Source organism: Podarcis gaigeae (assembly GCF_964106915.1).
Source record: "Podarcis gaigeae genome assembly, chromosome: 9".
Taxonomy (NCBI): Eukaryota; Metazoa; Chordata; class Lepidosauria; order Squamata; family Lacertidae; genus Podarcis; species Podarcis gaigeae.
This window is the reverse complement of record NC_139685.1, coordinates 60670355-60742443: the sequence shown is the minus strand read 5'-3', so window position 1 is coordinate 60742443 and position 72089 is coordinate 60670355.

The window sequence follows — 72089 nt, the reverse complement described above, 5'->3', positions numbered from 1 at the left end:
TTTAAGTCTAGCCATATGTTTTGGGAAAGAAGTATTAGATTGCTTTCATTGCAAGTTGTTTGGCATGACTATTATTATTATTACTACTACTACTACTACTACTACTATTTAGTCACCCTCTGTATTGCATAGGAAAGTTTTCCTTTGTAGAAGCCCATGTATTGTCTATAAATTAAAGCTGAATCTTTTGGGTAGGTGCCTTGATTATATAAATTTTGTATGTGCATTCCATGGTATCTGTTCATTATCTGCTGTTCACATTTTATTAATGAAGCAACCCATCACCCCCCTACCAGCAGGCACTTAATTCCTTCCCAGAATGCATCTGCTTTCCACGGTGCTTTTAAAATCAGCTTTTCTTGCAGAATCAGCTTTTTAACAAAGCATCAGTTTCATGGGTCAATTAAATACCAAATACAGTTATTTCACAGTGGTGGATCCTTTTAAAGTGATTTCTCTTTTAAAACTGTGACAACATCTGCGATAACTTTGGAGGAGAGGATTAGGAACTCCAGATCTACTTTAAGACACTTTTATTCTGTACCAGTTCCAAGTACTGTATGTGATGAGAGGTGGGGGTTCTTCAAAACCGGGGTGTGTGGGTGTGGGTGTGGGTGTGGGTGTTTCAACTCAGGCTTACTGTTTTATTTAGCGATGCTTCTGCTATGCATCTTTCCTTCAAGAATTGGCAGAAGAGAAACTCAGATCACTTTAACTTGTGGAGTGTTTCAAATTTTAAAGGGTACAGTATCAGGGGTACAAAAGACACGTGCAAAAATATAAGGAACTATATGAGAATATCTTCGCTTTGTTAGTGGAAAGCATGCATGGACATTCCAAAGAAATCGAAGGGACCCCAGTCATGTAGCTTTTGCTCACCCGATTGGCACATTCCTTTGTGGTGGAATGTGAAACAGGAAATAACTTTGATTATTCCACGCTCACCATGTGAAATATCTTTGGGTGCACTTCAAGGTCTGATCTCTTCCAACTCCACTTCCATGAACAGCTAAACTTCCCTTCCATGGCTCCCCAACTTAGTTTATGGATGGAGAAGTTGTGGCCTTCCAAAGCTTAAACAATGGATTCTCTCACCCCTGACCATTGAAACTGCTAGTTGGAGCTGATGGAAGTTGGATTCCAGCAATATTGGGAGGGTCACAACTTTCCCATCCCCGACTTAAAGCCTTGATGTTGTTAGACTGTGATTCCCATCATTCCTGACTATTGGTAAGCTGTCTGGGGATGATGGAAGTTGTAGTTCAACAACATCTGGTAGCCCAAGGTTGAAGAACAGAATATTAGGTCTGTTCATACATGATCAGATATCAGTTAGTAAATAGCATGTGGTTTCACAGTTTCACAGAGAGAAAAAGGCTAGCAGCTATCATTTCACCCCTATAACTTTAACAGTATTTTTTAAAAAGAAAGTGGGGAAAGGTTAGTGTTTCCCAGTATGTGTTTTTGACTGCACACAGTACAACCAGGCTATTCTGTATATGTTATCTGTTCTCTCTTAAAGACATACTGTGTGTACTCTTTTTGATTGTGAACGCTACGCATTTCCTAAGCAACTAAGCTTTAAAAACACAGTAGTTCATATTGATTTTCTTTGTCATCAGGCAGACTAGCCATGTTACCTTCAGCCATAAGAACAGAGAGTTTGGGGGAATATGAATGCATGCTGTATAAAATCCATACCTTTTAATAGATACCAGCTGCTGTTAATCATTGGTGGTGAGAGTGCCTGCTGCATGCAGGCTTCCCATAGTCATCTGCTTGGTCACTTTGAGAGATGGATCTTTGGATAGATCCATCAGGGCTCTTCTTATGATAATGTTACATCATTAAGAACCAGGGGTGCCAACTTGAATGAAATTTGGGGTGCCCAGGTAAGCCCCTCTCTGCATAATTGATTGCATGACACAGCGCGCGCGCATGCACTATTTGAATGGCAATGCCCATCAACGGGGGGGGGGGGCTCCCTCAAATATTTTATTGGGGTGGGGGTGAAGGGACCTCAGCCCCTAGGAGTTGGCTCCTATGTTAAGAAGATATTTCAAATTCTTATAGTGCTTTGGTTGTTTGGTGTGTTTCAGTTGTTTTTTCCAAAGAATCCGGGGAAAGTTTTATTTTATTTTTTGAAAAGAGAAAAAAAAAGTGTGTGTGTGTGTGTGTGTGTGTATATATATATATATATATATATATATATATATATATATATATATGTAATATCTTACCTTCTGTGGTCTCCTCTGTTGTGTGGCCTTCCTCTAGGCCCCAGCCTGCTCTCTTGGAGCACTAGCCGCCGTGGAGTAGGCTCAGGTCGGGCCTGGGCTTGGCCACGTGTTCTTGCCCTCCCGGTGCTCTCCTACCTCTTCTCCTCAGCAGCAGTGGTGTGACAAGGTCAGGGCTCCCCTCATTTTTCTCCTTCCTCTTTCTCTCTCTCCCTTCTCCTCTCCTCCTTCTTCCTGCATTTGCTCTGGGGTTTTCCTGGCCCTGGAGGACTGGGCAGTCGGCTGGGTGGCCAGGTCGATTTGGGTCTCATGGGGGGGTCAGTGGTTCCCCCAGTTGACACGCTGGACGTCCCTGGTTCCCCTTGGCAGTGGCAGTGGAAGCAGCAGTCTCAGCAGCCTGGAGCCAGCCTGGTAGCACAGTTGGCTCTGGCTGGCTTCAGGAGCTGCTCGCTGCCGTGGTGCCCGCCATTTTGCCTCACCAGAAGTCCTCATATGATGTGTCTTGTGCCATTGAACCAATCACACAACATTCATTCCCTACTAATAAACCTACAACACTTAAAATATAAATCCAGGGACATTAAATGAAATCCAGGGACATTCCGGGGACGAATTTTGTCCAGGGACAGATATGTAAATCCGGGGACTGTCCCCGGGAAATGGGGATGTCTGGTAACCATATTTTATATTGGTTTATGGTTTGCAACAATCCTGAAAGTAGGACCTGAAAGTATTATCCCTGTAAGTATTATCCCTGTTTTGCAAATTTGGTTTGTGTGTGTGTGTTAACAGGAGAGATATAGCAGCTTGCCTATGGCTACCTAATGAGCTTATGGGAACAGTAGGATGTTTGACTGGTTATTTTCCAGCTTTTTCCTCAGATCTATAACTCTTTGCATATTATAAGGATCCTCGGCATGCTAAGTAGATGGGTTAACTGGCTGCTAATAGGCTCGTGCCCTGACTGGGGCTATAACATCAGTGATCAAGAACTGTGTGTGCTGACTGAGGTGCCTCTGACCATAAATTGCAGTGGCAGCTAGTAATACCACCTATTTAGGGTCAGGCTGATGAAGCTTCTCCATATGGCTATGCTTCCCTGTGCTGCTTGTTAAAATGTTAAAATTCATTCTATTAAAACAATCACATTGTTTTTCATAATTGCTGGCAATTATTTTCCCCGTCAAGACATTTAATCACATGCTTTCCATTATACTTTATGAAGCGGTTTAATCCTTCACATCAGTAGATGTATGCAAACATTTTGACACTGGAAATTGAATGAGGGCTGCTAGCCATGCTAGAATGTGATTTAACAAACATACTAGGCCTCTGAAAGCCAGTACCCAGCAGCTTCAGAGAAACAACAACAATAAAAAACCCCTACAAAAGCAACTTCTCAAGAAACACTGGTTCATTATCTTTTCAATCTGTAACTAATTTGTGCTGCATAAAGTCATTTAACTTAAATATGAGAGTTGACAGTCACAATGATTATTAATATGTGAGCCAAATTCAATTTCCCTGAGAAGTCTCGATTTGAATAGACTGAGAAACTCTAGAAGTCATGGGGCTGAGTTGCACTTTGCTTATCATACTCAAGTATGAATTTTGGGTAATAAATTGATGTGTGCTGTACCAGGTCTGTGAAGTCTGCATGTGCATATTTGTGATGTGCAAGTTATACTCATAAATTTGCACGTACTTTACAAGGGCCCTGCACTGAAAATGTACCATATGGGATGGGATGTGGTCATGGTGCACATGTGTTATGTGACACATGTTGGGCATGCATACAAGAGCACAGTACTCTCATTTGTAAGATTAATGTGAATGCATGTACACATACAGTTACCCATTCAAAGCCTGACGTTTACATTAGAACGGTGGTTTTGGTTTTGTTTCAGCGCGTATATGAAGAGGCACTTCCTTTTTTCCTCTTCTCAATTTTCCAACAATTAGCATCATTAGAAGACCCCAGGCCATCTCACAATATTATAATAAAGGGAGAAAAAAGTCTCTCTGTCAGCTTCCTCCACCCCATACTTAATACAAAAACGTATATAATTTATTTTGTATTTTCTTTTGTTTAAAAAGAGACTCATTGCTTGGCTGCTTTTGCCCCATTGACCATTTTGGTTGCTCTTTTATGGGTTGCCCTGGGAACAATCAGTTGAAAGGCAGTAATTGAATGCTTATAATAAACAAATACAAACATAAAACACTTTTCTGTAAAGAAGGCCAGATGAACCAAGGGGTGGAATCAATAAGTGTGACGCCCACGCCTACTCCCCCCCCAAAGCATTTTATTATCTATTGATTCAGCACATTGATGGCCCATGCTTCCTCATTGCCAGTCTCCAGGTGGGGTCCAGGCTAGGGGCCTGAGAATACCCAGTCCTGCCCTACACAAATCACATGAAGTGCACTGAAGTCCTTGCACTTACACCAATGTAAGGGGGGCGAAGTAGACTTTATAGACTCATAACAAATAATAATATGCTTCCAGTGATGTAAGTGGGAGGAAAAAGTATAGACAAACAAAGCAAGTAATAAGATATTTCAGTATCTGATTCCTAATTTTAAAAATCCCTTTGAAGAGGAAGGACAATAATGAAGGTCAATGCTCTTTCATCAAAAACTTATGCTGCTGAAATGGCCCAAGAGCACAAGAGAGAGATTTTTATTGGCTCTGTATCTGCTTGGCTTAAGAAAAGCTCTTTGCGAGGATACAGTCAGTGGAAATAAAAAAGTAAATGCTCTGGCCATACATAACACCTTAGGGCTGATAAAGATATCTGGGAAATACATTATTGTTTCTTGGGGTTGGGGAAATGTTAAGAAACATCAATGGCTGCGGTGGGTCTAGGGCTGTCAACTTTTATAGCTGGAAAAGGGCAAGAGAAAAATTGAATCTCTCTCCTTCTTTCTCTCTATTCCCCTTGAATTGGCCTTGCTTGAAGTAATATCCTTTTCGTATACATTTCATGCCTGATTCAAGAAGGCTGTGATATTGTGTTATACTGCTTGTATCCTGTGATTTTGATGCATAGTCCAGTGTATAGCCCAGGGGCTTGGAAACATTTTCGTATCAAAGACTGCCTTTCCAGACCCTCCAAGTGTCCCTATTTTCCAGGACAGTCCCAGATTTACAGAAGCCGTCCTGGTTTCTGATGTGATCCTGGAATGTGCTACTTTTCCTTAAAGGTAAAGGGACCCCTGACCGTTAGGTCCAGTCGTGACCGACTCTGGGGTTGCGGCACTCATCTCATTTTATTGGCCGAGGGAGCCGGTGTACAGCTTCCGTGTCATGTGGCCAGCATGCCTAAGCCGCTTCTGGTGAACCAGAGCAGCACACGGAAATGCCGTTTACCTTCCCACTGGAGTGGTACCTATTTATCTACTTGCACTTTGACATGCTTTCTAACTGCTAGGTTGGCAGGAGCAGGGACCAAGCAAAGGGAACTCACCCAGTTGCGGGGATTCGAACCACCGACTTTCTGATCGGCAAGGCCTAAGCTCTGTGGTTTAACCCACAGCACCACCCACGTCCCTATTTTCCAGGGACAGTCCCAGATTTACAGAAGCCGTCCTGGTTTCTGATGTGATCCTGGAATGTCCTACTTTTCCTTAGGACATCCCTATTTCCATATGCAATCCTTACTGGATAACTTTCAAAGGACCCACATACCACCCATGGCTGGGGCCACAGGCAAAAGTGGGCAGAGCAATGAGTTTTGCCATAGACCGCTAGTTTCTACACATGCTCAAACACCCCTCTCTATCCTCCCTCAGGCAAGATGCATTATCAGCGTTCAAGGGCTCATTCCAGCCATGAAAAAAGCTCTGAAGGAGAATGTGAAGCAGAGCTGGCATGGTCTGGGGAGAGCAGGTGGAGGTGTGCCATGGGAACAGTCCTGAAGGTCACAGAGAGGGGTTGGGAGGCGGCATTTGGGCTCTGGGTCTGAGGTTTCCCACCCCTGATTAAAATGCTGAGCATATCTCATTGCTTTTCCTTCTTGGTTATCTTCAGAATAATCACTGTTATGACCTTGTTGCTAATAGGAGCTTAGTTGGAGTGTCTTCACTGAAGGCCACCTGGTGATGAACCCAAATCCTACAAAACTATTGCTGCTATTCTCTGGAGGAAATGAGGATAACAGCCTCACTTTTTACATGGTAATATTTAGTACTATTGTGCTGAAATTCTCAAAACAACAACAACAACAACACTTTTCTGAACATTCATTCCATGGCCCTGAGATCTACGGATGAAAGGTGAGATACAGATTTAATAAATAATATTAATAATACTAATTGGCTAGTGAATATCATGGGATGGGGAGAAAATAAATTGCCAGATGAAGTGATCTCCCTTTTCGTTCCCTGTGGTCTATTCTGGGGATTCTTCTGACCCCTGCAGGACCAATATCAGGAGGTATGCAATGGGAGGAGAGGGGAAGCCCTGTTCATAGAATCATAGAATCATAGAGTTGGAAGAGACCACAAGGGCCATCGAGTCCAACCCCCTGCCAAGCAGGAAACACCATCAGAGCACTCCTGACATATGGTTGTCAAGCCTCTGCTTAAAGACCTCCAAAGAAGGAGACTCCACCACACTCCTTGGCAGCAAATTCCACTGTCAAACAGCTCTTATTGTCAGGAGGTTTTTCCTAATGTTTAGGTGGAATCTTCTTGTAGTTTGGATCCATTGCTCCGTGTCCGCTTCTCTGGAGCAGCAGAAAACAACCTTTCTCCCTCCTCTGTTGTGAAAGCAGAAGTCCTTGCACAGGGCTTCCACTGATGAGAGGTGTTTAGTGAATCCCAACTTCCAAATTAACGTACATCTGATTGTTCAGGATGTTGTCTTATGCTGCCTTGAATACTGTACTTCATATAATGGCAGGTTGTATGTGCCAAAAAATACTTACATTTAATATTATATTATATTATATTATATTATATTATATTATATTATATTATATTATATTATATTATATTATATTATTATATTACAAAAGACAGATATTGAAATAAGTCACTGAGCCCTGTCCTTGGGGACTGACAAGGACTAATTATTTTGCTAATGCTGTGTGACTTCTTTGCTCAAAGGCTAGTTTTACTATGAAGTTTTCTGCACAATGAAAATACTGCATTCTTTTTCAGCAATTAGGGAGGTGAACTGAAGCATTGTTTCAAGGTTGTGAGACAGCAAAGGGAAATATCTTAAGGGAAGATTCTTCTTTAAAGTGCATGGTCTAAGAACTTGTCATCACTTTGGTGTGTTTGGTGGCAACATGCTCAGAACAGCAATGGAGGGTGCTGGCAATGGGATGATGTCCTCCGGTGCAGGCTAGTTGAGGGAATTTAAAGTATGGCACCATGGTTCTGATCTGCAAGAGAGGGAAATTGCCAGGAGGCTCAGGAGGCTGTCATCAATTTCCCCCAGCATCTGCTGCCTGAGGTAATTATCTTGCTCTGCTTAATGGTAGAGCCGGCCCTGGTTTTTCCTTCCACAGCTAATAGCAGATTGAGGTGGGGGATTTGTATTGGAAATAGGCAGAGGGAGAAATAGCTAACCTTCCCAGTGAGCCCCAAGACTGTTTTAAGGACAATAAAAAGCTGCTGGGAGATCTGATTATGGATGTTTCACATTGCATGTAATTTGGTTCTTAGTTGGTTATCTTTGCTTACTTATAGAGTAAGTGATCTCCTTTTTATTCCTGGAACCCTTCCATGCTTCTTAAAAACCAAATACTGTTCTGCGTCTAGCCAGGGTGCTTATACTTTCCTCCATAGCATATAGCCCAGAAAACAAGTATTGCTGTTTTTAAGAGAAGGAATCTGATGCTCAAAAAGTGACGACCAGAAGAGAAAAGATCAGGGAGACCCAAGTGAGGATATGTGCAGTTTGTGCAATAAAGTTATGTTAGTGTTTCAAGTGAGTAAAGGTGGCTGAGCAGTTTTTCATGAGCAACAGTATACTGATGGACACTGGAAGGCAATATATAAAAGAGAGGTCATTCCGATGGCATAGCCTATGTTGACCATTTCCCCCCAATGGCCTAGATAAGACACAATAGCAATTTGTTGGTGTACAGCTGTGTCAGATGATAACAGAGTTCTGGAAATTGTTGCAGCCTTAAAATTGCGTCCATTTTTCACCTGCACACTATTCAAGGCAGGCAGTATGTGAAGCCTATGCACAAAGTTGCATCCTGCACATGGCACATTCATTAGGAATATGTGCATATCAGTACAAAGGCTTGTCCTTTGCTAATATCTTTGCCAGTAACTATTACCCCATTAACATTCATGGCAATAGAGGAAGAGTCTTTCTTCAAGGGATAAATCATGGGAAGGGGAGACAGCCACCCTTATTTCTAACTTAGACCCAGTTTTTACTCACTAAAACAGGACAAGTTATCCCCTACTAGCTTAATACTCCTCCCTCACAACTAGTCTAAATAAAGTGGATGAAGAAGTCATATACGATCTAATGAGATACACAGATCGTATTGTTAATATACCATTCACTGATTTTAAAATCTGCAATCAGACTTAATGGCTTGTATGCTGTTATATTCTAAGCAGACTCACTGAATTGACCTAAGGATTGTTCTGTCCTGGGCTTGGTGTTGTTCAACATCTTTATAAATGACTTGGGTGAAGGAGTTGTATACATGCTCATCAAGCTTGCAGATTAAACCAAAGTGGGACAGGTAGCTAATACTGCAGAGGAAAGAATCAGGAGTCAAGAATGGAGAACTGGGTAAAAACTAACAAAATGAATTTCAGCAGGGACAAATGCAAGGTTCTACACTTAGGCAGGAAATAACCAGATGCACAAATAAAATAGGGAGGACATCTGGCTTACTGGTAGTACATATGAAATGGATCAAGGGATCTTGGTAGGCGACAAGTTTAACATAAGTCAACAGTGTGATAAAGTACTAAAGAAAGCTAATACTATTCTAGACTGCATCAGCAGAAGTGTAGTGTCCAGATCAAGGGAAGAAATAGTACCACTCTGTTCTGCTTTGGTCAGACCCCAGCTGGAGTACTATGCCCACATAGGGGCACCACAATTTAAGAAGGAACATGTACAGCTGGACATGAACATGACAAGCTGGAACATGTGCAGAGGAGGGCAACCAAGGTGATAAAGAGTCTGGAAATCAAGCCTTATGGGGAACAGTTGAGAGAGTTGGGTATGTTTAGCCTGGAAAAGAGGAGACTGAGAGGTGCCATGATAGCCTTCTTCAGATATCTAAAGGACTGTCCCATGGAAGTTGGAGAAAGCTTGTTCTCTCCTGTTCTGGAAAGTAGGACCTGAACCAATGGTTTCAAGTTACAGTACAAGAAAGGAGATTCTGTCTAAACATCAGGAGGAACTTTCTGACAACCAGAGCTGTTCAACAGTGGAATGAACTCCCTCAGAAGGTGGTGGAGTCTCTTTCATTGGAGGTTTTTAAGCACAGGTTGGATGGCCATTTGTTGAGATTCCTGCATTGCAGGAGATTGGTTTAGATGACCCTTGGATCCAAACTCTATAATGCTATGATGCACCCACAGATCTGTAATCACATGGCCACATGACTTCTCTGGTGACCTTCTCGAGCTCGTAACCACAGGCAATTCCATAATGGCATCCTGCCCATGTCTGTCTAGGTTCAGAATCCCCTGACATCTGAAACAGGTTGGGAGGCTTAATAATGGCAAGCCCTTGTTGAAATCTGATGCATGAGCAAGGTTAAGAGATCTGCTCCAAAACTATTTTGTACCCTCACCCCTGATTAAGCTGTGACACAAATGCTGTTATAGCTGTGTGTGGCATACTGGTGCTGCTAGAATGGGAGAGAAAAATTAGCTTTCTGCACTAAGGGAACAGGGTGCAGAGATATATGTTTATACCAAAGGTACCTCAAAAGTTCACAGATTTTCCTCCTCCAGTGACATAGTATAATGATGTCAAGGTCTAGAGAAAAAGACCATGACATTAACAAGATGGAAGGCTAACTTAATGGAAATTCCATTGATAAAATGCCATCCTCACATAGCAAGTAATTGTTCTTTGGCTATTATACTCTTACCAAAGAAGCAATATATCAGGGGCTTGCTCATCTAAGCATAACTCTAAAAGATTCTGAGAAGCTGCAAGTTGTATATCACCAAACCATGGAACATTAAAAGCAACTAACTTATTCATTAATTATTGTATTTTACCAGCTACAGTAGAGAGTGATGACAGGCATATTAATCTAAAAATATTTTGAGTATAAGTCAACTGAATGCATTATTTTCTTGTAATACCGTTGCTTATTCTGGAGTGGGGGGGGATAGTATAGATACTCACACAAGATTTGATTAATCTAGCACACAGCAGTGTAATTGCTCATGCGATGTTGGCATTAATTTGAATAAGACTTTGGGAACTGTATAAGTGTAACTGCTGCAGAATTGGGACTAGATGGAGGCTGCAGGTGACTGGCTGTCTTCTGTGTGAAGCAGATGGTGAACATGGAGTATCCTGCATAGTGCTTCAACCTAGTTTAGGGTGTTCTGCAAACCTCACCCCCCCCCCAAAAAAAGGAGAGTGATTCATCACTGTGATCCCATGACAGCTTTGTTTAAAAATGTGGATATTAGAACTACTATGGAACCTGCTAATAGCAGCATGGATGTCAGTAGCGCAAAAATAGAGAAACAGTGTTTCACCTGCAATAAAAAGAGTGTTCTGCAAAGATATGGAGGACTGCAGGATGAGTAAACTCAGTGGAATTTATATGTTTAAAGGGTGACATGCAATTTTTAAAATTTGAATATGGATACTGATCAGCATAGAAGCTTTTCCACACAGTGACTAATGTACATAATCAATTTTTAAGTGTCTCTGCTCTTTAATTATAACTGAAGAAGCTAAAGTTATTAAGTGACTACTCAGTATTTAAGTTTTTTAAGTACACTTTATTTACTATATTGTAAGTGTACTTAAATATCTGAAGAGCAACGATATACTGTTATATTTATAGGCTGTTTAGAAGATTAATAGGATTGTAATGTTATTTATATTAACATCTTTGTATGTATTGTATGAAGCACGTATTCTTAATATGCTAGTATATAATGAATTATCCCTGTTGTAGTTGTTGTTGATCTTCTTCTTCTTCTTCATCATCATCATCATCCTGTTCATCCTCCCAAAGGAGCCCTTCAAAAAACAAACAACAACACCAGTTTTACAGGAACAGGCCTCTTCTCTGAATTTAAGTTGTATAATAATAATTGCATTATTGTGAGAAATAAAACAGAAACGTCTATATGTGGGTGGGTGAGTGAGTGGAGAGTTTATCCAGCAAAGTCATTTCACTTGCATAAGGATTTCCTCTTTCACAATGGAATGTCCCCTGCCTCTCCTTCCCCATGTACCTCAAATCTCTTCTGGGTTTCTCAACTCTCCAGAGCAGATTTTGGGGGAGGGGGGGGGTCTATGGGGCAGAAGCAATGGAGGGCAAATGATGTTGTGCAAGCATAATTCATTATGTGAAGAGAACACCTTCACTGGATTCAACTCTGGGTTTAGGTGTTTTATGTGTGTGCATTAGAAGACAAAAACAAAACCCTGGCTAGATCTACACAGCTATAAAAAAAAATGTTCAAAAATTGCTCTGCAAAAGACTGTTGTACAGCTCGCAATTGAAAACATCAGAGTTGCAATTTCAGCTCTACAGTGCCTCTTGGTGTCACAGTGTTATAACACATTTATAACACTGTACTTTGATTAGCTGAGTCCCCTGTTCTTTCCATTTGGAAATACAGTCATACTTCGGAAGCTGAACAGAATTAATAATAATAATAATAATAATAATAATAATAATAATATGTATACCCCACCCATCTGGCTGGGTTTCCCCAGTCATTCTGGGCAGCTTCCAGCAGAATATTAAAATACAATGATTCATCAAATATTAAAAGCTTCCCTAAACAGGGCTGCCTTCAGATGTCCATTCAACTTCCAAAATGTTCAGAAACCAAGGCGTGGCTTCCGATTGGCTGCAGGAACTTTCGGGTTTGCGGCATTTGGGAACCCAAACGTTCGACTTGTAAGGTGTTCAGGATCCGAGGTAGGACTGCATCCGGGTCTTTATTTCTGAGCCCAAACCATCTTTGAATTTCACTTCAGCTTCAAGTAGCACAGCACCTCTCCTTTTCTTCAGCTTGGAAAGAGGAAATAATAATTATCATCAAAGTTGCTGCATCGCCGTACCTGCCAGTGTAGAAAGACAATGTTCTGGTAACGTTGTTTATAATACCTCCTTGTTCATTGGTTAGGAGGAGTTTTTAAAAACCCCATTGCTTTCCAGAGTTCCTATTGACAAAGGAGGGGTTGCGCATGGTCAGAAGTTTTGGTTGATGGAAAGAGACCCGGGCACATGCAGTGGCGGAGCTTCATGCGCCGGCACCTGGGGGCGGAGAGGAGGCGGGAGCAGGGCTGGCATGCATCCCCCCGCACTCCTCTTCCTCTGCCACTGGGCACATGTTGCTGTATCCAGTGTTAGCAATTCTCTGAGTAGCCCCATTAGAATTAATCTACATGACTAACTTAGATCCATTAGTTTCAGTGAGTCTGCTCTGACTCATTAGTTGGACACAACTTTCTGGGAGAGGAAAGTTTGTCAAAGTGTGAGAAAGGTGCAGTAGAGGGTGGAAAGCATCACATAAGATGGCTAGTGATGGTGGAAGAGTTCGTCATATGATGTTGTCTCAAAAGACAACTGTGGCATCTTCTATAGAGGGAGATTATGAGCTTGTGAATAGGTCGCTAGTCTTTTCTCCAAAGACTCCATTGATTCTGTTCCTCCTATAGGGCAGGGATGTCCAACAGGTCAAACAGAAGTTGATCACGGTCAATTGTGGACTGTTATTTGTCTGTGGGGGGGATGAGGAGCATTGGGCCACAGTTCAGTAACAGAGCATCTGTTTTGCATGACAAAGGTCCCAGGTTCATTCCCTGGTGTCTCCAGGTGGGTCTGGGAGAGACTGCTGCCTGAAACATTGGAGAGCTACTAACAGTCAGTGTAGAAAATACTGAGTAAAATGGAACACAAGCACCTTCCAACATTCCTGCGCATAGGCAATGTATTCTGTTATTTCATCATACTCAACAAAAATCCATACTGCTCAAAACTCATCCTACCATCACTCTTTGGCTTTTTAATTAGGTATTTACCTTTGCCTCCACATGCACATTTTCTTGCAATTTACCAGCAAATTCGTATGGCTGTGGATGAAATTTCCCATATTTTTTTTAATGGGATGCATGGTATCCATATGGCCAAAAAGCTGTTAAATGTTTGAAAGATTATCTAGAGCAGCCATGCAGTTTAAGCTTTATGCTCACTCAAGTGTCATTATTTTTTCCCCAGGATTGTAAAATCAAGAAGTAATAAGTGGGGTAAGATTAAAATATGTTATTAAAATGGTCCCTTAATTAGTTAGTTGGATATCTATTTTTGACCTTTGCATTTGAGCCAATAAACCATTTATAAAGATATTTTATTGTGAGAGTATATCATGGGAAATCAGTAGCTTTAAAAAGGTTGAACAAGCCCACTCTTCTTTTTTTGGAAATGCAAATGTACTGTAACCCTTAGCCAACTGGCTAAGTACCCATCTGCTGGGTAGATGATCACTCTGATTATGTGCAAAGACAGCAGTTCATGATGGCAAGGATCTCTTTTAATTTTAAAGGCTATGAATTCACTTCCTACTCTATTTAGATTCAACACGAGCTAAAACAAGAGATAATCTGACACAGTGTTATGAGACCTAAGGTCTGGGGGACCAAATGTGTCCAGCCAGGCCAGGCCTCTTTATATGGCTCTTTGGAACATTCTCTCTCCCCCAGAACCATACCCCTCAACAGCCCTGCTTCACACTCTGAACCCTAACTTCTGGTTGTCTGGATGGAGGATAGTCAAAGATGTGTGCAAGCATGTGTAGAATCTAGCCTACTGTACCAAAGTGAAATTTACATTAATTGCTCCACCCATGTTTTCCTCTGGCCCCATCCACCACCGGCACGTGGCCCTCAGAAGGCTAACCAGTGGTCCTTCAAATGTTGTGGACTCCAGTGGTCATCAGCCACAGTCAACATGGCCAACAGTCAGTGATGATGGAAACTATGGTCCCACAACCCCTGGAGGACACCACATTTTTGCCACTCCTGTCTTACAGCATGGAAGGTCAATGTTTTTGTCCCCATAAGAGGATGAAGTTGACAGACAGTGGTTTCTTAAGGCCACCTTCATGGCTGAGGTGATATTTGAAATACTTATCCACTAACAACCATTTGTCATTAAGGAACCAATTGACTGCTTGAGTTATTTTTGGCCCGAGTTAGGGGCCACGGTTTGACATAAGCGCTGTTTTCTTTCCACCCCAAGCATGGGCTAAATCAATATGGCACATCACTGCACAGCATCTTTTAGTTAGATTTCAAATTATTATCCTTGTTCTTTTTTGCCACGAAGTTTTGTTTTTTAAAGAATCACTTAACAGGTTAGGGAGGCAGTGTTGAGTAATGATTACAGCGTTGGACTAGGATGTGGGGAAGCAGCGTTTGAATCCCTACTCAGTCATGAAGCTTACTGAAGCTCAGCTAGAGTCAGATTCTTAGCTTAACCTACCACACAGGTTTGTTGTGATGATAAGGTGAGGTGTTGGGACCATGTACAGTACCCTGAGCTCACTGGAGGAAAAGTGTTATATAATGTAAAAATTTAAGTGAGTAATGTGAACCCTGTCTGAGATCCTGGAGAGCCAAACAGTGGTGGTCCTATCCATTGAATCTCAATCCATTTACCTAAAAATATTATTCATAATTAAATGCTGAGTTCATACGGAGCAAAGATCAGAATCCTTCCAAGTTCTTGTCTTCTTCCAGAAAGCCCATCTTTTCATTTTCTTATTTTTTCTCCAGTGGCCTTGCTTAATTATTCATGTCTGAAATCAGAGGACATGTCCAATTTATATAAACTCTCTGTGAACAAAACTCCAATTTCTATGGAGCAGCACCTCTGTCGTTCTCCACTATCTTTGTTTCACATGAAAGTCTTTAGTTGCCTAAACCAGTACATCTCCACTTGTCTGATTAAATACCACTCCTATCAGAAATGAGGCAATTGGATGTCACAGTTGATATCCAACTAGCTTTTAATGTCAAAGGGAAAAAATGAGGGCATTAACAGGATAAGCTGTGAGGACTGTTTCAGGCATGAGAAAGGGAGGCTCCTGCTTTTGAGAGACAATAGCATTCCATATTTCATTCAATATGGGCATTCTAGTACCTTCTCAGAAATGGAAGTGGTTGAGTAGAACAATGTTCCTCAGTAATCTCTTAATCCTTGTGCAACTTTCCTACAGCAGTCCCTCCCCAGACTCCATTGGTTCTTTGTATCCTCTCCCCAAAGACTAAGAGTGGAATCTAACTATGATTATTCAAAAGTAAGCCCTATTACATTTAATGGGCCTTACTCCCAGGAAAGTAGGGTTAGGATTGCAGCCTGCAATTTAGTAATTACAAAGTTGGGATTGTGTTGTAAAATAGTGCTTAACTATTAGTTGGACATAGTAGGGGAATAGTAACAAAATTAAGGCCCATTTTAACACAGCTAGTTCTAGCTTTAAGGGGGGGTCTCATGTCAAGATGACTTCTGGTGGGGCCTCTCCTATGTTGGTGGGCTCTCTTGGTGGGTTTATCTGGTGGCAGGAGTGGTGGGTAGTCAAATTGTGCTGTGATGAGCAACAGGTGGCCTCTACTGAAAAGATGTGAGAGCCACCACTTAATATCCTACAATGCTCCCAACATAGCATTCATCTAGGGCAGCGGTTCTCAACCTGTGGGTCCCCAGATGTTGTTGGACTACAACTGCCATCATCCCTGAGCTCTGATCTTGCTAGCTAGGGATGATGGGAGTTGTAGTCCAACAACATCTGGGGAACCACTGGTTGCGAACAGCTGATCTAGGGCATCTAGCTCTGGAGGATGTTATTTTAATTTTTCAGAACTGATGATATATTGTTGGAAATGGCAGCTCCCAAACCCAGCCACTTGGTGTTTATTGCTCAGTTTTTCTCTGGCCCCACCCATGACTAGTATATCACACACACACCCCTCAAAGGGAGTGCAGCTACAAAAAAGATTTCCCATCCCTGAACTTTCCAATCATCAAGAAATCCCAGTGATCTACACTGCCAAAAGCCTTGATTGTGGTGTGGTGATTGCAACATGCCTTTAGATTCCGCCCCCTCCCCCACCTTAATGATTCAATCCCACAATGCCCTTGTAAACATTTCAGGTGATCACCTGAAGGTAGTGAATTTCCAGCTTCAGGGCAATAAAATAAAATAAACAACGTTACTAATCATGGAGAAATTCAATCAGCCCAAAGCTTCATAAAAAGAAATAATCAATAGCGGAGTCTCTCAAGGCCAATGTTGTTGGTTGCTCTTTAAGCACCACCTAGCCTTGCAGCTTTGCATTCTTGAATCTTCCCGTAAACCAAACTCACAAAGCCTTTGTAACTTCTACACAGCTGCCAACAAATAGCTGGCCCAGGTATTTTAAATGGTGGATCCAATTAGAGAAGAAGCCGACCTCACCTTGATCCCCTGGGTATCATTAGCCGAGTTTTGATTTAATGGCATCAATAGCATTAATATCTCCTTTTCATCTCCCTTCCAAAGCAGAGAAACATAAAAACATGTAGTCAGCAATTGCCTTGACCAAGCTTTTTGTTTAGACATAATATTTTATGTTATGTATGTGTGTGGTTTTTTAAAAACGACTTCCCTATTTAATAAAAGCTGCTAACACAAGCAGATAAAGGGGGTGGTTCAAAAGATATATTGCTAAAAACATATGATGACTTCAGATCTCTTTTTTTATAAGTGCTTTACTTCTTGTTGAAGCTCCAGTCTGCACACATCTCCATGCAAGGACGTGGTTCAAGATCTACTGTGTGGATGGTGACATGTGCTTTACTTCTATGGAGGTCACTGCAATTTAATGTGTGGTATAAATGGCTTCTGTTAAATAAGTGAGGGACTGTAGCTCAGTATTATGCGCAGTACCTCCTAAGGATATAGAAGATAGATAATCTGAGATTAAGAGTCTCATGTTCTACTGACTGAGCTATCCCATGTAGCGGTGCAGAGATAAACCATATCCTAAGACCTTTGGGAGCTGCTGCCAGTCAAAGCAGACAAGTGTTTTGTTAAGCAGACCAAAGTAAAAGGCAGCTCCTTGTTTCTTGAACCAGAAACAATACATTTTACTCCATTATTATTTAGGTATTTATTTATATATAGGCATTTATTCACCAACACAACACTACTCCCCTTCTGATTAGATCAATTTTGAATCTTGACCCAATGAAGCTAAATTCATCTCTTTAGTGGTTTCAATAATACAGCAGCTGGTGACAACTGGGAACTTGTGAATGTTGTTTCTCATGCAAGCTACTCTCTGATGTGGTTCCTCAATGGGTGGCATAGTTGAGTCTAATTTAACTATGCCTACTGAGCACTCTGAAGCAAAGGGCATGGTCCTTTGCCATGTGGGCGCAGCAACCAAGCACAGCAAGATCTCAACAGGGCATAACAGACCCACAACCTTGGCATATATGCATGGGTACTCCATGTATGAAATATATGGAAGTGATGTATGGAAGTGAGAGCTGGACCATAAAGGCTGGTCGCCAAAGAATTGATGCCTTTGAATTATGGTGCTGGAGGAGACTCTTGAGAGTCCCATGGACTGCAAGAAGATCAAACCTCTCCATTCTGAAGGAAATCAGCCCTGAGTGCTCACTGGAAGGACAGATCCTGAAGCTGAGGCTCCAATACTTTGGTCACCTCATGAGAAGAGAAGACTCCCTGGCAAAGCCCATGATGCTGGGAAAGATTGAGGGCACAAGGAGAAGGGGACGACAGAGGACGAGATGGTTGGACAGTGTTCTCGAAGCTACCAGCATGAGTTTGATCAAATTGCAGGAGGCAGTGGAAGACAGGAGTGCCTGGCATGCTCTGGTCCATGGAGTCACGGAGAGTCAGACACGACTAAATGACTAAACAACAAACAACAACTCCATGTACAGATTGTTAGAGGAAATGGCAGGTATGTATACAAACCTCCCATATTTCCCTGTTCATTGTCCCTATTCTCCCTGCCATTTCTGGCTCTCTATGAGTTGAAGAATGAAGTTCATAGAATCATAGAGTTGGAAGAGACCACAAGGACCAAGCAGGAAACACCATCAGAGCACTCCTGACATATGGTTGTCAAGCCTCTGCTTAAAGACCTCCAAAGAAGGAGACTCCACCACACTCCTTGGCAGCAAATTCCACTGTCGAACAGCTCTTGCTGTCAGGAAGTTCTTCCTAATGTTTAGGTGGAATCTTCTTTCTTGTAGTTTGGATCCATTGCTCCGTGTCCACTTCTCTGGAGCAGCCGAAAACAGCCTTTCTCCCTCCTCTATGTGACATCCTTTTATATATTTGAACATGGCTATCATATCACCCCTTAACCTCCTCTTCTCCAGGCTAAACATGCCCAGCTCCTTTCTGGGCTTCCTCTACTCATGAAGTACTGCATAAACAGGGTTCTACAGCAGGGTTTGAAATCATGTGGGTAGGAGTCCCGCTCATTCAGAACGACCTTCCAACTAATAGAGAGATGAAAAGAAAGGGGGAAGTGATGCACCAGAGGAAGCCTGACTCACACCCACTCTTATCACATAATAAAACAGCCTGAAGACAACTTAGTAGTTAACTGTTCTTCTCCATCTGACACCCACCCTGTGATTCTCATATCTACTGAGCATGCATATTAGCCAGAAAATGAAAAAAATCCAGCCAAGATCTGCACATTCCCCAAAGCTTGTTGAAAATTATGCATAATGGACACAGAATGTACAAGGCTCAGATGATATATGAACATTCAACAAGACCTGTTGAAGATCATGTACATTGACTGGAAGATGTGCACAATTTCCAATTAATGGAAGGATTCACCAAGCACATTGGTGAATGTGTACAATGGCCAGTTGTCGAACACATTAACTATTCAACTAACATTCCAAATGTATACACACAATGTACACACATGCACACACATTTACAGATCAGGTCAAATAACCTTGTGAGATAAATTTCTGGGCTCTACATAAATAGAAAATGCATGAACACCTTAATGTAGGAACACCATATATACCGGTATGTGTCTGCATATCATAGACATGCACACCCTCACTACAATGCTTTCATTTCCAAAATATTTAGATCAGAAAAAATCATAAATATTAATATTTTTTCTTTGAATTTGATTAATTTCTGGTTGCATTTTTAGGAGAGGGAAGCACAACATTTTACATAAAATGCAAATCACAATGACATGTCCTCACCTTTTCTGCTAGGTGATATTAGCAACATCAGAGAGAGAGAGAGAAATTGCAACACTGAATCCAATTTCTGCTTTATTTTATTGCAAATGTCTTTTCCTATGGTTCTCAGCAATATCCTGTCTTAGTCATGGCTATCACAGACTCCACAATACTGTTAAGTTATTAATGGATACTGCGACTTATGTTGCATTCATATTTGTAGCAGCTCAAGCATTTCACATGCATTCATGATTTAATTTTCTCTCAAATATCCCTTTAAGGTAATGAAGCCTCTCATTCTGAACAAAGTGGAAAATGAAGGCATGAATGTTTCAGTGACTTCTCCTGTATCACTTACACCTTCATTGGCAGCAGGAGAAAAAAGACCTAGGACCTTGCTTTCTTCTTCCTCAATTAAAACACCAAAAACTTTTAGAAGTCTTCATTTTAATTGGATCAGTCATGGATTCCTAGTTCCCAGCACATGTATCTGTTACAAATGTCACAGTAATAATGCTGTTTCAAGAAGATCCTTCTCTCTTTATTAACATCAGATTTCAAATAAACATGATCACCATAGTCTATTGAATAGACTCTGTTCAATACCTAAGAGTAAGAAGCAAAGGCCCAGCTAACTGCTGAGCAACAATTTGCATCTGGATAGCACCCTGATGCAGGCTCTAATCAGATGTTGGTTGGACAACAATTCCTATCATCCCTAGCCATTGATTATGCTGGCTATGACTGATAGGAGTTGGAGTCCAACGGGAAGGCCACCCTGCTCAAATCTCATGGATTACCCATGTCCACTTGGTTAAGTCACCCTGCTCAGATCTCATGGATTACCCATGTCCACTTGGTTACTTCTTACACCAGTGCCAGGACTCTTATAGAGTCCTAAGAAAGGAATCAATGAGCTAGATTGTTAGGATATTTCCATTCCACCTTAAAAGGGAGTAGGATGTTTGTGTCACAGCCTGCATATTTCCTGTTCACAGGATGTTTCTGTTGTGTCTATGCTTCGTTTTCTTTCTGTGCCTGAACACGCAAGCAGGCAGTCATGTTTTTTTCCTTTGTTCTGACCAACGCTGAATAAACTTCTAAATAATGCTCTCCTGCGTGCATCTTTCACTGTGCGAATTCTGCTGATAGAGCGTGCATCAGCTCTGGAATGTGGCAAGCTATTTTCTGGAGCTCGTGTCGCTAATTGCTGATACTACGGGAGATCGATGATCGTCCAGAGGCGACGTGGACATGATGGGCTCTATCTCCCTGGCAGTATCCCAACATAGATAACTAGTGATTGATGCTTCCACATGTCACTAGTGCAGTGTGCAGCCCAGGCAAGATGGGCCATTTTTATGGCAGTTCAGTTACATTAGTAATGTATCAGTTAGGCCCAGGAGCTAATTTACACCGTAACTGGGGACTCACCTATGCTTGTTATATTGTTATATTGTTATATTGTTATAACTGTTATATTGTTATAACTGTGTTATAAACATGTGGCACCAGATGGTGCTGTAGAGCTGCAATCCATCGCCAATGGGATTTTCTATTAAGATTTTGTATAACATGTTTTTCTGTAACTTTTTTTATGTGTATAGATCCAGCTGAGCCACCCTATTCCTGCTTTCTCATGGTTGGCTTCCACACCAAACTGAAAATCTTCTGCATCTTCTTGTGGACTCAGTTATTTCTTGTTGAACCACAATGTCCCACTGCCTTATTGCACCAACCAAGTGCAAACAGTTGTTGTTGAATTACAACTCCCATCTTCCCAAGAGTATTGGCTGTGCTGGCTGGGGATCATGGGAGCTAATATCCAAAACTCCTAGAGGACACCAGACTGAAGAAGGTTGATCTTTTCATATTCTTTTCTCCATGTTCAGCCAAGATATTTCAACATTAGCATTCCTCTCACCATTTTCTTTTCATTTCCTGAGTTCACTTTCATGTGGGGTCTTTGCCAGTTTTCTCTGCTCAAGAAGCATCCCTAAGAGTCTTGGTTCTTTTCATCTGGCTTCAGCAATGGAATCAGCCTGCTGTTTTGTCATGAGAAACAGGCTAAGGATAGGGCTGGACTAAGTTTGGGAAGCCACTTCCATCTAGAAACACCAATATTTTTATTTCTTCTCCTCCTCCTCAGTGAATTCCTAAAATCAAAGGTTTCAAACAAATTAAATAAACACAAAAGCTTTATCTCAGATACTTGCATCAGCTTCCAAAATAAAATAGATAAAGGAATCTCTAATGATAACACTTGGCAGCACCTTAGAATTTTATATTGTTTGTCAAAGGACTAAATAAACATGTTCACTGCGCATTCTTTCGAGGCATAAAAGCAAAACTCATTTTCTAGGAAGCAAACAGGTAAAAAATAATTGGGCACCACCTGGAAAATGACTATGATTTAGATCAGGATATGGTATACAATAGGTGCCATAAAAATAAAAGATAATGATAGGGGCAGGATTCAAGAACTGTCAGTGTTGTCTTTTCTGCAACCAAATCACAGTCGTGCTAGTGCTGTACCAAAAACTTCTCCCCAATTTCTTTTAAGTTTTTCTTCCTTTGCAAAGTAGGCTTCTGTTTATTGCCTCATTTGCAGAATGTTTAAGAATTTCTTTAGAATCCAGTGGATGCAAGGAAAAGCTTACCTTTTCATTGTGAGGTAGCTTTGGGTTGTGTACATGCTTCTGTGAAGCATTTCTCCAATGCTCTGCAGGTTCTCTGGCATATAAACCTGACTTCTAAGTACTACTAATTCTCTCTAGTGATTGGGGTAGATCTGTAAGATAGATAAATAGATGATAGATGATAGATGGATAGACATGATAGATGATAGATAGATAGATGATAGATAGATAGATAGATAGATAGATGATAGATAGATGATAGATAGATAGATATAGATGATAGATAGATAGATGATAGATGATAGATAATAGATGATAGATAGATAGATAGATAGATAGATGATAGAGATAGATAGATATAGATAGATAGATAGATAGATAGATAGATGATAGAGATGATAGATAGATGATAGATAGATAGATAGATAGATAGATAGATAGATGATAGATAGATAGATAGATGATATAGATAGATGATAGAGATAGATAGATAGATAGATAGATAGATAGATAGATAGATGATAGATAGATAGATGATAGATAGATAGATAGATAGATAGATAGATAGATAGATGATAGATAGATGATAGATAGATGATAGATGGATAGATAGATGATGATAGATGATAGATAGATAGATAGATAGATAGATAGATAGATAGATAGATGATAGATAGATAGATGATAGATAGATAGATAGATGATAGATAGATGATAGATAGATGATAGATAGATCGATAGATAGATAGATAGAGATAGATATATATATATATAGAGAGAGAGAGAGAGAGAGAGATGATTGCAATGAAAGCATCAAACAACACATCCAACAAGTTTTCTGGCAGGATGCAGTTAATCACTAAAACCATATATTTATTACAGTGATCAACAAAGCAGGAATCACTTCGTTGTCTTCTTTTTCTTCGCAAAAGAATTGGAGCAACCTGATGCTATGCACTTTAATTCTGAGAGTCACAGTCTATCACACTTATCAATAATTGCTACTGAAATGCCAGCAGGTCCAACAATGCCAGCAAAAAGGGAGAACATCTGGATGTACATGTTGGACACATTACCACTGCATGGCCTCAACCTAGAGGATGCTACCAGTATCACTTAGCTTCAGTTAATGAAATCTTGTGAGCATTCCATCCACACAGCTCTACAACTGCCCCCTGGGGAACATCATAACGTCCTTTTTAGGTGTGGGGGCAAAGAGACAGAAGCTAAGAGCTGGCTTTTGTGTATTAGAGAGACGGGTTTAAAAAGTACCAGAAGCATTATGGAAAATTACAGACAACAACAACAACAAGTTCAGCCCCTGCACTGTTCAGAATGTCTATCTCAGTCTTAAATTTGTATAGCTTTCTCTACCATTTACAGAAACTGTATGCCAGTGGCGGCAAACTTGTTTTTTTACGCTGAGGCCCACGTTCCTCCTTAGACAACTGTCTGGGACCACATGCCAGTGGTGGGTGTGGCCACCCCACTGTCTCTTACACACTCCTGCATGTGTGTGTGTGTGTGTGTGTGTGTGTGTGCGCACGCTCGCGCACACACACACACACACACAACATGCACAGGCAGACACACAAACAAGCAGATGGCTTCCCTTCCTCAGCTGAGCCGTGTAGCTTATTGTACCCTTTCCATTTGTAAGATGATTGATCAAATGACTGGAGGGGAGACAATTCGCATCCCTCTCAGTGCTGTGCTCCCTCCACCCAGGCACGATGTCTACATTATGTTTTATTTCCATTTTGACACTGCTGCCAAAATGGGCATGCCAGAAGAATTTGCTTGGGGCATGGGGTGGACCTGCCACTGAGCTAAAGTCAGGCACCCCTGCTCTATGCAAAACATGCAGCTCTAGAAATGCAGAGCTTGCCAGATACTGTCCTGACTTCCATATCTTCCCCTGGCTGCTACACAACTATTGGTACAGTTGACCTGAACATTCTCCCTGCTTCCTCTAAAGTGTGAGCACCTATGAGCAAAATGAACACAAACACTGAAAATATCATATTTATGCAAAATGCCCTCGGTTTTCCCCTTTAATTTTCCTTCCTGTGATTGCCTCTGCCTCACCTGAAAGGTACTGAGGTGCTTGGAAAGCCCATCTCTCTATCGATCTTCTTGTCAAACAGGGCTTTAGTTGCTTCACTGCATTTCATGACTGTGTTTTAGAACAAGGTTTTAAATTGCAGCACTTTGCTGTTTTGTTTTGCTTTCTTTTCTTTTTCTTTTTTAAAAAAATGCTACATGAAATCCAAAAAGTGGAAAAACCAGTTATTCATTAGCCTCATCTCCACTGAAAGGAAAATAAACAAGAATTCGCTTCAGTATACCGATAAACCTAAGAAATGTGTAAGCTGCTTTACATAACATCTCTCATAATGCTGTTGCTCAGGTTGTAGGTAAATGCTGCTTCATTCTTTTTCCTCTTTTTAAAACGTGGATTACTTTGGTCTGTCTGGTAATCTGCCAGATTAGAGGGGAATCCCACTGCTGTGAAGAAGGGATACTACAGCAATCCAGCAGTTTCAATTTCCAACACAGATATTGTAGTTTCTTGTGTAAAAGAAATATATCCTGAACCAACTACCAGTCCAGTTCTACCTGATCTACTGTATTCTGGACTTTGGAGGAAGTTGGCATCAGATCAAAGTGTGGACACCAAGTGGAGAAATGTACATTCCTGTTATCATCCAACTGAAGGCAAAGGGCAGTGCCCACATTTGCACACACATCCCAAATCACATCTTTTTTATACTTACAGTTTCTAAAAGCAAAGACATCTGAAACACTCAGGGATATCTGAGCCTGGGAGAGGAACAACCATTCCATCGGGCTGCAGCAAGAGAGATAATGGAAGTGGGACCATTCCATCAACTCAGCTAAGATCACAATCCTTAGATGTACATTTGCTATATCTGACACCTGCCAGGAGTCATCCTGGCCCTCGCTAACCCCTCTTTGTGATCACATCTCAACTGACACCACTTATCTATAGTGGAGCCCACATTTTATTTTTGCAATTTCTGAGCTCTTTCTGCCATGTTTGGATGTGGCAGCCATTATGTATACCAGATATGAGGAAACTGGCCATCCAAATATTATTGGACTGCAGCTCTGATCAACCTCAGCCAGCATGGCCCAGGGGACAGGGATGATGTGAATTAGAGTTCAACATCCCATGGAGGGCCACAAATTGCCCCATCCTTGAGCTATGCCTTTAGGAGCAACTGGTAAGAACCTCTACTTTGGCCTGGATAAGATAATATGCTTCTCATTTTGGGGGGTGGGGAGTGATATTGAGTTAAGGATATATATAATTGGAAAGTTGCAGGTGCAAATAATATGTGAAAAGTTTGCACATGCATAAAACCCATAAGCAGCATTATGAATACTTTGCTTACAATCTAGATAGTGATTCTGTCATTTGGACATAGATACTTGGAATTTTGGTGTGACACGGGTGGTACTGTGGGTTAAACCACAGAGCCTAGGGCTTGCCAATCAGAAGGTCAGTGGTTCGAATCCCTGTGACGAGGCGAGCTCCCGTTGCTCGGTCCCAGCTCCTGCCAACCTAGCAGTTCGAAAGCATATCAAAGTGCAAGTAGATAAATAGGTATCACTCCAGCGGGAAGGTAAACAGTGTTTCCATGCACTGCTCTGGTTCGCCAGAAGTGGCTTAGTCATGCTGGCCACATGACCCGGAAGCTGTACGCTGGCTCCCTCAGCTAGTAAAGCGAGATGAGCGCCACACCTCAGAGTCATCCGCGACTGGACCTAATGGTCAGGGGTCCCTTTACCTTTACCTTGGAATTTTATAGGCATACATCCTGCTCAGCTATAGTGTCCCAGGATCACTCAGTGGCTCACTCAGCCAACCTTGCCCATGGACCTCAGCTAACACTAACAGAACACATCCCAAAATCACCTCCAGGCTGTGAATTGGCATCTTTAGAAAGAGTACAATCTCCCATTGTATGCAAACTCTTCTCCACTAGATCATGTGGATTTTCCATGACTTTTAACTGCATTTGTTTTATTTAATCTACTTCAATACTGTTTGGGGGCAGATTTTTTTTGGGTAGAGATTCTGATATTAGTCTTGAGTTCACTGACACTTTAGCTCTACAATCTGAGAAAAGAAAAGAAAATATTTTCCATTACTTTCCTAACAAATCCTGAAAGAATTGCTCTCCATGCTTTTGCCAAACTTTGTTGCTGCTTTCATTATACTCAGTTAAAAATGCTCCTCACTGAACAGTTACCAAGGCAGGTTTCTCTTTCCTACTCTGCAAAAACTCAGCTCTGTGCTAATCTAGATGACATTTGAGAATCTCCCCTAAAACCACCTTCGGGCATACTAACCCATATACCTTCTCTATAACTGTTAACTAGTATTCCAGGCTTCTGCCTCAAGGGGAGTGGGGAGAAAGGTGCTCTATTTCCTCCTACAAAATATATTTGAACAAGACATGCCAAACGTTACTAGGTGAATATATACAAAACCTCACAAGAATGAAATTCTACCTTGTATGAAACTTTACAAAACCGAGAGGGAAATAAGACAAAACAAAGCTGGAAAGGGATGAAACCACAAAACTAAAAAGCCAGCCCCCACCCCTCTGTGTGTGTGTCTTGAAAAATGAAGTAATGGGTAGGAGAGTGAATTATCAAATAAATGAATAGATTTAAAAAAATATGCCCGGCATATTAAGATTAAGATGAAATTACAACATGGGACAGCCATTTGTAGAGGGAAGAGGTGAGAAGAAGTAAGAACATCTGAATCAGGCCAGTAGCCCATCTAGTCCAGCATCATGTTCTTACAGTGGCCAACCAGATCCCTATGGGAAGCAGGATCTTGGTGCAAAAAGCTCTCCTCTCCTGCAGTTTCCAGGAGCTGTTATTCAGAAACATATTGGAAGTATATCATAGCCATCAGAGTTAGCAGACATTATCCACTATTATTTCCCACCATTGATTTTGCTAAACCTCTTCTAAAGCCATCACTGTTGATGGCTATCGCTGCTTCGTGTGGGAGTGAATTCCATTGTTCCTGTGCCAAGTGAAAAAGGAATTTCTTTTGTCCAACCTGAATCTTTCAATATTCATCTTCAATAGATGTCTGAAAGTGCTAGTGTTAAGAGAAAGGAAGAAAACCTTACTCTACCCACTTTTACAAACATAAACACAGCTCTGTGACATAGGAGCTGACTCGTAGGGGCTGTGGGGGCTTTGGCACCAACAATAATATATGTGAGGGGGCCTGGCCCCCACAAAGTTGGTGGGCATTCCCATACAAATGGTGCGTGTGAACTGTGACACGTGATCTGTTATGTAGGGCAGGGCTTCCCTGGGCCCACACAATATTTTATTTAAGTTGGCACCCCTGTTCTGTGATAACCACACATATGTGATTTGGGAATATTGTTGGTGTTCTTTATGGGTTATCTATAGAGTGGTACCTTGGTTTAAGAACAGCTTAGTTTATGAAAAAGTTGGATTAAGAATGCTGCAAATCCGGAAGCAGGTGTTTTGGTTTGTGAACTTTGCCTTGGAATAAGAACATGTTTTGCTTTCTGTTGAGTGTGTTCCATTTGTAAATTGAGTCCCCCGCTGCTATGGAAAAGCACGCCTTGGTTTAAGAATGCTTTGGTTTAAGAACGGACTTCCGGAATGGATTAAGTTCGTAAACCAAGGTACCACTGTAGATTGTCATGGAACAATTAGTGTTTACACATATATACTATGACAAATGAAATTACTTTGGCTGTCTATAGCCTATTTCTTATCGATATATATATATTTGTGTGTATCTTTGAGAAAGTTTTAAATTATTATTTTTCACTGCTTAAAGTTGGTGTTCCTGCAATTTTGTTAGAAGCACTGTAAAATTCAAGTTACAGTTCTTCATAACCTAATATCAAGATAAAAGAACGCCTTTTCATCCACTCTCTCAGCAGCGCCAACATAGTGGCTGTTTTTAGCTCTGCCAAGAAAAGCACTTGGGATAAATATAGCAGGGCTTCTTTATTTTTATTTTTGCAAATTACATAAACTATACTTTTTTGTGGCATCTGGCAGAGTAATCCTTAATTTGCTCGGGGCTTGAGTTAATCTTTGAAGGTTTCTAGGCGTAGGGTAAGGGACGCGGGTGGCGCTGTGGGTTAAACCTCAGCACCTAGGATTTGCCGATCGCATGGTCGGCGGTTCGAATCCCTGCGGCGGGGTGCGCTCTTGTCGTTCAGTTCCAGCGCCTGCCAACCTAGCAGTTCGAAAGCACCTCTGGGTGCAAGTAGATAAATAGGGACCGCTTACCAGCAGGAAGGTAAACGGCGTTCCGTGTGCTGCGCTGGCTCGCCAGATGCAGCTTGTCACGCTGGCCACGTGACCCAGAAGTGTCTGCGGACAGCGCTGGCTCCCGGCCTATAGAGTGAGATGAGCGCAAGACAGCGCTGGCAAGACTGGCCCGTACGGGCAGGGGTACCTTTACCTAGGCATAGGGTACCTTTTCCCAACTTGGAGTACAAATTCCATCAAGGCTGGCCAGCAAAGCCAGTAGTAAAACACGATAATCTACCCCTGATCCATACCAAATATATCTATATATTTAAATCATTCTGTTCTCCTGCAAATCAAAACCACAAACATGTCCACCAACAGGTATGTGAAACCAAAACCATTTCTTGAAATCAAATATTCTTTCATGTAATATGCCACTCCAGACTTTCGTGAATACTTTTTTTAAAGAAAAAATTGGGCTAAGAATATTTTTGTACATATTCATAAGAGCCAAAAAGATACAATTTTAATGGAGTGATCAGTAACAAGGCAGGGATGTGAAACCTGGGCTCCTCTAGATCTTGTTGGACTGCTTCATACCACCACCCCTGCCCATTGGCCATGGTGACTGTGGATCATGGTAACTGGAGTCCTCATCCTTGATGTAAGGAATACTTGGCTTAAAGAAGCACCACCAAGTCCCTTAAAAATGCCCTTATAATGTGAAAGGAAGCTTGGCAGTTTCCTATCAAAACTCTGTGTTTTCATGTAGTCCTGCTTACAAATTCATGTTGTATGAAGTTGTTACTGTGGAATAACTATACATAAGACCCTACCTGCCCATGGACGGTCTCACCAGAGTGGTGCATGCTCTGGTTATCTCCTGCTTGGACTACTGCAACACACTCTACGTGGGGCTACCTTTGAAGGTGACCTGGAAACTACAACTAATCCAGAATGTAGCAGCTAGACTGGTGACTGGGAGTGGCCGCCGGGACCACATAGCACTAGTCCTAAAGGATCTTCACTGGCTCCCAGTACGTTTCCGAGCACAATTCAAAGTGTTGGACCTTTAAAGCCCTAAATGGCTTTGGCCCAGTATACCTGAAGGAGCGTCTCCACCCCCCCCCCCCCCATCATTCAGCTTGGAAACTGAGGTCCTCCTCCGAGGGCCTTCTGCTGGTTCCCTCACTGTGAGAAGCAAAACAACTATATGACTTTTAGAAGACATCTGAAGGCAGCCCTGTTTAGGGAAGTTTTTAATGTTTGATGTTTTATCACTTTATTATTATCATAATAATAATAATATCATGTTGGGAGCTTCCCAGAGTGGCTGGGGAATAAATAAGTTGTTGTTGTTGTTGTTGTTGTTGTTGTTACTACTACTACTACTACTCTGGGTTCAAAGTGGTTACACTGGCTTTCTGTTAGGGTCATTTGGCCACCCTATGACTGTATGCACAAACTACAAACATATCCTCAGTTTGAAGAACTTTGCCCATGCCTTTTCTTCAGGAATCACTTTCCCAGTGCAAGATTTGTGAGTACAGTGGTACCTTGGTTTTGGATTACAACCCTTTTGGATTAAAACCACCTCAGACCCCGAAGTGTGTGTCCCCCTTTTTTTTTATTACAACCCATTTTATTTTTTTTAGATTACAACCCTTTTTTTTGGGGGGGAGGCCCCATTGGCGAAAGCGCACATTGGGTTACAACCTGTTTTGGTTTAAAACCGGACCTCCGGAACAGATTATGGTTGTAAGCCAAGGTACCACTGTATTATAGTCCCATGGATATTTGTAGGCAACACAGGTCCTTCAGGGAGAACTTTCCAGTCCACAAATATTTTCACTGATTATACAAAGCTAATGCTATTTGAACAAGTTTGAAACAGAGACAAACACTTACTGGGATTTTACATCTGGCAATTTTCCATTTGATGTTTCTCACACTTCTCTGAGTTTCAGGTTATGGAAATCTGCTTGGAATGTGCCTGATCTATTTTTTAAGTAAGAGATCAGCCATGCTTGGTTTATTTAAACATGGTTGCATTGGACATGTTTCAGGGTATTTGTTTATTTATTTATTTAGTTGCATTTGAAGGAGATCCCCTCCTGCCGGGAACCTTCAAACATCAGCTGATAACTGTGCTGATTATGCAAGTTCATAGGCTAATAGCAATGTCTACTGGGGATAAATGCACTGACTTCTATCAACAGGCCCAGAGAGTTCAAGCAGATGTGGTTTGACTGCTTTGTCTGAAAATATAATTCACTTTCTGTTTGCCTTGCTTTTATTCTCCAAAGGTCACATCTCACTGGATTGCTTGTATTTGGGGATGGATACCCAGGCATATGTTGCCCATCATAAGTGAAAGGCTTATACATGCATTTTTCAGTTTGTTCCCTTTTAAAGTACAGTTGAAGATGGTCCCAGAACAGCGCCTGCTCACATATATTTTGAATGTGAAGAGAAAGAAAAATCCATGCCTTTGATTTTTTAAAACTTGATGGGAGTGCATGTCTTTTGTTCCAGGGCATCCATACAAATTCAGGTAACTCAGGCCATATTCACACTGTAAATTTAAAGCACTATGGAGCCATAACCTCCCCCAAAGAATTCTGGGAGTTGTAGTTTGTTAAGGTTGCTGAGTGTTGTTAGAAGATCCCTATTCCCTTCCCAGAGCTACAATTCCTAGACTTCCCTGGAAAAAGAGGTAGATTGTCAAACCAATATGGAAACTGTTGTTCTGGGAAGGGAATAGGGCTTTCCTAACAACTCTCAACTGCAAGAAGATCAAACCTATCCATTCTTAAGGAAATCAGCCCTGAGGGCTCACTGGAAAGACAGATCATGAATCTGAGGCTCCAGTACTTTGGCCACCTCATGAGAAGAGAAGACTCCCTGGAAAAGACCCTGATGTTGGGAAAGACTGAGGGCACAAGGAGAAGGAGACGACACAGGATGAGATGGTTGGACAGTGTTCTCGAAGCTATGAACATGAGTTTGACCAAGCTGTGGGAGACAGTGGTAGACAGGAGTGCGTGGTGTGCTCTGGTCCATGGGGTCACAAAGAGTCGGACATGACTAAATGACTAAACAACAAACAACAGCTCCATGTACAGACCGTTAGAGGAAATGGCAGGTCTGTATACAAACCTCCCATATTTCCCTGTTCATTGTCCCTATTCCCCCTGCCTTTTCTGACTCTCTATGAGTTGAAGAATGACGTTCTGGGCTTCCTCTACTGATGAAGTACTGTATAATCAGGGTTCTACAGCATAATCAGGGTTTGAAATCATGTGGGTCACGAAGAGTCAGACACAACTAGACAGCTAAACAACAACAACAACAACTCTCAACGCCCTTAACAAACTACAATTTTCAGGATTATTTGAGGACACCATGTCTGTTTGGTATCATACTGTTTTAAATGTGAATGTAGCCTTGGAGATATTATTATTATTATTATTATTATTATTATTATTATTACTGAAATCAGTCTTATTATGAATTTGAAGTTTTTTAGAGGAAAAAGAGAGCAGAATGAAAAATAATCAGTGGGATAGAAAACATAACCTATTATTTTAAAATATAATCTCTTAAATTCAGTAAAGGGAAACCATAGTGGGTGGGTGTATGTGTATGTGTGTGTTTTAAAAAAGTATTGGAAGTGCTTAATCATGTGCATATATTTTCAGGTTTCAATAAAAGTTAGCATCAGATGCATTTCAGATGGTTCAATGAGATCTACCAAAGTCCAGTCATGGCAAAATGGAGATGGAGATTGTCCTTGGATATAAACCTGAAGGGCAGTACTTGTTGTATGAAATGCTGTTTTTTGATTAGTCAATCAAATGAGAGATGCATTTTATTGCATATTTTGTTAGTAATCTTCAAGAGGAAATAAAAATATATGGATGTAACTTCTGATTATTTGGATGATGGTGTTATCAATACAGATCAGGAACTATCGAGAGAAAAAGAGGTTTCCATAGTTGAAGTAACAGAAATGTTCAGTGTAACAAATCTCTGTGAATGTACGAGTGTATGAGTGTACAACTCCATTATTTTTTTCATAGGTACACAGATTGTACACTCATTGGATGAAGTATGTGAACATATTTGTCGTTAACTCTTCCATTGGAATCCATGTCATTTTTAAAAAGCTTGGTTTTGCTGTACCTTCTTCTTCTTCTTCTTCTTCTTCTTCTTCTTCTTCTTCGGTAATCACTTGTAGCCGAGTAAGATTGTCTTCTATAAACACAGTTTTAACAATGAGTCTGTAAGTGACTGTGGAGGCCATTTCTGGATCCACATGTCCTTCCACAGTGGGGACATAGGTTTCTGGGCAGGAGTTGATCATAGTGAGGGTTTGCCAAGCATGCCTTCCTCTTAGCATGTTTCTCCCTTTTGTCCTGAGTTTCAGCATCTTCAAAGCCCACGACACCTTTGGTAACTGCTGTCCTCCAATTGGAGTGCTCTCAGGACAGTATTTCCCAGTTGTCTGTGTTTATACTACATTTTTAAAGATTTTCTTTGAGAAAGTCTTTAAACCTCTTTTGTTGACCACCAGCATTATGCTTTCCATTTTTAAGTTTGGAATAGCGAAGTTGCTTTGGAAGACGATAATCAGGCATCTGCACAACATGACCAATCAAACGCAGTTGATGTTGAAAAATCACTGGTGATCTTTGTTTCTTCCAGTACACTGGCATTAGTTCACCTGTCTTCCCAAGTGATGTGTAAATTTTTTTGGAGACACTGGTGATGAAATTTGGAGTTTGAGATGGCATTTATAAGTGGTCCATGCTTCACAAGCATACAGTAAGTTTGGTAGGAGAATAGCTTTGTAAACAAGCATTTTGATTTCCCTGTGAATGTCCCAGTCCTCAAACACTCTGCCCTTCAATTGGGAGAAAGCTGCACTCGCAGAGCTTAGGTGATGCTGGATTTTGGCATCAATGTCAGCCCTTGTGGAAAGATAACTGCCCAGGTAGGAGAAGATTTCAACATTACACCATTGGATTTTGCTTTTGGCTGGCTTATCTATTGCAAGAATCATGAGAATATTTTTTACAAAACAAAACAAAAAACTCCCATAATTTTAGGGATACTTCTTTTAATACTTGTTAGTTTTGGCATCATTTTGAGCATTTACCCTGACTAGCCTCCTCTGTATTTACCAAATCCCTCAGGTTCTATCATCTGCACAAGATTGTATCGTCTTAACTCACATCTCAAATTCACTTTAAGGGCAAAATGTAAGGCTAACATTACAGAATGTGAGAGCAATAATATTGTCTTAACTCAGTGACTCATTCTTGTGTCAAGAGGACTGTTGTTTCTTGGATGTTTGAGAGCTTTTCCCTCCCTGCCCTCCCCTCCCAACACACACACACACATACAAACACACCCTTGTAACAGATCAGCTCAAAGAAACAATTTACATTTGAATCATTGAAGTCATAATTCTATAATCTCCTGATATCCAATTTAAGATAACATCCTGCAGTAGGTGCAGAATGGCTACCAGGGGTCAGCTGTGGCAGGGACTGTGATTGAAACCAATAAAAAGAGGATGAAAGATTTATTCACAGATAAGTCACTTGCCTTCAAAATAAAATTATCCAACCCCTTTATCTGTTGAAGGAGGAATGGATTTCATAGATGAGAGATTAAGAAGTGATTTGTCATACTGTTAACAGTTTCAGCCCAAGCTTTCTTGGTTTCTGTTGCATAAGATCACTTCTGAGAACTAAATCTTTCTGAGGAATTTACAGTTGTGCAAGAGAATGTAATTAAAAAGGTGGAGAGCATAATTCACCATCACTTGTCCTTTGCTTCTTTCCCCCTTATTATCCATCACGTAAACTGTGTTCCCAAGTTTAGTGCACCTTGGGGCATTAAACCAATGATTTCTTTAAAAAAACACGACCTCATACATGTATATTTAAACCAAAGGAACTATACATCCCATTTTTTTCCAAACTCGGTTAAACTCATAGTTTACTCAGTCCACCAAGTAATTGGGATATGCCTCCCTCTTTTAACAGTCCCAGGTAGGTAGCAAAAAAAAGAGAATCGTTGAGCTGTTAGGCAACATCTATAGACGGGGAAAGGGCTTCCTCCCTGGTGGAGCAGGGGATGCTGTTTGTAGTTCTTCTCAGATTCCAAAATGTCTTGGGCTAGCCCTTGTGTTAAGTGAACCCACGAGGAAGGGTATGGGAATGGGCATACTAACTCCACCCACCAATGTCTTTTTCACTTGCCCTCGTCAAATTGGAGGCTAATCTTCTGAAGTGAGGAGCCTCCTGAACTCATGGGGGTCCCCATGTGTTCAGCACCTGGTCCACCTGATTCTCCACCTGCTTCACTTGTTGGCAGTGCTGAGGACACAGAAAGTGGAGGGCAAGTAAGGGAGCAAAATTAGGTGGTTGGCTCACCTCTTTCTCAGATTGCAAACCGCAGCCTCAGAGTGACACGAGTTGACAAATAACAAAGTTTTGGGACTGGAGTGAAAAGGAGGGAGGAAGTTGAGAAAGAGCCACCAAGCTCGGAGCTTTGGGTATTAAGATGCATAGCTTCAGCCTTCATGGACTAACTAAAGGCAACCCATAATAGCAGGGACAGCTAACCTGTGGCCCTTTGGATGTTGTTGAATTCCAACTTTCATCAGTTGAAGCCAGCCTCGCCAATGGACAAGGGTGATGGGAGCAACAACATCTGGAGGGCCACAAGTTCCCCATCCCTGCACAATATTTTTTCTACCTCAGCAGCAAAAGCAACTGTGGATCATTCTGTTAGAATACATTGGGGCGGCGGGTGTGTGTGTTATGTAATGAAATACATTCTAGATAAATTCTTTCTTGATTGATATCACTGGCTGCTTTTCCTTATCAGAAGATGCAGCTTTAGATGGCCTCTTCAAAGAAATTTAATAAATTACAGATTACAGATTACAAATTACAAAAAAATCTGTAACTTTAAAATTACATGAAATGAGGTGTTCATTTTTGCCTTAGCATTTATGCGCATAATATTTGTTTGTTTGTGTGTGTGTTTAATGGCCTGGACTCAGTAACGCTACAGCTGTTTTCTTGCTCGTAAATAGGTTGGTTTTTTAATCTCCATCTCAAACTATCTCAGAATGCAATATTTTAAGCATGTTATACACACACACACACACACACACACACACAGGGACTCAGGTGGCGCTGTGGGTTAAACCACAGAGCCTAGGACTTGCTGATCAGAAGATCAGTAGTTTGAATCCCTGTGATGGGATGAGCTCCTGTTGCTCGGTCCCTGCTCCTGCCAACCTAGCAGTTCAAAAGCACAACAAAGTGCAAGTAGATAAATAGGTACCGCTCTGGTGGGAAGGTAAATGGCATTTCCATGTGCTGCTCTGGTTTGCCAGAAGTGGCTTAGTCATGCTGGCCACATGACCCGGAAGCTGTACACCGGCTCCCTCGGCCAATAAAGCGAGATGAGCGCCGCAACTCCAGAGTCGGCCACGACTGGACCTAATGGTCAGGGGTCGCTTTACCTTTTATATATATACACACTTAGACAATAGAGCAAGGTTTTCTGAAATAGGAAGCATCCGTATGCATTTCAAAAGCAGTTGAAGTTTATTTGTGAAGCATGTGTAAGCTGAAGAAATGGTCATGAGAATCATATAGAGGCAGTGACCAAACACACAATGCAACCTGTTCTATTGGCTACTATTAGTCAGACAAACCAAATTAATATACATTATAAAACTGGTAACCCTGCCAGTAAGTGAGAAAGAGGAATCCCAAAGCTTCAATCAGGGGCACCGCAAAAAAAATATTCCAGCCTCTGGAAAAGACAACTAGCCAAGCCCACACTGCATAGGGAGTGAAGGTGGGGACCATGAATAGTGGAGTGGACGGGGTACAGCATGCCTAAATACCAGCCTGATATCCCCCCACAACTGGTACTCCTGCCCACATAGTCTGCAGAACCTCTTCTCCTGGGAGAGATCAACTCTAGTTCTCTCCCAAGGAGGTGGTGTTGGGGCAAATTTGCCCCTGCAAAAGAGCCAGCGTGGTATTATTATAATGTTGTAACTTTTAGAACTGGTGGCCAGGTGTACTTGTTTTTCTGTATTTCTTGAGCTCTTCTTGCTTTTGGGTCATGTCTTTTATCTGCTAAGCCTGTGGGCAAGGACTGTACTTATTGATCCTCATATAAGCCGCTCTGGAGGTCTTTTCAGCTGAAGCGTGGAGTAAAAATGTGTCAAACAAACAAAGCAAAACTAGAGCACACAACATAACCAGCCACCCCAAGAGAAGGCCTGTTGGTGTTCCCATTCAATAGCTCGCCCATTCAGCTCCTATTGGCATCTCGTAATTGGAGCAATGATGGGATCATCTTATGTAATGGCTGGAATCACTGCCAGATGAAGGCTAGGCAAAGAAGGGATTGATATGGCTCATCCTATTCAGACATGTGTACACATGTACAAAGAGTCTGCACACATGTACAGGTGTGTACATGTACATGTCAACTCCGCAATAATGTGAAATACAAATTGGGTATGCTCCTGTGTGATTGTATTCATATATGTGCTATATAAATAAGGTATCTGAAATATACTCAGAGTCGAGTGTGAATTTCATGCTCTTTATTCAGCTCATAGTAGCAATGTGTGCTGGTCCCGAGGGTTAACCGTGCGGTGAGGTCTGAGTCCAGTCCGAGGTTGAGGGTGCGGTATGGAGGCTGTCCGTCAAAGCTGAAGCAGGGTCCAAGGCAGGGAGTCGGGTGAGGCAGGAACAGGCTGCCAACAATGTTGCTCCCGAACCTGGGACTGGGGCTGGCTGGCTTTTATCTGCCCGAGGCATAGGGCGGCCCTGGTCCACAGATGACTCACCTCTCCTGGCCTGGAGGCGAGCACTCCTCCTGCGGTAACTTAGTTCCCTCCTGAAATATACTCAGAGTCGCAAAGTGATTTCATGCTCTTTATTCAGCTCATAGTGGTGAGGAGGAATGAATGACTGTCCCCTCAAAGTATCTGCTTTATATACATTATTTACACAATGGGCTGCACATGATTGGCTAATTCTGGAATTCTACTGTAAGCCAATCAGGTTGTGGATTCACTTATATCTGGAGCCTGATTGGGTGGTTCCTGCCAACCAATCATATTGCTGCATTGTTCTAGGACCAATCAGACTGCTGCATTCTGAATCCTATTGTTCTAGGACCAATCAAACTGCTGCAATTTGGATCCCATTGTTCTAGGACCAATCAGACTGCTGCAGTTTGGATCCTATTCAACTCAGTACATAACACCCCTCCCCTCTAAGTTCCAGTCCTGCCCGGGAGGTCGCATTCATAGTCCTCGAGGTACGCCGGCGGCCTACGTGTGCGTTGCGGCCTGGGGTGTTCCCTGGTCCGGGGTTCAGGTTCTGGCTCGTGTTCCAAGGATGCTGGCTGTGATGGGCCTGTTTGGTCTGGCGCAACCGGCTCGCTCAGTCGTGGTTCTGGCTCCGGTGTCCTTTCGGCCTCGCAGGTCCTCTCTGTATTTACTGATTCTGCCTCTCCTGCTGCCCCCTCCTGCTCTATGGGCCTCACTGCCCCGCTGTTCCCTTGGGACTCCTCTGACCTTTCCTCCTCCTGGTTTTCTCCCGGGAATCGTCGCCGTATCTGGTCGCAGTGGCGGCGCCAGCATTGCCCCCCATCCGTTAGCACCTCGTACGACACGGGGCCAGTGACCCTGGTGACTGTGGCGGGTACCCATGCAGTGCCTGCCCCAAAATTCTTTGCGTACACTGGGTCCTGGGCCTTGAAGGTCCGGGGGTTCCTGCCTTCCCCCACCACTACCTCATCCTGCGCTCGGTCCAATTGCAAGGCGCCAACCCATTAGTAGTTCAGCGGGGCTCCGGCCAGTTGTTGAGCTGGGCGTGCTGTGCTGTGCTAGGAGGAATGTGGCAAGGCGGTACTCCCAATCCCCTTGCGTCATGCGGCGAAGGGTGTCCTTGGTGGTCCGCACCATGCGTTCTGCTTGGCCATTGGTGGCAGGGTGGCATGGCGCCGAGCGGATGTGGCGGATGGCGTTCTGCGCTGTGAAGGTTTGGAATTCTCCTGATGTAAATGCAGTCCCATTGTCTGAGACGAGAGTGTCAGGGAGCCCGTGGGTTGCAAAGAGCCTGCGTAGTACCTGGATGGCTGCGGATGTAGAAGTGGACGGTACCAGTGCAACTTCCAGCCATTTGGTGTAGGAGTCCACCACTATGAAGAATGTTTTCCCCTGAAAGGGGCCAGCGAAGTCCACATGCAGGCGTGACCATGGTGCTCGGGCGGACTCCCAGGACTGGACTGGGGCCCTTGGGGGATCTGGGCAGGATTCTTGGCAGGCCTGGCAGTGTTTGACCCAGGCCTCTATCTCTCCGTCGATCCCTGGCCACCACACATAACTCCTGGCCAGGGCCTTCATTCTTACTACCCGTGGGTGTGTCTCGTGTAGGGCTGTGAGGACCCTTTTGCGGAGGGGCTGGGGAACAACAACCCTGCTTCCCCATAACAGGCACCCCTTGTGGGCCGACAGTTCATGTTTGCGGGTTGTGTAGCCAGCGAATTCTGGCCCAGGACTGCTGCTGGGCCATCCCCTCCACACCCAGTCCAGGACCCGGGAGATGACCCTATCTTTCTTGGAATGGTGTGCAACTTCTTGTGCCTGAATGGGGCGGTCAGGAAGCAGCTCCAGGCTCATAACCTCTTGTGCAGGTGCTGGGTCGGGGCCTGTTTCCGGTAGTGGTAGCCTGCTGAGGGCGTCCGCATGGCCCATCGCCTTCCCCGGGCGGTGAATCAGTGCATACTGGTAGCTGGCAAGGAAAATTGACCACCTGAGGACACGAGGAGACAGCACTTGGGGGGTCTGCTTTTCGGGAGCAAACAAGCCAAGCAACGGCTTGTGGTCAGTCACAAGAAATCATGGAATTTTTTTTACTCCCTTCACGATTGCGAGCCCCTCCTTGTCTATTTGCGAGTAGTTCCGCTCGGTTGCGTTGAGTGTCTGGGAAAAGTATGCTACCGGTACCTCTCTCCCATCCGGGAGTTGGTGTCCCAGGACAGCGCCAATGCCATAGGGCGAGGCGTCGCATGCTAGCACCACCGGCAGCCTCTCGTCGAAGTGTGCCAAGACCGAGTTTGAGACAAGCAGGTCCTTGACTGCCTGGAATGCAGCCTCCTGGCGCTGGCCCCACACCCAAGGGGCCCGCTTGTCCAGGAGTCTGTGTAGGGGCTCCGCTACCACCGCTTTGTGGGGAAGGAATGGTAAAAGTTCAATAGTCCCAAGGAGGCCTGAAGTTCAGTCTTGCTCTTGGGTGCTGGGGCATCACAAATGGCCCGTACCTTGTCCCCAGTTGGGTGGACCCCTTCTGCGTCCACCATAAATCCCAGAAAGTCCACCTGAGGCACTCCTAGTAGACATTTTTCCCGCTTCACCTTGAGACCCGCCATCTGGAAACGGTGCAGAACAGTGCAGAGGCGGTCCTCAAACTCCTCTGGTGTGGGCCCGGCAATCAACACATCATCGAAGAAGGGGGTGACGCCAGGAATCCCTTTAAGGAGCGAGTCCATTAGATTCTGGAATATGCCTGGTGCCACACTGACACCGAATTGCAGCCTCTTTACCCTGAACGCTCCTCTGTGCGTCACAATTGTCTGTGCCTCTGCTGTGGCCTCATCTACTGGAAGCTGTTGATATGCTTGGGCCAAGTCCAGCTTGCCAAAAATTTTTGACCCAGCCAGGGTGGCAAGGACATGGCTGACCACTGGCACTGGGTATGCATGGGCCGTGAGGGCCTTGTTTATGGTACATTTGTAGTCTGCGCAGATGCGGACTGAACCATTAGGCTTGACGGGTGTGACGATTGGGGTTTCCCAGGGGGCATTAGGCACCGGCTCCAGCACTCCTTGCTCCACAAGCCGGTCCAATTCCTCGTCTATACGGGGTTTCAGGGCGAACGGGACCCGGCGGGCCTTTAGCCTGACCGGTCGTACTGTGGGGTCAAGCTGTAGAGCAATGGGGGGGCCTGTATACTGTCCCAATTTCCCATCGAAAACCTCTGGAAATTCCTTGCATATGGCATCCACGTCCACTTGTAAGGTAGTATGGTTCACCCCAGTGATGGCTAGCCCCAGTGGTCCAAACCATGCCAATCCCAGTAAGCTAATGTAGGGGCCCTTGACCACAAGCAAGTCCAGTTGCCGCGTCCGCCCTCGGTATTGCACCCTGAAGGTCCCCACCCCCATTGTGGGGACCTTACGTTTCTGGAAGTCCCGGAGGGTGAATGGGGCCGGCCTGAGTTTGGGACCCCCAGTAGGACACAGTTTCCTTAAGGTCCTTGCCGAGATTATGGATAGATTTGAACCCGTGTCAAGCTCCATGCGGCATGGGGCCCCCTCTATCCGTACCTCTACATAAATTTTCTCTATGTTGGGGTAGGGCAACTGGTATACCTGGAAGTCCGTGAGCTCCGTCGAGTTGCCTTGGTGCGTTGGGCCCCGGGACCTGGGGCTCTTGGATTGGTCATCTGATGCCTGGGTGATGTGTCCCAATTTTCTGCACTGCCTGCACTCTACGTTGCGGAAACGGCAGGTCCTCCTCTCGTGACTTTCCCCGCAGCTTGCGCAGTTCCCTCCTCGTCGAGGCAGCTGTGGTATGTGGGCTGCTTGAGTGTGCTGCTGTACTCGGTGCACTTCCTCCCTGTCAGATCCTGAGTCGTCGGTGAGGTCTTCGTGGTGAACCCTCGGTTGGGATGGCAGGCTTGGCCGCGCCTCTTGTGTCGACCTCTTGGCAGCTTCCGTTGCCAGGGCCTCCTCCAGAGCGACCTGGAACGTTAGGTCCTTCTTAGCGTAGAGGCGTCGTTGCAGCTTCTCATCCTTCAGGCCACCGACGAGGCGGTCCCGAAGCATGTTCTCCAGCTCTGAGAAGTTGCAGAACCGGGCGGCTTGGCGGAGAGAGGTCACAAACCCAGTTATGGTTTCCCCAGGGGCTTGCCGCTTTGCGTAGAAGGCATTTCGACAAGCCACCACTGAGGGCTGTGGCGAAAAGTGCCCCTTCAGCTGTTCCATTATTGTTTTGTATGGAACAGTAGCGACGTCTTCAGGCGCAAGGAGAGCCCAGGCGATTTCAAACGTCTCCTCTCTGCAGACGCTGAAGAATATCGCCCTCTTCTTGGCGTCTTCTTCATCGGTGACCCCTTTGGCTTCTAGGAGGAAGGTAAAACGGGAGGCGTACGCTTCCCAGTCTCCCGTTGCTGGGTTGAACGGCGAGAAGCTGCTGTCGGTTGCCATTCTGAGTTCCTTGTGTCCCGGAGCTGAAGCCTGGATACACGGTGCGAGGCAGCGGTGCGGCAGGTGGCGGTGCTGCGGTGCTGTGTGTGGCAGTCAGCTCAGCGGGATCCCACCTTCGTCGCCAGTGAAATATACTCAGAGTCGCAAAGTGATTTCATGCTCTTTATTCAGCTCATAGTGGTGAGGAGGAAGGAATGACTGTCCCCTCAAAGTATCTGCTTTATATACATTATTTACACAATGGGCTGCACATGATTGGCTAATTCTGGAATTCTACTGTAAGCCAATCAGGTTGTGGATTCACTTATATCTGGAGCCTGATTGGGTGGTTCCTGCCAACCAATCATATTGCTGCATTGTTCTAGGACCAATCAGACTGCTGCATTCTGAATCCTATTGTTCTAGGACCAATCAAACTGCTGCAATTTGGATCCTATTGTTCTAGGACCAATCAGACTGCTGCAGTTTGGATCCTATTCAACTCAGTACATAACACCTCCACTTCTCTGCCCTGAGCCTCTACAGCTCAGGAGAGGCTGGAGGGTTACCGGACCCAGAGGCAACCTGCACCTGAGGATTCAGCACAGGTGAGGACCTTTCAGGCTCAAGCCCCAGCCCCGGCTCAGCTGGTTCTGGAGGCGGGGACTCCTGTGCAGGCTGGGATTCCTCAGGTTTAGCCTCCGAGTCCGAATCGCAGGCCATCACACAATGATTGAAACTTGCCCCAAAACATCTGGCTATATATACATTATTTACACAATGGGCCCCGCATGATTGGCTAATTCCAGGCTACTCCTATAGGCCAATCAGGCTGCAGATTCACCTCCTCCAGAAGCCTGATTGGCTGCTCCTGCAGGCCAGTTAGGTTGCTGATTCACTTCATCCAGGAGCCTGATTGGCTGCTCCTGCAGGCCAATCAGGTCACTGATTCACTTCCACCTGGAGCTGGATTGGGTGGCTCCTGTGGACCAATCAGACTGCTGCATTCTAGATTCTATTATTCTAGGATTCAGCTCAGTACATAACAATATCCATCTCTCTCCCGCCCCCCCATCCAGTTTTCAGGATAGCTTTTTAGCAGAACTACGGTACATATATAAACTCGAAATCTTTTTGCACCTGTATTAAAAAAGTCTTTGGTTTGGCAGTGGCTTAGAAAGGGTTTTGTGACCTGAAGCTGTTTCTTTCTCAAATAAAGTATAAGATCTTCCTATGTCTCTCCACATGCTCTCTGGCTCTCTATTCCCCACACATGCACAATAAATGTGCTAAGGGGCGGGACAGAGAAACTGAGTTGTTTAACTGAGAAGCTGTAAGAGAGGATGATGACAATGACATGACCTGTATGTCTCTACCTGTTCTGCAGCAACCCAATATGGTGTTTATCTCTGCTAACCCTCACTCATGTTTGTCTTCTAGACTGAAAAGTCAAAATATTATGGGAATTACGATGCCTGTGCAAAAAACAAACCCACTTCCCAAGCAGTCTACCTTCATGGTTGTTTCCACAAGACATTTAAATCTAAATATCTGAGTGTGTGCAGGTAGCATAGGGTGTCCATGTGTGTCCATCTTCAAAGAGGACAACTATAAGAACACAAGTACCTGCTGGGTCAGGTCAAGGCTCATCTGGACCAGCATCCTGTTCCCAACCAGATGTCCATGAGAAGCCTGAGAAGAGGAGCCAACCACAATATTCATCTCCCCACCTGTGACTCACAGCAACTGACGTTCAGCAGTAGAGGGAGAACAGAGGGAGGCAGAGCCATCACAGCTAGTGGCCATGGACAGCCTTTATCATTCATGAATTTGCTTAATTCTCTTTAAGAGGCGTGGGTTAAACCACAGAGCCTAGGACTTGCTGATCAGAAGGTCGGCGGTTCGAATCCCCGTGACGGGGTGAGCTCCTGTTGCTCAGTCCCTGCTCCTGCAAACCTAGCAGTTCGAAAGCACGTCAAAGTGCAAGTAGATAAATAGGTACCACTCCAGCAGGAAGGAAAACGGCATTTCTGTGCACTGCTCTGCTTCGCCGGAAGTGGTTTAGTCATGCCGGCCACATGACCCGGAAGCTGTACGCCGGTTCCCTCGGCCAATAAAGTGAGATGAGCGCCGCAACCCCAGAGTCGGCCACGACTGGACCTAATGGTCAGGGTCCCTTTATCTTTAAGAGCTACCCAAGTTAGTGGCCATCATCACCTCTTGTGGAAATGAATTCCATAGTTTAGCTATGCACTGTGTGAAGAAGTCCTTTATTTTGTCTGTCTTGAATCCTCCAACATTCAGCTTCTAATGAAGCTTTCCCTAGTGTTATAAGAGGGGGTGGGGGAAAATGCTTCAGACCTTAATGTGAGTGTATAGAGAATGAGGGTAGAGGCAATAGATATAACCCCCTGCCCCCTCCATGCATTCATAGCTAAACATAGGTCATGTGAAGCGAGCTAAAATGGACATCAAACCTGCTTTTTCTCCCATGTATTTTACAGTCCTTGTTAAATATTCTGGAGATTTACAAACACAAACAAACAACAATATTTGAAAATTGTAATTACACATGAAGATGCTATAGTAAGTCCCTATCACCTATCAGGTTTATCTACCTCATAGATCAAGAGATGAAAATGCCAGTAGTGTTTGAGACTTGTGGTGTACCTTCTGTGGGATCTCTGTAGCAAGATTTTGAGATAAATGTTTGACAGCTGAAATCCCTTCACTACAGGGACAGCATGGCAGCTGTTCACGTTTTTCAAGGTAGTTATGAGAGAAACAGAAAGGCATTACTGTATTAACCCACTCTTAGAAACAACAAAAACATTTCCTTTTCAGGTATATGAGGATTGGATGTATTCTTTGCCTTCACAGGGATCTGCCCATTCTGCAGCCCTATATTCTGGAGAATTTAGAATGGAAACAATAATTTGTGGGAATACTTTATTTGTCTTCCCTCTTTTAGCCAAGGCAGCTGAATCTATCAGTAGGAACTCAAACTTCCTTCCCTTGGATTGCAATATGGTGTTTATATCTCCCTCATGTTCCTCACAATTATTCCCTCAGGGAATCTCTATCATATTCACTTATTTGGCAAAGAATCCTGTGCATCAGCTAAAAAAATAACTCCTGTGTTGTATTTGGAAGCACTTATGGGACATATTATAGAGGGCAACCCTGATCTTTCTGGAACTTGGCAATGATACTCTTGCAGCCATTGAAAGGAGGATTGGTAATTGTTAGAGATGAGCTTGAAAAATTGTTGGAGTGGGGGGGGGGTTCTTCATTTTTTATAAAAACCAGTATTTTCTTAATTTACTCTCTCATGAAACTTCCATTCACATCTAGTACATTTCAAACTAGCACATTCATTTTTCCCCTTTAAAAAACACTATTATTTTATAATACTTGTACTCCACAAGGGTATCACTGCCAAGTTTCAGAAAGATCAGGCAAAGGGCTCCCATGTCACAGGCAAATGAAATAATAATGATTTTAAAATTTCTCTGAACTTGAAATCTTGAATCAAAAGTTTAGTGGGTTAATGAGCCTCCCTAACATCTTTTGAACAAATTCCAGGTTATTATCCTGGTTTGTTAACCAACATTATGCCAGAGTTCCATGATTTGGATATAATTTTAAATTCAAGCCAGGATTCTTGCGCTGAAGGCAGCACACAATGGAAGGAAATGATGGGTGAGTTGCACATGCGTATGGCTCTCAGCCACAACTTCATGACTTTTTATAAAGTTGTGGATTATTACCCAAGCTTGGCTTATATGAACAAAAGAAGAGCCCTACTGAGTCACACCAAAGACCAAATTACTCCATTTTGACCTCACAAAACTCTAGAAGCAAGAGCATTCTTTCTCATGATCCCCACCAGTTTGTTCCAGCTGTGAACTGTGTGTTCCTAGGGTCATATTTGCCCACCTTCTAATACACATTTCCCAGTCATTGGCAATGAATTGTCTCTCCCAGCTGACCTGCTATATTCATTTGCACACAAACATTTGTGAGGGGAAATTGGGAAGTTGAAGACTGTATCATCTAGTGGAGGCTGGTCCCTCAACAAATGCCCTCAACAAACCCCACATCTGCCTTCTTTCTTACAACCAGTCTGGGGGGTACTGCCTGCAGCTTACTACTACTTAGTCTCAGTGTTGTCCCTCATACAACTCAGCAGGGAAGGGGACAGAACTAGAATTGGTTGGTTCTTCCTCTTATTGTGTCTGGCTCCATCTGCTGTTGGTCTCCCTCCCAGCCCCAACAGGGACCCACCACTACTGGGATCATCTGAACAAACCCTCAGCATATAACATAAATTCATGGTGGCTTTGGAATGGTGAGTGTTCTAGAAATAAAGAGTCCTTGTGGGGAACGTTGAAATCCATTTCTTATCCTGCCAAATCAAAGGCCATGTGGTGATGTGCATTATTTGCTGGGCTCTGGGAAATGGAGGCAGATCTTTATTAAACTCTTTGCAGATGGCTTTTGAGGCTTTTATCAAGCCTTTTGATCTTTCTTGCTCAACTTTAATGTGAGCCTATAACAGGCTTAATACAAAGGGGATTTTTGACCTTTTCAAGTATTAAATGGTAACCACGAAATGCTTTATCATTGTTAACTACGGCTGTTAATGGAGGCCTTATTTCAAATTCTGGATTTCGGCACAAGCACTTCCACAGCCTCCCTCGTTCCCTTATGATTGCATTTTATTAAACCTAATGGATTTTATTTAGATGAAACAAGACACACTCTACACTGCCAAGGTCCTTTAATGAAAAACACAAAAGGGAGATGCATTAAGAAAATATTTCTAAACCTGCTAATTGTCACATTGTGTTATGTGAGGCCTAATGGATCACTCTGGCCTTCATTGCAAAATACTTGTGTGCATGTCTGTCCCAGAGATTAAGTGTTTATTTTGCGCAGGCTCTTTTGTTCTGCTCAAGTCCTTAGATGTACATTTGCTGTATTTGAGACCTGCCAGAGTCATTTCCCTACCTCCAAACCCTTGCTAAAACCTCTGTGATCACCACCTTGATCGACACCTTAGTCAACTCTTTTTGGGGCTAGAGACTACAGTTCTGTCAGGCTGCAGGAAGAAGGAGAAAGGATGGCCACTCTGTCAGCTCAGCTGAGAGTAACCAAACCATTCCAGTTGATCATTTTAATAATTTTGTAGCTAAGTTCTAGTGTCTGGGTCTGTCTTAGGAGTTGCAGGAGATGATACATGCAACACCCCCACCTATAGATCTGTCCACTCACTGCCCATCAGCACCTGCCATCTGAGGCTACTGCCTCAATCTGCCTCATGGTAGGGCTGGTTCTGCCCATGACCCCACCCTGACCCCAACAGGCTGCACCCAAAAAGCACTTCCACATTCCACAGTGTAAATTGGCTCCTTTAAGAAGATTAAAAACATCACCTGTTGCAAGCAAACACATCTATCCTAGATCATATATATTTTTCATGGCTTTCAATATCTAACAGGTGGAATTTCTTTTATTTCATCTGTTCCAGTGTTAGGTTTTCTGGTCAGAATTGATGGGTGGAGATTTTGGTAGAAGCCTTTAGCTTGTTAACTTTTTTTACCACTCACAAACTAGATATTCAGTGTGATTTAAACATGTGCATATGGATTTTTATGGGCATGCACCCTACTTTTGGTTTCTCATCTCCTTGAACTATTTTTCATGCCCGGTGTTCATTCTATGAACTGTGTAACTGAAAACTACTAGCCAAGTCTTCCATCTCCCTCCTTCTTCCCAATCCCTTTTTATATTGTATTTTAGACTGTATGCCATATTATTCCTGATGTTCACAAGCCATTTGGGAGCCTTTTTTTGGCTGAATGGCACAATAAATAAGCAACAAATAAATAAACATAGCTTAGTTGGCTCTGAAGGGGATTCAAGAAAGTTATGAAGAAAAGGGGCTACCAGCAGCTACTAGAGAATCAGAAGTCTCCTTAGAGTATCAGAAGTCTCATGATACCAATGGCTAGGGAACAACTGTATGAGATTGCTGTTGTACTTGTGGTATTCCCATAGTCATCTGGATAAGAAACAGGATTGGCCTTTGGTGTAATCCAGCAGAGCTCTGCTTTGGTTCTTAGGAATGTTGGGAATGGGCCAGGAATGCCAGTAAGTGATGCAGAATGTATGATGCTGTCTTATGCTAAGTCTGACCATTGGTCCATCTAGTTCTACAGTGCTTTGATTGACTGACAGTGGTTCTCCAGGATTTCAGACAGGCCTCTCTCCTGGCTCTACTTGGGTTGCACCTGGGGGCTTCTAAATTCAAAGGAGATGCTTCTATGTGCAAAGCTATCACTGTAGATAAGAACAAGGTGAGTCAGACTATCGCCCAAACTAGACCTCCTGTTCTCAGCTTTTCAACCAACTTCTTTGTCAAATTATTTTGCATCAGCAACCATTTCTTCTGTTGATTTTGTTTTGGTTTTTTCCACATTACGGATGCTTGTTATAGCAGCAGATAACAGGAAGGGCTCTAATAAGTATGTTTGTTTTCCTCTCTTGATTCAGAGAGTTTGGTTTCAAGCTAATTTTATGTGGGCTTTTTAGGAAAGGTAAAGAAGCAGCAATACATTGAACATTCCATACAAGTTCACTGTTGGACAACAGCTTGCTTTGACGCCAGCTGACTAATTTGTACCGCACTGAACCTGAATTCACAGTGAGTGGCAATAGAGAAAGGCCAACAGTGTGTGTAAACATCATTATTTTATTTGCCTGCTGAGGGATACAATGACAAACACACGCACGCAATCCACCTTCTGTCCCAGCACTTTTAAGGAAATAAAGAAGCTGGTGTTAAAGGAACCACAGGATTGGAATTCAGGAGCTGAGCTGCTCCTGCTATACTCATGTAACTGTCGAAATAAAGATTGTCTGTTGCTACAATACAATTAAAGATCACACCAATCCTTCAGACCTTGCCCAAGCAAGAATCCCACTGAAATCTAAATTAAGTTCCCTTAATTGGAGCATTTTCAGACCAGAACCCCAGAGTTAACCACGAATTAAGAACACTAGCTGACTACAAGAAATTAACCAACCTCCAACACACACAGTCTTTTGTGGGCAGAGGTCCTTTGTTGAATTTATTGTAATAACAGGTGGAGGGGGAAGAGTAACTGAACACTGATATGTTGACGGCATGATAATTTTTTATTTGCATCTTGCCTCCATTGTAAATAGTTTTTTTCTGTTTTGAAAATAAATATGTGCATATATATATATACACACACAGGCACACATAATTTTATCAAGGATATATATGACATTCTGCTAGGTATAGATAAGTCTGCCAATTTTGGTTTCTACTTTTTCCTGCTTTAAGTTCAGTTCTCCATTTGCTTTCAGGCATCAGTCTGCAATTTTTTAAAGGTCGTCATGAAAAATTTTCAGCATATTTTTTTTCTATGTAATTTTGCATGATGTGGACATTTTTTCAAGTTGTTTTGCCTAATATCCATTATATTAGGGAAAACAACTTGAAAAAATGTTTTATGTTATTTTCACCAGTATTTGGATTCTTATACAGTCATACCTCGGGTTACAGACGCTTCAGGTTGTGTTTTTTTCAGGTTACGGACTGCTGGAACCCAGAAGTACTGGAAAGGGTTACTTCCAGGTTTCGGCGGTCGCGCATGCACAGAAGTGCTAAATCATGCTTTGCGCATGTGCAGAAGCACCGAATCGCAACCCACGCGTGTGCAGACGTGCTGCTGCGGGTTGCGGACGCTGCGGGTTGCGAACGTGCATCCCGCATGAATCACGTTCGCAACCTGAGTGTCCACTGTATTGTACACACTGGCCCCCACCATACACTTTTTATACATATACCTTTTGGGGGGTAAGGAACAGCATCATTGAATTTGGACGCTTGCAAATTAGGTCTTCCTCCCCATTGAATGGGTATTTTTCTGATCTTGCTTATATTTTTTGCAAATATTGTGCAAATGAAACATGATAGGCTTCAGAGTTGTACTTTAGCTTAATCGTGTCCTCCCTAAAAGAGGGCACGTGTTGCGGTGAGACCTGGAGACTGACCCCCTGTGTTGTAGGTGGGTTTGATTGGTTAGCCACAACACCCAATTGGTAGGTCCCTCAATGTTGGGTTCAATCTGACCAATGGGGCGCAGTCCAAACGGACCGAGGGACTTATATACAGTGGTACCTCTGGATGCGAATGGGATCTGTTCCGGAGCCCCGTTTGCATCCTGAAGCGAACGCAACCCATGTCTGCACATCCAGATAGGAACAGGGTGGATGTGGTTTCTATCTGTTCCAGCCTGCCATGCTGGGGTAGAGCCCAATGGCGCAGAGGGCATCACAACACATCACTGGCTCATATTAATGAAAGAAAAGCAATTGATGTATCTGAATGATACCTATTAGTCATACGCTTTCAGAGTAGTTTGACCCCCTGTTATCAAATTTTGCTATATTGACTATTTTTTAAGGCAGAAATAAAGGAATGAGGGTAGCATTCTCCTCATTTGTATGTTGACAGTCATTACATAAAAGGCAGCACACTGTGAACTGAAGAGTTGACTGGCAGCGTCCCAAATGGCAATCTGAAGGAATGTCAGAGTGATAAATGCTCCAAGTGATTTTCTAGACCGAGATCAAGAGCAAATAAATGTTAACACAAGTATTAAAGGTGATTGGTGGATGCCACAACAACGTAATTCCTAGAAAGGGGTTCTTTTCCCTTTTTTTACTACTAAATCCATCAAAATATGCCAACTTTGCTCAGTTCTTTTAAAGCATTTCTACTACTCGCTTCAACTTTTACTTTGGATTGCCATCTTTTTGGTTTGTGGCCTGATCTCTTAGGCACCATTGGCATGGACCATGGAGCCATAATCACAGAGCACACATTGGCACATATGTCGTCCCAGGTTCAATATCTTAGTGGAAAATATCTTAGGGAGAGCATCCTGGTTGGATGCTCTGACCATTGCACCATATTAGCACTGTGAACTGAGATTCTGGATTCATCCCTGCCCCAGATCCTTGCCTGCCTGCCTTCCCTAGAATTTCTGTAGTCCACAGTTTTACAAAATGGGAATATCTATATTCAGCATCTCTAAGTAATCTGTTGCATTAAGTACTTCTTTCTTCTTCTTCTTCCCTTTGCTTCTCTTTGCTTTTCAAAAGGGAACCCCCTTATTGAATCAAGCTAACATTGATCTTCTTGAACATTCTTAGGTCCAGGAAAACCCAAGTATGTTAAATTCAGCAGCTGTCTGCTGGTGGACTGTGCTTTACTTCCTGCGCACTGCTGACATCATGTACCACATGCGTTACCAGCATACTGGGGCAGCTGATCTTCATCTACAGGACCCACGGCAACTTTTCTTTTCTTTTGCATCTTTGCCTCTGCTTCCTCCTGAAAGAAAATGATTGTTTCAGCAACCATCTGAAAAATAATCTTGCTGTCATTGAACCTAGCTTGATAACCTCCCTTCTGCCATCATTTCCCCTTTTCTTTGAAAATGCAGGTTGCTCCTGCCACGTTTGATGCATCTGCAGCTGGATTCTTATTTTTGATTATTATAAAACAGACGCTGCGTTTCTGGAAATGCCATTGAAGCTTGCTGATGTAATCTGACATATTAAAAGGTTTGTTTCATGCCGAATATGTTTTCTTTCAGAAGACTGGTTTTTGAAAGATCGCAATAGAAGTGTGTATTTAAAAAGTAACCCAAAGAAAAAGGCATTGTGAAGAAGGTTCTCCTGTGGCCTGAGGAACCAGCCTTCCCTGAACATATTGTATACTGCACAAGTGATGTGTTCCTAGGCCTTGGAGTGCAGTCAGAGAAGGAAGAGTCTTGATAGAATTTTGAGAATCTCAACTTTTATTTAAAACTATGTTCCTAGGTCTCATGGTTTTAAAGTACCTCCGGTAACATTTCACTCACATCAACTTCCATTTGAAGCAGCAGCCCTACTGTTCTAGTTCCCGAGGGAGTCCTTTGTGAGACTTACTTACAAAGGCTTTAGATCATCCTTAGCATGCCCCAGGCACTCTTTTATTCACACAAGGCTACAAAATACTAACTCGGAGCTGTTTATCCATGCGCCCAAATCACCTCACGGTGGTGTAACCATTCTGCACTGTTTAGAAGACACTCCGGGTTAAAAGGACAGGGAATAGTATAGCAGGAATGCTCCCCAAAGTCTTCTTTGGCATGCTGCTGCGTCCTAAGTAGCTAGTGTGAAAAGCACAGGTGTGCTACAGGAAAGCATGTTTGACTAATACCAGAGAGGCAATGCCATCAAGCCTTGCCAATATGTCCAATGGCCCAACAACATCTGGAGGGGGACACACTGACTGCTCGGGATTCGAAGTATAGGCATGAATGAAGAATGGGTTCTTAATTTGACATGCAATTTGGTGGTTCTGACCCAACTGAGCTTTGCCCACATTGGGCTGCCTCTTGCATCAAGTGTTTGCCTGAGCCGCTCATGAACTGTCTTTTTAAAAAAAGCCTGATTAAGTACAGTGTTACCTCATGTTACGGACAGGATCCGTTCCAGAGGCCCGTCTGTAATGTGAAAAGACCAAAAATCAAAGCGCCGCATCTGCGCAGGCACGCGGCATGGTTCAACTCTTCTACACATGTGTAAAGCGCAATTTAGCACTTCTGTGCATGTGTGAGCAGCGAAACCCGGAAGTAACCCATTCCGGTACTTCCGGGCTTGCCGCGGGACGCAAGACGAAAACACGCAACCTGAAGCGGACGTAACATGAGGTATGACTGTATATCTAAAATTATATGCAAAAAACTATATGCATTAAAAAGTCATGTTCAATGCGGGACTAGATTTCTGCGACACAATTGCAGAAGTATTAATGCATATGTATGTTTATAAATTTAAGTGCATTGCTGTATGTATCTGTCCTTTTGCTGGTTATAGAATCATAGAACTGTAGAGTTGAAATGGACCCCAAGGGCCATCTAGTTCAACTCCTTGCAATGCAGGAATCTTTAGGGACTACTTTAGTCCAAGATCATTTAGCACCAGGGCACCAGGTTCCCCACCTCTGCTCCAGGAGATGCTCATAATCAGGAAAGGCTGTGGCATCCTCCATCCCCCGGCTAAGGTGGCACTGTGTTCATCAGGGCAGGCATGGGGTGAGATCACAATAGCAAAATCAAGGTAGCTCTAGCTTGGTGGTGCCAATCTTGTGGGTGTGCCATGCCCCTGTGGGAACACCAATGTGCCACCTCAGAGCCCCCCCCCCAAACTTCACTTGAATAAAGATTTAATTTCACTGGCCTTGGGTGATTTATCGCTGCTTGTTGCTGACCTATACTTGATTCAAGCCCTGACAGATGGTTTACCTCAAAGGCCTGTTTCTTTGCCTGCATGTGGATCACACTCAAAACTGTATTTTATTGATTGCTTGGAGATGTGGATCTAAGAAACGAAAACAATCAGAAGGCAAATATGAATAATGTTATCATTTTTTAGTGTAACTAATCTAATGCAATTCCATCTTTTACACCTGGCAAAGCTGGCAAAGCTTTGGAGCCAATTCACTCAAAATACAAATGAATATGTAGAGGGAAAGGTTTGAGTTATTCACTCAGCTCCAGGTTCTATCCAGTTTTGCACATGGAGAGCCCTAAACACAGGTTTGTGCAGTGTGTGAATCACTGAGTCCTTATGCATCGCTTCTGCACCTGTTAATGTAACATCCAAGAGCCTGAAAATAAACACAGTGGTTTGAATTCAATGGGGCAGCCCAGAAGTAGAACTCAGTGGGGTGGTGTTTAGCAGAACCACCTGGAGAGCAATCAGTGTGTCCACATATGAAGGGAATATGTCTTGTATTTATTTATTACATTTTTACCCATCCCTTCCACCAAAAAGATCAGAGAAGCACAATTGATCTTTCAATTTCTTTTCTTTTCTTTTTATTTTCACAGCAACCCCAAGAGCAAATGACAGGCTCAAAGTGAATTCATGTGTGAGAGGAAATTTGACCCCGCTCTTCTGAGGCCTATTTTTTATTTTACTTTCATTAATTAACAGTATTTATATGTGCCAATAATAGTGCTGCCTGTATGGATTGCAAAGTATAACATTAACAGATATTAAACACCATGATCATCCTTAGAGAACAATAAAAACAGTAAAAATCCAGGATAACAATTAGCTGACTTTTAAAAAATGATGTTTCACTGTTTGTAGTGATGTTTTTAATTATATAGTTTTTATTGTTTTAAGTTGTGATTCAACGGATCAGTTTCTGTACATTGAATTGGAGATGCTGCCACAGGGAACAAAATGTAATGGGCTGGGCCTGGCCAGAAAAATACATTCTGTGGCATAAATTAAGCAATTCTCCAGGTTGCAGAATTCAGGTCCTGGTGTTTTTTTCTTGTTGCAGAATTCTATTTTATTTTATCACAGAGTATGCACAACCCTGAAAACACCAAATTGCTATTGAATCTTGTAAGCCAGAGACAGTGCACTTATGTATTCATTGTATTTTCAAGACTTTTCTCTGGAGGCTGGAAGAATCTGACCTCATCATGAATGGCAAGACTCCATAATAAAGTTTCTTCTATTCCGTACAAGTGGAATGTTGTTGCTGTTTCTTTAAACACATCTTTCTATTTGAATCAGGTTCATGGTGTGGGGAGACAAAGTTGCTTCAAGGCCAAATCCAACTTGAGGATAACCAGCTGGCAAACCCTGTTCTGTTCTGGACAATGACTTCACAAAAATCCTCCGCTTCCATCAACACCTGTCTATTTCTTAATCCATCTGTACACCTGAACAATTGCTGCCGTACATTTGCAATCTGTTGGCCATGTGGAAGCAGTGCTGCTCTTCTGATAAATGGTGTTACACTGTCCAACTGGCTCCCACTAGTTGCTGGGAATTGCAATCGGGAGGATGTGGTTGTTCTCTGCTTGAGAGTTTCCTGTGCATATCAGGTTGCCCACTGTGACAAAAAGGATGCTGGACTCAACGAGTTACTAGATTGATTCGTCTTACATTCTGACAGATTTGTCCATTCTTCCTTTTCTTATATGCCACTCTGAAATCCAGAGTGGATGGAGGCCAGTATAATAAACATTTTAGTTAAAGAATATCACCTAACTACCAAAGTACTTTAAAAATTCATTCAGAAAACAAAGATACAACAATGACCACTCCCTACATTAAATGGGGATGGCCTCTGAGTGGTCGCACGCAGCCCCCTGGACCCTATGTGGCACCATTAGCACAAGCTTGGCTTTGCCTTCCCCAGGTGGGATACCTGGAGGTCTCCGCCAACCTCAGCCAGTTGCCCGATCCCGCCTTGGGAGGTGTTGCCAAGGTGATCAGGCCAGGTAGGGGGAGGGACTACCCGCCCACACAATAGGGGGAGGATTTTACATGGGATTCGTCAGTTGGCTCCAGAGCTTCTCCCACCCTACCCACCCTCATTTAAGACTTCTTTTGCAGGTTAACCTGTTCTCCACGGGTACACAGGCGCTGCTATGTCAAGGTTGCTGTTGAAGGGCAGGAAAGGAATTCTTCTGCATTGGCAGGTTTGCCTTTCTCATAGCAAAACATCACAACTTTGGCGGTATCAGGCCTTGGGCGTAATCCTTTAGTCTATCTTCCCTAAAAGGGGGAGGGCGTGTAGCAGTCACACCTAGAGGTTGTCATTGCTCTCCCCTGCAACGGCGGCGTAACGGGGGTGGGCTCTCTTTGCTTGAACATATCTTCTCCAGAGCCAGCCAATCTCCCACACACACTCTGGATAACCCTGATGTTCCCCCAGATCCCCAGCGGGTGACTGGGAGGGATAAATGCCCAATGCCTGAGCCAAGGTCTACCCACATCTGAAACATTATAAAGTTGTGGCCAATTTTAATCCCATAGCACATTGTCTTGAGTCATTATTCCACATGGGGCCGCCCAGGGTTTGGCAGACTCCACCTGTCCACGCAAAAACAACCTTTACAGCATCTTCGGCATCTTCGTTTGCAACATATCAGTGAAGCCCCAGTCGAAGAATGTCCAAGAAAGAAAATTTACCCAAAAAAAGAACAGCCATCCCTACACAATCTATGGATTTGAAAATACTTTTGGGACTGATCTGTTATTTTCGGGTCTATTTGTAAAAGCAATAAAACTCCACCTGTCAGCAGCAAATGTGTCTTTCCGTTTCTTCCCTTTGGCCATACATAACTTTTGCGTAAGTTTTGCAATAATGGCAATTTTCCAAACCTTGTTATACAGCTAGCCAGGCTAGGACCCTTTGGAGCCTTCCAGAACCTGACAATTATAGCTCTTGCCACTGCAAGTAAATATCCAATTAAATTCTTATTTTGCAGCTCCATGTTTTCTCCCATGATTAAATTTAGTAATGCCAAATCCGGGGTTTTCTTGAGTAGTTGCCTTGTTATGTTAGATATTTTGGTCCCAATTTTTAGAAGTCTTGCTGCAATCAGTGTGATAAAATTCTCTTTAGGGATCCAATATGGAGGTCCACATCAAATTCCCAATTAGTCAGACTTTATTCATGATGCATTACTGGGCAGAGTCCAAAAGAGTCTGTAAAGGTATTTCCATTAACACACACCCTATATGGGAATGATATGCCATCTTACCTGTTGCATCCTCTAGCCAACCAGCTTCTATCAACCCATCACCTCGCCATCTCTCTTCCAACCATAGTCCTTGAAAACACTTATTCAATCCAAGATTTTTGCTTGGATATGTGCAGAACCCACTTTGCATCTTATCTGGAGTTTTCCACTCTAACAGTTGTGGGATGTAATCCATTGGTGCAGTCAAATGCAACATTCCTTATTTCCCTAGAGTGGGCCAGTCAGTGTAAATTCCTGTTCCACTGGTCTGGAGCTTCCTCCCCCTGCATGTGTCCTGGAAGATGGGTGTGGCTCTTGCTGACTCCATAAAAGAGCCGAGTCATGCAGCCATTTTCTCAGTCTTCACTTGCTGATCTCTTGTTGCTGTTCTTTTGCTGCCGTGCTCCCCTCCTGCAGCCATTTTGTTCTCTTAATGTAATTTTGCTGTCTGCTGGCTCTCAGCCAGCAGCACATGAGTTCAGTCTCCATATGAGATAAACTCACAGTTTCTTTGTGTAACTATGAAGAAAAGTCTGCCTTTCAGGGATCAAATCATGAACTGAAATGTGAGTAAACTTTTTGTTGCTTTACTCATAAAGATTCTTGTTTCTTTATTCTTTTAAGAAGAATCAAAAGGAGACAACAGGAAATAATCTTAACTAAGAGATTCAAACGAATCTGCAAACTAGCTTCCAGCTATATTGAGGGGAATTTGCTCTGCTACATCACTCACTAGCATGAGTGAAGAAAGGATAACACTTATTCAATACAGTGGTACCTTGGGTTAGGTACTTAATTGGTTCCGGAGGTCCGTTCTTAACCTGAAACTGTTCTTAACCTGAAGCACCACTTTAGCTAATGGGATTTCCTGCTGCTGCCGCCACGCTGCCAGAGCAAGATTTCTGTTCTTATCTTGAAGCAAAGTTCTTAACGTGAGGTACTATTTCTGGGTTAGCGGAGTCTGTAACCTGAAGTGTATGTAACCCGAAGTGTACGTAACCCAAGGTACCACTGTATATCCTTTGCTGCTATCCTTAACATTCCCACAATAGTCATTGTTAGGTTCCTCCTAAACTGGATCTTATGAAGTCCATGGTAAGGGTGCAATCCTGCATATGCGACATGGGTTTTGGAGGATTTCTACCAGAAATCCAACCACATATGGCTAAATGAACCTTTGGCCTTACATCTCATTCAGCATAATGAAAAGCTTTATAGTGTTTATATGACAGTTTGAGAGGTATACGATACCATTTTTCCTCCCCCCTCCCCGAAAAAACCCCAACACATTATTTCCTTAGTGTGAGTGGCAGTTGATTTATTTATCCCGGGGGAAGCCTATTGAGTATCAACCATGGTTAAATTCCAGTCCCTCTCCAATAACCTTTTAAGGCTATCTGCTGGATCCATATCCATTTGTATAAGGTGATTATAAAGCCTTGATACTAATCCTTTATCGTTGTCTTCCGACTCCACCAGTATAGATCCAAACACTGTTTGGTTTCTGATAGCTTGCTCTCTTATATGTGGCTGTCTTAAGAAATGGCACATCTGATACCACAACGTTCATTTCTCCGATTTGAGTTATCCACATATCCCAGGGCACCAGCTGAGGTCTTATATGAAAAACAACTATGACAACAAGCTTCTGAGCCTTAATAGGTTGGTTCATTCATTCATTCATTCAAGTACCTCACTTTTAAATTGTCCTTCCTTTAGCTGAAAATCAGGCACCAGAGCTTTTTCTTTCTGGCTGTGAGTCTTGGAAGACCTGCTCCCTGCCTTGCAGGCCTTTTCCACCTAGCCTTCAGAAGGTGGGGCTTCAACTGACTCCAGCTACAAAAGCTGAGGCTGCTGAAGACTCATGGGTATTGTTTCTGGGAAGGAAGTTGCTGCTGTTGATTTTTTATGACTGTTTTTAGATCTTATTTATTTTAGATCTTAATTTGGAAATGGTTTGGTTTGGTTGTGTATTTTTTGATGCGTTTTTATTGTTTATAACTACTTTTGTTATGTTTGTGATTGTGTAAAAAAATAATTCATGTTGTAAGCTGCCTTGAGCATGGTTTTAGCTATGGAAAGACAACATACGAATAAAATAATGTATGCATGTATGTTTTCTTCCCGATCTTGAAGTCCAAATTCTTTCATTGCTGCTCCTCTGCAAGATGCTATTCTCCCATTCAGCTTTGTCCTATCCGTGATTCTTGCACTGCGTAAGTAGTGACTGCAGCTATCAACTGTCCTAATCATTTTTATTTCTGCCTGCGAACCCAGGGCAAGCTTCCTCAATAAACCTTGGGTCATGCTCTGAGACTTCTCACTCCAGTGAGTGTTTACTAACATTCATAAAAGCCCATAACCTCATTTTCGGAAGACACTATTTGTGCTATAGAGGGTGCAAGGTAGGCAATAAATTAAAAGGCTAGGCAATACTGGATTGGTAAAGATGCTCTTTTAAATCTGTGGTTCATATCCTTTTGGCTGGGAATATTTTTTTAATGTGTTCAGTTTGAAGGAGTGTATTTGAAGCTTTATCATTCTGAGGAAAATTGTAACCATAAATCCTTGTCAAATGGAGTATCAATGTTATCTTTTCAGTGAGATTGAATCTGTGGGATGCTATTTTTAGCGGTCTTTCTGTAATGTTGAGACCCAGATCTTTCTGTCAGTTAGCACAGTAGTGCTTTCTGCAGTCCATTTGCCATCTAGACAAGCAAGAGAAAGTCCCAACAGCCACAATGAAAAGCATAGAGGGCCAATTTTGCCCCATGGGATTGAGGTTCCCCACCTCTGCCCTATAGAAATGTGGCTTAGCCATGGATGAGATCTTGCAAAATGAGCATGGTTGGGTTGGTCCCAAACCTTGAGTAATGTGTTTCAGCCTCCTTTATTATTCAGTGGTATTTCCAGGCAGCTCTTGTGCTGGTTGTTGTTGTTGTTGTTGTTGTTGTTGTTTTGCCAATCCCAGAAAGTCCCAGCATGAAACACACCTGGGTAGAGAACTGGGTGGAACAGTCTGTCTGAGTGGTTATGGTTTGAGTGGATCTGAAAGGCCACTAACAGTCTTAGGCTCAGAGGAACCAGCAATGAGAGACAGCGTGTGTGAAGCTGCATTTATAATTTTACCAATCCAGTTATTTTAAGTTGTTTGATGTGTGCCACAGTTCTCACACTGATAGCAGCTATTGCTCGCCACTGTATGAACACATTTTCCCTTTGATTCTGAACTTCTTATGCCTGGTAATCTTTTACCTTTTTGCCTAACATTGGCTGCATTCTGTGCTAATTAGGCAAATAGGTATGAGATGAAATTGAGGATTGCAATAATGCCTGCTGATGTCACAGAACAAGTCTTCTTTTTCATGGGTAGATCCGTCATAGCAAACCATAGTTAAAAGCAGAAGTCGGCAAATGTCGGCTTGGAAAACCTTGACATTCTCTGAAGCAATTCATGGGGGGAATAGTGGAGATTTTTCACCAGGTAAGAAGCTGACTGTTTCCTCAAGCCCAAACTACTGTCTTCTTCTCATTCTTGGGGATGCTAATGAAATTCTCCCCCACTGAATTGCTCCCCAAGGAAATCAGCTTTCATATCTTTGCCAGCAGCAGAATCATCCAGGAAGACAGACAGACTGATTAGGTATAACTGGATTCCACACCAGCCCATTTCATTCCTTTATCCTGTGGGTTTCTTAGCTTCAAGTTACACTTAGGCTTCCTCCAGCTTAACATGGAGAACTCACAAAGTGAATTCCGGAATTGGCACCTGAGCCATTATTGGTCATAGCTTTCAGTTCCTTCTGTTCATTTAAATCTCCTTTTTATCCATCCAGGTGGTTAGTGCATGCAATCACCTGCACACATTCATGAAACACAGGGCAAGAAAGAGTATCAATGCAGTTCTGACAACGCACACAAAGAGTTGTGTGCATCAGTAGCTTGTATTGGGGCAGAGGAGGAAATGAACAAAAGAAATAGGGGGTGGTGATAAACCACTCTTTTCCACTGGCATGTAGAAAGCCTGGAAATAAAAAGAAAAACATGAGAATGGTAGACTGCTAATTCAGCACTGCCAACACACCCACCCAAAGACCAGCTAAATCAGAACCCCAAAATATGGGGGGCACCAAGACATGCAGGTGTAGGGTGTATTTATAGAAGATACTTGATTTCTTTCCCCAGTACTTTTGTCCGCTATTTGATACATCCCTTGAGCCACAAGAATGCGGAATAAATAAAAATGTTAGGTTTTGAGCCAAAGGTCTGCAATTCAGCCCGAGAGCTTAACAACAAGCAAACGTAAGTAGAAAACCTTTTCCCAGCTTTGTCGAGCTGCCGAAATGCTTCTTCTGTGCCTAAATGATATTGACTGTTGTTCTTATTGAAGAGGAAATAAATATGTGCTGGGAACCACTCAGACAACCATTCATCATTCCCTCATGCAAAAGATAGAAGCTTCACACACACCCAGCCCGGGATGCCAGAATACAAAATCCAATGGCAGCTACGGTAGCACAAAATCAATAGGCTGTATTAGAAAACTCAAAAGCTAATCAGAGCCCAATCTCCAGGCATGATGTACTCCCGCAGAATCATTGCTTCAGGACATAACTCAATTCTCTCAACACCACCGACTGCAGCTTAATTCAAGCATTTAGGGGAAAATGAGAGTCTTTAAAATATACATTTTCTTCTTTATTGCTTCCGAGTGAAGCTTCGGTGCAGTACTGTAATGAATAATGATAACATACATTCTTAAAAACCGAAGCCAGCTCCGTCATTATGCCAAAATAGGATGAGGAGCCCTGCTGTGTAAGGCAATGAGACACGATTAGTAAACATCATCTCTCCTTTAAAAAGGGGGGAAGGAGGGGGGGAAACCAAGAAAAGGGGGGTGGATATTGTTACTGATTAAGAATTCTGCACATATCTTTAAAGGTAAAAGGGCCTCTTCTTGGTCGCTTTAATTTGCAAGAAATGTGGGTCAAGTTATCTTGCAGCCAGGATGTCAATACTGTTATATATATATATATATATATTAAAAAAACCTAGATAAATGGAAATTGGTTGGGAAATGATGAGACTGGGGCATGGGGGAGTTCAGATTAATTAATAAAATTAGTTCTAGCCCTTTCAAAATGGAATAAATGTCTGCTATGCCACCATAAGAGAAATTGCTGTCAGAGTCAAGGATATTGGGAGAAACTAACCTCCTTTTTTGAGGCACAACACATCATCTGTACACTTGCAGTGCACATGTGCATGTATGTGCACACGCACACACACAGAGAGAACTATCCTGTGGGTTTGTAAAAAAGATGGGTTGACCACCATTTCTGCTTGCTTTTATGGGCTGGGGCAAGATTTGGTGTAATGGGTTTACCTTTTTTTGTACCTGCACAAATCGTTTCTACATTCCCTCCACAACTGGTTTCAACAGGAGGGATTTTTTATCCCTGTTCTCAGCTGCCCTGGATGGAGAGTTCAATCCTACAACCTATTCAGCAAACCAAGACTGCACAACCAACATCCATTTGGGAGCTAGCTACTAGGGAACACAGCCAGCAATAGATTTCCACAGGCACAGGAGAGTCATTCATAGATGTGGACTCCCCACTGGTGGAGGGAGCTTCCAATCCGGGGCCTCTGCCCAGTTCTAAACCACTTGGGCCCATAAATCTGGTGGTTAGGATTGCTCTGCTCCTCCTGGTTTTTCTCCTCCCCCACCTCAGTTGACAGATATATTCACAGTGGCCAGATTATTAAACACCAGCTCAGCATTTTCCCACTTCACCTTAAAGGGATGGTGGAATCAGGTATGGCAGTTAGCAGTTGTAGGGAGTTAGGGAGTGTAACAAACAACTTAAAGGTAAAGGGACCCCTGACTGACTCTGTGGCTGACTCTGGGGTTGCGGTGCTCATCTCACTTTATTGGCTGAGGGAGCCAGAGTACAGCTTCTGGGTCATGTGGCCAGCATGACTAAGCCGCTTCTGGCAAACCAGAGCAGTGCACGGAAACGCTGTTTACCTTCCCGTCAGAGCGGTACCTATTTATCTACTTGCACTTTGATGTGCTTGTGAACTGCTAGGTTGGCAGGAGCAGGGACCAATCAACGGGAGCTCACCCCATCGCGGGGATTCGAACTGCCAACCTTCTGATCGGCAAGTCCTTGACTCTGTGGTTTAACCCACAGCACCACCTGCGTCCCAACAGACAACTTAGAGGGGTTAAATCTAAAACATCATTCTCAGTTACTTGGTAACTGTTTGTTGAATTTATTTTGAGACAACAGGAAGAAGTTGTTGTCCTCCCAATCTTCATTGCTCATTATAAACAAGCATTATACCTAGAGAGTTGCGGCCCCTTACAACAAATCTCAAGGGGGCTGAAGACACCTTGGCCCCTTGAGTTGGTGCGCCATTTACGGACTCTGAACCAGTAGTGTATATGCTCATGTGCAATGTACCCAGGTTTATATATTTTGTATGCTGAGAATGGCTGCCATGATTATCACACAAATAGAATAACTGCTTTGGTTACCATGTACTAGATGAAACTGCATAGCTTGATTAGCATTGCCGATTGTGGCTATGCTGTAAACTAATTCCCTGGTCATGTGTAATGCTTTACAGCTAAACTATTTTTTCATCATACATCCTCCTCTCCCAACTCAAGCCTCCAAGAGATATTAAACATTACACTGAGTAAACAAAAGCTAATTAAGCAATGCTTAAAAATGCCCCAGAGAGGAAGCGAGAAAGAGATGTACAGATCGTAGGCACAGTCTGTTTTTGGCAAGTATGTCTAATGTGACAGCACATTCAACCTACTCTGTGTCTGTATAGAATCCAGCATCTGGCATGGCAATAATTACTAGACTTCACAACATTTCTTGGAAATTGTCCATATATTACACTCTATACAGTAGCAGGCCTTCTGGAAATACTGCAGTTTTTTCAATACATCTCAACTCATCTCATTAATATTTACATAACCTTCTAATGTCTGAAAATTGCATGTTTTTGCAATGACTTGAACACATTGTAGATTTGTTTGGGAGACTATCTAAAGGGGGGGGATCAATTATGTATGGTACTTTGTGTATAGACGACAATATTATAAAGTGCTGGGATTATTTGAGGAAAAGAATTGGGAGTCTGTGGCTCTCCTGATGTTTGTGGACTGCATTCTCCATCATTCCTGATCAGTGACCATGCTGGCTAAAGCTAATGGAGTCTATCAACATCTGGAGGGTCATGGGTTCCCCATCCCTGCTTTATCACACATTTTTCCTGTTCACATTTAAACCACACCTCACACTTTGTTTAGTCGTTTAGTCGTGTCCGACTCTTCGTGACCCCATGGACCAGAGAACGCCAGGCACCTCTGTCCTCCACTGCCTCCCGCAGTTTGGTCAAACTCATGCTGGTAACCTCAAAAACACTATCCAACCATCTCATCCTCTGTCGCCCCCTTCTACTTGTGCCCTCCATCTTTCCCAACATCAGGGTCTTCTCCAGGGAGTCTTCTCTTCTCATGAGGTGGCCAAAGTACTGGAGTCTCAGCTTCACAATCTGTCCTTCCAGTGAGCACTCAGGGTTGATTTCCTTCAGTATGGAGAGGTTTGATCTTCTTGCAGTCCATGGGACTCTCAAGAGTCTCCTCCAGCACCATAATTCAAAAGCATCAATCCTTCGGCGATCAGCCGAAGGCTGAACACCTCACACTACCAACAAATAAATTAGAATTCTGTTATTCCTATTTTATAGACTAGAAGATGAGATTATGAGTCTGTAGCTTGCCCATGGACATACAGAAATTTGAACACGTTTCCAAGAGAGGAATTCAATGACACTGTTCTTTGGATCATTAGCCCGATTCATGTGTTCAAAGACTTAAAGGTCTATGCTAGGGAGGGGATCAGAAATGCATGTGCTGGAGGTGTCCAGCCTGCATCCACTCGATCTCATAGACAGACAGACAGACAGACAGACAGATGGATGGATGATAGAGGAAAGATATATAAGAGGTTTAAATGATTGAAAGAGAAGGTATATGGATGTATATGAATGGAGAGAGTGTATGTGTGTTGCTACATGGGTGGATGATTGTAAATGGGATGCTTGGTTGAGTGAAGGAAGGGTGTAACAGGATGAGTGGAATGGAAGTTGGATGGATGAATGTGAATGGATGTGGATAGATGGACAGCTACTGTATGAATGAGGTTTTCCTACCCACTTTTTGCCCCATTTACTATCAACTTGTGGTCCACAACCATCTCCCCTTGAGGGAATGAGGCCCTCAACTTCAAAAAATAAAATAAAATAAAATCCCAACCTTTGTTCTAGATTAAAACAAAATATTCTGAACCTGAGTTGGGAATCTTTCATTCTCCTTATTCTTGGGAAATGGTGGAAATATTTTTGTTTTGTTTTGTTGAAATGAAAAAGTTCTGCCATTTTCTGAAAGTCTTCCCATCTCCACCTCCCTTTGACTGGGGACTGACTTGCTGAGCCAATGCCTCCTTCTGTTTCTTTGCTGTGATTCTTGGTGCCTTTCTGCTCCTTCACTGCACTTTGTAACAGAATTGCATTTCTTTGTGCCTTGCTAAGGAAAGGGGAGAAAATGTTCTTTTCTATAGTCAGCTGCAGCCTCCAATTTATCACACAGAGCTCATTTCTACAGTGCAAAGAAAAATAAGGAGGCATGTGTCTAGTCTACTAGGTTCTGGAAAAAGAGATGTCTCCAAGACAGAGGTTCTCAGACTCTGAGGAAGTGTACTCAGCTATGTCAAATGGGGCTCACTGTGTCTATGGAGGTTTTTCAAGTAAAGGATTGCAACACCAGGTAGGGAGATTTTTGCCCTCATCCAGGGAGGTCAATCAATGCAACTGCAACAGCCCACAGCTATCCCTAACCATGTGGTTTGAACAAGAAAAAGGATACCCAGATTCTGATAAAACACAAACCTGTGGAAGGGTTCAAAATGGAATAATTACAAATTGAGCCGATTCTCATTAAAACACAAACTGAATGAATTTCTCTCCCATCACAAGTTCTGTCTAGTGCCATGTTGAAACCTGACCTCCAAATTTCTAAACATTTTTTCCCCTGCGAAAAACACTTCCCTTTACTGCCTCACTTCCAGGATGCTTCCACATTACTTTAGAACTTTGGTGGGTGCAAGAATTAACTTACTTTACTGTTGTAATATGTCATTGGGTGGTGTTTGTGTTTTTCTTTCAATTAAACATTTGTCCATCACTCTGCAATCTTAAACAGAGGAGTTACCTCTTGGCACCTTCAACCTGAAGGCTAGCTGTGAAGCACCTGAGACTGGTTCAGCTGGAGAGGAAGAGGATTTAAAGAGAGTCTTTTCTTTTACCTTTAAAATGCATTTCTCCACACTGTTGCATTTAAAAGTAAAAAGACTTCAACAAAACAACAACCAGTTGTCAGGCGCATAGTAGGTCGCACCCCTGTTCTTACTGGAAATCCTAGCTGAGGACATAATGCATTGTTCAGAAAGGCTATAGAATGCAGTTGCATAAGACGTCATGTTGATGACTTCTTCTTCAATTTATTATTTGTATCCTGTCCATCTGACTGGGTTGCCCCAGCCACTCTGGGTGGCTTTCAACAGAATACAAACACATGACACATGACAAATCCCAAGCCCAACACAAAATCCAAATACCCTTATATTAGGGTCGGGTAACAATTGGTGGCAAAACCAAATGATTGGTTTCTTCTGAGCCAAGTCAGATTTTGTTGACCTCTGTGTGGCAGAAAGATGGCTTATGTTCTCCTTGGTTGTCACTGTTCAAACCATATTCTTGGCCACACAAGCCAATTATCTGTTGCAATACCTACATAATTAAGTAATAGCTCGTACCCCCCCCCCCCCCGTTAAAACTAGTTCAATTGACTTATTTGCTTCAGGTGTTTGAAGTTTTATTGTAATTTGCTTTCTTCTTTTTTTTTTTTACTTATTCAGCTTCAATTTTAGTCAAAGGGCAGTTGTAAAGTATGGACCCACTTAAATAAATTAGCAAATGCAAATGAGGAATGGCAGGCTTTGATGTAGCAAATCTACTTATTCATGGAGATTATTCAACTAAGGGTTTTGTCTTCCACAGAATTAGAGTGGCTGAAAATAATTTCCAAGTTTGCCAACTCCAGCAAACTCTGTTGCTTTCTTAGGAACACCGAAAGCACGCAAGTTACAAAACAAAGCTGTGCCTCCCTCAGACATTATGGTACCTTCTAATTGCAATGACAGTGGCAAGACCATGTAAAGATATATTTAGCAAGGATTTGTTTTACTCATATAAATGTTGGAGCTTGACACATTCAGTGATTCCTGAAGTAAACCAAACAGACAGATTTGTCCTGTGATCCTGATAAGGAGATCCGCAGGCATAAAACAATATATGGGCATTATATGGAATGTGCATTTTGGTTTACATCCAAATGTCAGTGTTCTCGGTATGTGCTTTATAACTTTCAAGGCAACACACTTTCTGAAGGAGCATATCTGTAACTTGGGTACTTCTGGACACATCTTTGTCACTAGAGGTCCATATGCCCTGTGTGGCTAGGAGTGCCTTTTACCAGCTTCATCTAGTTTGCCACTGTAGTCCATGTAGTCCTCAAGGATAGTTTGTTGTAATGCACTCCATGTGGGGCTGCCCTTGGGTCTGGTTTGGAACCTCCAGCTGGTGGAGAATGCAGTGGCCACACTGCTGATAGGAGCCACTGGTTGAGAACACGTGATACCATTGTTAAAACAGCTGCACTATTTGCTCCTCCACTACCAAGCCCAGTTAAGGTTCTTGTAATAATTTACCATGCCTTGAACAACTTAGGTCCAGTGTACCTCAGGGATAACCTGAGCCCTTGTCCCAGCTCAATCACTGAGATCATCTGCAGGAGCTGTGTTGGTCATTCTACAAGTTGGTAAGGCTCATTTGACAACAAGAAACTGAGCTTTTAGTGTCTTCAGCCCAGTCCTGTGTAATACTCTGCCAATAGAGATTCAACAGGGACCTTCTATGCCAGCTTTTGAATGTCTGCTGAAAACTTTACTATTCTACCAGCCCTACAGGCAATTAAGAATGCATCTTTCCACAATGGCTAATTGATGTCTGTTGTTTTTTTTTAAAAAATGTGCATTTGAATGCACATTCCCTTTCATGTTCTGGTACAATTAGTCACATGTAAATACTTGTTTTGGTTGTTCACATGTTACTAGAGCTAAATTGGTTATTAATGTTGTTGTTTTTCCATTTCTTGGATTTCCATACCTGGCTAACAAAAATTGAAAGTGGGATTTTCAGAAGATGACAGGCAAGTCTCTTCAACCACTTTAAAACAACTATGTTGCATTTGGAAAACATGATGCAGCCACATTCCCATTGGGCTTTTCTGTGACAAATTAGACATGTCACCAGTTCACTGTTGCCACTCAAACAGCAGCAAAAAGCCTTGGTTGTTAAAGTTGAAATGCTTCTGCCACTTCATCGTCTAATGGGAAGCCTCCAGCCCCTGAAATTACTAGAATTTGCCCTATTCCCTGAAAGTCACTGAAAAGGCCCCCCCTTTCAGTTTTGATGGGGATGAATGGCCTCATGAAACTGTGTGTGGGAATACTTGACCCCGCTGTGAGATCAAGCCCCACAGCTGCCACTGCTGCACGGCTCTGCCACAACAAGTGCTCATAACCAGGACAATAAAAAACAAGAGAGACAGCTTCATTTCAGATGAGGATTGACTCAATTATGTTCATTGAGAAGAAGGGGGGGGTGATATCTCACAGCACTGAGTACTAGTGTCCATTCATCCTTCCTGGTTTTCCTTCACAGGGCTGCTCAGGCTGGCCACAGAGGAATCCCAGCTGGATTCCTCAATTTCTCATGAAGCAGTTGTGAAATGGTGAACAGAAGCTGAATCCAGAACTACACATGTATGTGGGAAGGGCTGTAGGTCAGTAGTAAGTATCTGCTTTGACTACAGAAGGACCTAGGTTGAACCATGGCATTTCCAGGTGGGGCTGAGAGAGAGAGACTCCCTATCTGAAATACTAGAGAGCTACTGCTAGTCAGAGTGGACAATATTGAACTAAATGGTCTAATATTATTTTATCCATTTACCTTCCCGCCAGAGCGGTACCTATTTATCTACTTGCACTTTGACGTACTTTCGAACTGCTAGGTTGGCAGGAGCAGGGACCGAGCAACGGGAGCTCACCCCGTTGCGGGGATTCAAACTGCTGACCTTCTGATCGGCAAGTCCTAAACTCTGTGTTTTAACCCACAGCGCCACCCACGTCCTATATTATTTTATTAATCACCTTCTAAACCACCATCTCAAGTTGATTTACATGTAAGAAAATCAAAAAGCAGTCCAAAAACACAAGTACAGCAAATACAAGTGGACAGCTGTGGTAAAGGCTGTTTGATCCAGCTGGGAAAAGTCTGTTGGAACAAATATGTCTTCAACTATTTCCAGCAAGTACGAATAGTGAGCTCCTGTCATATCTCAACAGGAATGTTATTCCACAGAACAGGGCAGCCTCCTGAAAAACCTGCTCCGAGTGAGTGCAGAGGAGGCTTCTGAGAACTTTGGAATTTGTAGGAGAAACACTCCCATGGATGGAGCATTCTATTCAGTAGTAGGAAGTGTGCAGCCTTTGTTTTCCTTCCATAGATATTTAGTTGCCACTAGGAGGGTTTAAAAAAATAATCTTGTGCCATGAAAGTTCTAGAATTTAAGTGTTCATAGCTGTCTTCTTTCTTACCAGCTGCATAATGCATCCCACAAACAGGTTGTGGTCATGGTGATAACAGAATAGAAATAGAAAAATGTTGCACCTGACCAATGTTTTATAACATTTCAGAAAGTATTCTCTGTCTTTCTTAATCCTTTATCCATTGGGCATTGTCTGTCAGCTAACTGGTTAAGAGGTCCCTTACAGCGTCTCTTGTTCAAGATCTCCAGGGGCAACAGTGGCAGAATCCTGTAGAAGAGCCTACAGGGCAGCCTTTGCCAACCTGGCACCCTCCAGCAGTTTTGGATCACAACTCCCATCAGCCCCAGACAACTGAGATGACTTGCTGAGCTGTAGATGGGGTGAGATTATGTAGTGGAGAGTGGAGTTGGTGTGTGTGCAACTCTGCTGGAGGTTGGATTAGATGGCATTTTGAGGTTTCTAAAATTCTGTGGTTGTCATAATGGCACATGGACTGCCTTGCTGAGGAAATCCTCCATCTTACTGCATACCCAACTTGTGAGCTGCAAGAAATAGCAATGTGGAGAGACCTGTTTGGATGCGACTTGTTCTTTTGTTGGATTTTTCTAAGCACCAAATGCCTACTGCGTACCTCAGGCAATATTTCTAAAGCTTCCTGCTGCAGTTTTGAAGAGGGATTATAGTTGACACAAATTGTTTCAGCAAGCCATGCTGTATGCCCAGCTGCAGGTGTCATGACACACAAATAAGCCCAACCTGCCTCTGGAACATTCCGAAGATTCTGCTTCAAGGTAGAGAATAAGGATGAGGCCATGCCAGCCATGAGAGAACATCAACCCATGCAGGAAAGCCCTCCAGATAACAATAAATACAAAGGATGAAATTCTGTGCACTCTTGAATCCCATTGACTTCGGTGGGGTCTCAATGATGTATTGAACACATGGGGAAGTTGAAGCCTTCCAGATGTTGTTAAACTGAAACTCCCACTAGCCCTTACAATTGGCTGTGCTTGCAGGAGCCGATGGAAGCTGAACAATATCTAGAGGGCAGCAGGCTCCCCATCCCTGATATACCGCATAGATCAGGGGTGGAAAATGGACATTCTTGGAATTGATACCAACTCTGGGGCATCTATATTCAGCCTGCAGCATCTCCTCCTCACTCTGACCCTTCTTTGTTAAAATTAAGCTTGAAAAAAGTCTGCAGTTGGAGCCAGTATAAGTCTTCCCCACCATGCCTTATTGTGAAAGGTTGGGGTTTTTTTTGTTTTTGGGGAGGGGGGCGTAGATAGAGAGGGAAGAGTTAACCTTTCCTTCCCTGTGCACTTTGATCCACTGTAAACGCAAACACTCCAAGGCACAATTAGGCTGGGCAAATAGCCTTTTATTGGTTCCAACAGGGAACCGTTGTTGCCTATTTATTATGACTGTTATGTTGATGATAATGTAATGTATACTTTGCCATCAATGTAAGTATTTTGCAATGCACTTTGAAACAAGCTGTTAACAGAGAGGAGGGAAGGGAAGCGAAATCAGTAGCAACTAGTAAGGCTGCATCATTCAGTTGACACCTTGATTTACTAGACAACTGTCCTCAATCATTCATCCTGCCTGACACCCATCCCTGAAGCAGCACTGTGCAGAACTGATGGCTCCAACAGCAGAGGCTGTAGAGAAACTGCTTCCAATGGACCACCACACAGGAGCAATTCCTCCATGCAACAGCTGCTCTATAGTGCTTTTTTTCCTGGAGGTACTCAAGGGTAGACAGTATCAGCATCCTTTTTTCTAGAAGAATAGCAATTATTATTCCTGAGCCCACCTGAAGCTAATTCAGGACTGGATTGAGGGCAAGGCAGGTGGTCTGCAAGTTGATGCAGGGCAGATTGACTGGGTTGGAAGCCCCCCCAGATTTGGGCCAAGGGACAGGTGTCAAGGCTGTGCACAGCCCTAATAAATGAATCACTTTTGTACAGTGGTACCTCGGGTTAAGAACTTAATTCGTTCTTGAGGTCCGTTCTTAACCTGAAACTGTTCTTAACCTGAGGTACCACTTTAGCTAATGGGGCCTCCTGCTGCTGCTGTTGCTGCGCTGCCACCACTGCACAATTTCTGTTCTCATCCTGAAGCAACGTTCTTAACCCAAGATACTATTTCTGGGTTAGTGGAGTCTGTAACCTGAAGAGTCTGTAACCTGAAGCGTCTGTAACCCAAGGTACCACTGTATCAACAAAGTTGCAGGTATACCCAACTGTAGTCCTATTCCTTCTATGGGTCTTTGTTAAAACTCAGTTGTCACCTAAACTTTCATATTTCTCTTTCAAGTCTTTTGTACCCACAATGAGACCATATCACAACTGTTTAACAGATGAGAGGTACCAAATGGAAGAGCCAGGTCAAAAGGACAGCAGGAGCTTGATACCTGCTGCTAGTATCTCAATACTAGACCAAAGGCCACCAGAAAAAGAAGAGCAGCAAGCAGTGGAGGCCATGTATGCTCCTCTCATGAAAACACAACAACAACAACAACAACAACAACAACAACAACAACAACAACAACAACAACAACGTCATATTTATACCCCGCCCATCTGGCTGGGTTTCCCCAGTCACTCTGGGTGGCTCCCAACAGAATATTAAAACCACGATAAAACATCAAACATTAAAAACTTCCCCAAACAGTAGGCCCATCTAGGTGCAGAAAAGCTTCAAAATTATCATCTTCTAGAATGTTTTATATTATCTTTCAAAACAGATTCTTAAA